Source organism: Rhyacophila brunnea, unplaced genomic scaffold (assembly GCF_057557595.1).
Source record: "Rhyacophila brunnea isolate RB1 unplaced genomic scaffold, BYU_Rbru_1.0 scaffold_16, whole genome shotgun sequence".
Classification (NCBI taxonomy): Eukaryota; Metazoa; Arthropoda; class Insecta; order Trichoptera; family Rhyacophilidae; genus Rhyacophila; species Rhyacophila brunnea.
In genome coordinates, this window is record NW_028232816.1 from 2130952 (window position 1) to 2203040 (window position 72089).

Below are 72089 nucleotides of genomic sequence, written 5' to 3' on the forward strand. Positions count from 1 at the left end.
TGACAAGTCATGGCTGGCCGAGAGTGCACTCATGCATGCACGCACAAGTGACGCGGTCGTATGGAGCACACGCATACATCGAACCGTTATGAGATCCACATTTGACTTGACAGTTCATCGATGCGTACCTACCTATTGGCTTTGCATGCGCGTACCAGTCCCATTTTTTCAGTTTCTTTCTTCATAAATTAATAATATATACACCTACATTTTAAAACAGTTTGATAATCTATACAAAACCTTTATATATTATATAATATAAGCTCTACAAAATCCATTTTGACGTTTCTTATATTGCGTCCGCCAATTTTCGGTGCGGACGCATATCTTCAGTGCGTGCGCATTGTCTCCGATCTATATCACGCCATACGCGCTCAAACATACTGGCCGGTAATAATTTGGATCATGCGCGTGCAAACCAATGATTGTCCGAATGCTACCGGCCGGTTTTGTAATCGTCCATGCGCGGTAGGCTTAAGTGAAATTTTATGTCAGACACATAAAATAAGTATAACGGTATAAGTGTCAGATGTAAACGTAACATAAGCGGGCTTTCAGACAGGATACCGGTGTCGAGCCACCGGCGTGGCTCGATTCCGTATTTACACATAACTAAATGGGATCGTTCACACGGAAGACACCCGTATCGCACTTTTTTTAAGCCACCTGCGTGGCTGAGATTCCGCAGTTACACATAACTAAATGGGAGCGTTCAGACGGAAGACAGTCGTGTTTACGAGAATCGCACACTTTTCCTTTGCCCGCCACAAGGTACATAACTTTGGATATTTTATAGATATGATAATATTTTTTATTATTTGATTAGGCAGAGCATAATGATTATAATGAATAAAAAAGTGCGAGTTTTTATCTATCCATTGTCCTATGTTCAGTACATAATACAAAAATGAACCTTTGTTAAAATACATTGAAATTCTGTCATTGATAGGGAACTGACATATCCTCAGGGTCTTTCGGGCTTAGCTCAGTCGGCGACCCGAGGTGTCAAAGATTTTATTATATTTATTAAACTTTATTTCGGTAGATTTGGGACTGTAGTGTCATAAAGGGACACGGGTGAAAAATAGGTAAATTACGGGCAACACAAATTTTTGGCAGCTTCACTTTTATTATATTTTCCTTTACGAGCACATTAATAAACTTCCCGACAGTCAGTGTTTAGCGGTTGAACCTTAGATGCTAACTAACTTCGACGGGGTTCACAATACCCAGTCAAGAAAAAAATATAATATACCGGAAACGCGATGGGGTTCTCCTTATTTAATCACGCGACAACACAATAATTTTACAATGGTGTTGCCATTTTAATATTATTGCGTATTTATTATTTAGAACTATGATTTTACTATTATAAACGATTCTACTGAATTTAAATTATATTCAATCATCACGCTGTACAATTTACGTTTTATTAACTAAACATTTATTTATTACTTAAATAGAATATATTGACGGGTTATCAAGGAGCTTGGTTGCATGTTTTGGTAAGCCGACGATTTTTGAGATTAGGTAACATGTTTCAGCCTTTTTTTTAAGTTACAGTGTAGGCACTAGCAATAGGCTAATGTGAGAGTGTATCAAAACGCCCTCCTTTTCTTAAGGTTGTAACGTATACTCTGACCTCACGGCCATACGCCTTTTCCATTGATAACTCGTCGAGTACATGTTACTACAGTTTTATGGCAATTATACCTTTATGGTATTATCTTCAAGTTCCAGCATCGGAAGGTGTCATTTCTTAATTAATAATTATATAAACAGTATTTTCAGAGTCGGAGGTTTGGTTGTACAAAGAGTTTGTAGAGCGACGGCATGGTCTTAACTACTGAGTTATTACCCTTAGATTGAGGAGAGATTAGCAGGTGGTCATGCGTGAGCCACCCTACCTGTCCATGAAACTAAGGTGAGATGACCTTTTCATCCTGATCCGGTTGCGCTACGCTATCTACTCGAGACTATGTCAACAGGAGAGAATTATGGTGCTTGCCCAGTCGAAGGGGGTTGGTTTAGCCACAGAACGTGACCACCGTCTATAGATCTGGAGCGGAACTTTCAATCTACCTGGACGTCACCTAAGAATTACTAATATTATTTACCTAAATCTAACATATTAACAACACATTTATTTTTCTATTAGTCAATCTAAATCTAGCAAATTGGTGTCTATTTGTGATATTTGTGTTTCAAAAATGCCTTTGTTTATTTGTATTTACATAATAAACTATCTTGCGTTCAATCTATTTCTCCCTGTTCCCTTTATCTTCATAATACTTTCGATTTTATTCGCATTTCGAAATATGTCGAAAGAATTTTTCTCTTCTTTTATCTATATTTATATACATATAATTATTGTGTTTCTATTCTTCTACCCATAGTATTGCGATGCGATGCCATTGAATGGGTCCGGGTTGGTTTTTCTGTTGAATTTTAGTGTTATGATTAACGTTAAAGTTTATTTTGGCGTCGTACCTTTCTCCGTATTTAATGGTTTTATTGTGTTTTTAACTTCCATTTTACGTTTGAATCGTAGAAGTGACGCGTTCCTCGAGTCGTCGTCTGCCACTACGCTCATAATAATTCGGGGTTTATCGTTAGTGGAACTTGTCCCAGCCAAGATATCCTCTTCAGATGTGTAGTGGGTTAATTCCCCTACCTACTGAATTCCTCTGGCATGGTCGGGTCGTGCCTTTTTGGACGACGTTGCCCTTGTTTGCCAGGGCGTTTGGGCGGCCGTTCAGTAAATTTTGCACCCGTCGGTATAACGGTCGTACCCCGATTGGCGGCGTCTAATCGTATTTTAATTTCACTGAGCGGTACCTCATCATCAGTTGATTCCACATTGTCAGTTATTTCTTGCGTGGAGAGATCTGTGTGGGGCGGCACGGTCATGACTCCGGTCGTCTCTCTGTCTTCTCCACAGGATTCTGACGATGCTTCGGGCGTCCTGATTCTTCTCCATTTTATCTTCTTTCTTTCCATCTTTTGTGTCGTCTGTGAAGTCTCGGGGACAAATCTTCGGCAGGCTCACCACGATACGTCGACGTGGACGGACAGGTGCTTCTGGAAGGGGCGTGCTTGGCGCTTCTGGGTTCTTATTTCTTATGGTTTTGTTTTTCTTTCTTGTTGGTGATGTAGGCGAGGGCACGACCTCAACCCTTCCGAATCAACCCCCTCAGGGTTTGCGAGCGATAGGCAGAAGGTCAGTTTGGCCTTCCTACGGTCTGTTGGTCTAAGCGGTGAGCCGATTCGTACAGGAGGGGTCCGCTCACCACGCCACCATACTCTCTCAAGCCTTTTCATCATATTTTATACTTATTTATTCTGAAAATTACCTAATCAAATGATTCTAACCCGCAATTTAATTTACTACTGACTCAATTTAAATTCCCCCTTATTATCTCTACATTACGGTCCCCTTAATATTTTATTCTAAAACCCCTCTTAATATATTCCACACTATTATCAATATTATCATCATTCATCACTTAAACTCTTTGAAGTATTATTAATTGTATTTGTCGTAATTAAATATTTCACACTTCTTGATGTCGTTTGTTTAAACTTTAATTTTGGCTGGGCAATATTTGCGTCTAGACACACTAACACCTGCGTTTACCGGATGTTTGAAGGGTCGCTGATTTATTTTTAGAATTTTTGTTTGCCAGCCGGTCAATAGTTATATTATTCGATTACTTCTCGCAAAGGGCGCGCTAATTTGCAGGCCCTTTCACATTTTATTATTAACATATTTTTAAGTGACATCTTATTTAATAATCAACAATTTGCAGCTTCGCTTTTTGTTCACATATTTATTATTAAAATCACATACTATATATTAATTTGTTTTCCGTATTCATTAGCAAACAAGTTTCTAAATGATATCCTGAAGGGAATTTATTATTTATATGTTGTGCGAAGCGCTTTCAATTTTCTATATATTTGTTCTATGAGCTTTATGTACCATTTAAGACTTCCTGGTGGTATTTATGACACTTTATATATCTTATTTTCTTTTCATAATAGGGACAGAGCTATTATCTATTTTACTAAACCAAATTAAAATTGTCTTCTGAAATATCTTAACACTCAGATGGAATGTTATAATTTATCATATTAAATGATTGTATTATTTATTTTTGCCTGAAGAGCCTGATTATTTTTATTACTGAAATTACCAGAATCGGTAAATTTTTTTTTTGTTACTTACTGTTTTGATGAATTGTTGTCGCTAGAAAGACTGCTCCGTTGAGAGGCCTTTTACTTTTACCACAATATTCCATTCTCTTGCATTCCAGTTTCCAATTATTCTAAGGTATCTCTAAATGTGCAATTTTTATTTCTAATTATTTCGCCGAACAAGGTTGATTCCCTCTATTGTATTTCACCGATGTGGCGTTATAACCATTTTGCTTTATTTTCATAAACGCGAGTAGCGGTTTTTAGCGTGCATTATTTTTCCGCGCGGTTTTAAATTTATTCCACGCCACTGACTTTATGCGATTTACTGGCTACATATCTTCGAGTGAATCGACTTTGTTTCGCGTTTGATACATTTTTATTATTATACATACTGCCGCTAATAATTGAACTTGCTATATAATATGTATGTGATTCTTGAAGAGAATTTCCACCTACACGATTCCAACACGTTAGAAAAACGTTCTACGTAGGTACTTCACTTTCTTTACACAAAAACCACACTCTTTTCACACGCTTCTTCGAAGGTAGGTGGCATCTGCAGGGTTTGACGTTCTCTTCTTGCTCCGAGATGACTGTAGGCTCGTAGCGCCTCCTTCATACTTATCGTCTTCTTCTACTTCCGGTTGGATACTCTGTGCCAGTTCGGGCAGGTGGCATCGTTGTGCAACTCGCCTGGCCTCATTTGACTGGCCTCCCATTTCTGGGAGTTCTAGGCCGCCCATGGCCATGTCCTTGGTTTTCCTGGTACATGGTCCTAGTTACTTCAGGCGCCTGGAACTTGATAGTCACCAGTTGACCGCCTCCTGGTTTCTTATGTTCCATGGTCTAGATGTAGAGAACTTTAATTAGATTTTTAGAGCTGAGCAGGGTGTGTTTTCGGAAAAACCATGCGTTTTCCAAGCCTAGCGTTGTGGCGCCAACTTGACATATCCTAAGGGTCGTTCGGGGTTTAGCTCAGTCGGCGACCCGAGGTGTCAAAGATTTTATTATATTTATTAAACTTTATTTCGGTAGATTTGGGACTGTAGTGTCATAAAGGGACACGGGTGAAACATAGGTAAATTACGGGCAACACACATTTTTGGCAGCTTCGCTTTTAATATATTTTCTTTTTACGAGCACATTAATAAACTTCCCGACAGTCAGTGTTTAGCGGTTGAACCTTATATGCTAACTAACTTCGACAGGGTTCACAATACCCAGTCAAGAAAAAAATATATACCGGAAACGCGATGGGTTCTCCTTATTTAATCACGCGACAACACAATAATTTTACAATGGTGTTGCCATTTTAATATTATTGCGTATTTATTATTTAGAATTATGATTTTACTATTATAAACGATTCTACTGAATTTAAATTATATTCAATCATCACGCTGTACAATTTACGTTTTATTAACTAAACATTTATTTATTACTTAAATAGAATATATTGACGGGTTATCAAAGAACTTGGTTGCATGTTTTGGTAAGCCGACAATTTTTGAGATTAGGTAACATGTTTCAGCCTTTTTTTTAAGTTACAGTGTAGGCACTAGCAATAGGCTAATGTGAGAGTGTATCAGAACCTTTTTTTAATACCTACGGTGGGTGAATTTTAAACATTGAAAATTTTTCGGTGGTAAAGTTACGCTATTTCATAATGTATATAAAACAGTAATTTAATAAATATGTAAAGATATCAACAAGTAAGTATGAATTCAAGTAAACAATCGAAACCCATGTTCTCTATAATTGTTTTTTTTATTCAATAATATGTACCTTTATTTTTTACTGTTATCCAATTGAAAATTTACGCTAGGATAAAAATGCTTGTTGGTATATCAAAATTATTAAATAAAATGTGGAAAAACTAGAAAAAATATACACCTTTTAAGTGTTTTTTGAATGAAATATGTGGCTAGATACCTGCCGTTGCATGTCATGAATCATGTGTCTTTCCGCTTTACAGTAGCGAAGGGTAGAGGTAGGCTGTTAAGATCCGCTATATATAGTGCATACTAAACTTTATCAGGTATTAGTATTTTATTCATTGAAATAACACCACTATTCACAGATGCTGATGGTTCGTTTTTTTAATTAAATTTTAAACCCTGCGAAACTAAGCCATAATAGCTGATAAAAGTCAAAAAATACTCGTCTATCTATAAAATATCTAAAATTATGCAATTAAACCATACATAGCTTTGAATATTTTATAGATAGAATAATATTTTTTTTATCTATTAGACAGGGCTTAATGAATTTAAAAAAACAACCAACAATATGTATGATGATTTTTATTCTTAATCCAACGAAAACAAATAAGTATGAATGAAAAGGTGTGCACAATTTTGTCGTATCGCCCAAAATATGCCAAAATTATTATGTTTCGTTTTAGGCAGGGTTTAATTGATTTTAAAAAACTCACCGATAATATCTGTAAATTGTTCAATAAAAACAAATACGTATGACTTAAGTTTAATGTGCACTATTTATGGCGGATCTTAACAGCCTACCTTCACCCTTCGCTCTTGTTATACCTAAATACATGATTGAATAGAACGGGCGTGTGTTATTTTAGAAATTAACGTTAGCCTACATTTTATCTACTTAAGGTCATATAACTAATTTAATCACGGTAAGTGGTATAATGTAGCATTTCGGATTAGTAGCTACAAAATATTCTAAATCTAAATAAATTAACGTTTAGTATATTTTAGTTAGTTATATTACGAGGGTGGGTCAATAATTCCTTAGAAAAAAGCATTAAAACAGGTTTTTTTTTTTTTTTTTTTTTTTTATTTCTCAACATAATCTCCTTGGAGCTCAATACACTTGGTTAGACGTTTCTCAATTTTTTTTAAACCGTCAGAAAAATAAGTTTTCGGAAGGTCCTCAAAATAAGCATTTGTCCGATCGATGACTTCTTCATTTGAAAAAAAACGTTGTCCACTTAGCCATTTTTTTAAGTTTGGGAAAAGGAAAAAGTCACTGGGGGCTAAATCTGGCGAATACGGTGGGTGGTCGACCAATTCGAACTTCAGTTCTTCAATTTTAGCCATTGATCGTAAACATGTGTGAACACGGGCATTGTCCTGATGAAAGAGGATTTTTTTCCTGTTTAAATGAGGCCGTTTTTCTTCAATTTCGTTTTTTAGCTGGTCCAATAAAGATGCATAATAATCCCCTGTTATTGTTTTTCCTTTTTCCAAATAGTCAACGAAAATAATTCCACGTGCATCCCAAAATACAGTAGCCATAACCTTACCAGCTGCTTTTACGGTTTTCGCCTTCTTTGGACATGGTTTGCCTTTCGCAATCCACTGCTTTGACTGTTCTTTCGTCTCGGGAGTATAGTGGTGTATCCATGTTTCATCTACAGTCACAAAGCGACGAAAAAATTCATCCGGATTGCGTTGCATGAGCGACAACAGGGCTTTAGAGGCCACCACCCTATTGCGTTTATTGTCGACTGTGAGAAAACGCGGCACCCATCTTGCAGAAATTTTTTTCATGCCCAATTTGTCATGTAAAATAGAAATGACGCTACCTTTTGAGATCCCTGTAACCTCAATTATCTCACTCAACTTTAATCTTTGGTCACTTAACACCATATCGTGGATTTTATTGATCATTTCTGGTGTAGTCACCTCTACAGGACGTCCTGAGCGTGGTTCATCCTTTGTTGATGTACGACCACGTTTAAATTCATTTAACCAGTTATAAATAGTTGCAAGTGAAGGAGCAGATGTGCCGTGAACTAAATCCAACTCATTTTTTATTTCCTTTGCTGTTAACCCTTTTATATTAAAATGTTTAATAACAGCTCTAAACTCAATTTTCTCCATTTTTGTAAACAAGCAATTTTTTTTAAATGTACGAGAAACACACAACAACCCTACCAATCTGATTGAAACTTCGCAGCATACTGAATCGGTAGTGCCGCTGCATGAAAACAAACCGCTTACAGTACTAGTCGCGCCACCTGTCGGCTTTTCTAAGGACTTATTGACCCACCCTCGTATTACTTTAGGTATATATTAGTTGGTATTCGTATGTATCTATATTAGTTATAGGTACCCTCGCAAAAGCTATCGGATATAATATAATTATTAAACAACGTATTCTATACGCATTCTATAAAATAAATGGTTTGTTACTTAGATGTCCGTTATGAAATCCGCACCATTTCAACTAAACCGCCCTAACGCAAAATTTTACCTTTCACATTTTTGTACTGTGTTTTCGAAATATATTTAGAATCTGAACGATCTTTTGACTTATAGATATGAAATTTTCGGTACATGTAGGGGAAGGGTGTACAAAATGGCATAGTGTTTAGTTTAATGAAAAAAAGAATATCAAAACGTATAATTTATTATAAAAATGGAGCATAAATATAAAGTAAAACTACTTAAAAAAAGAAGTAAAAACTTGTAGTTAAAAATCATTTTACCCCTCGGGGTGTACAAAATGGCATACGACATAAATATTTGTCAAAAATAGAAAAAAATATATTATCAAATAAAAATGTCATATTTTGACGTTTAATTTCTACTGGAAAAGTAGTCATAAATCTTCCAAGATGTTTATCTCCGTTTTTATTGTTTTATTTCTATTTAAAAAATGCCTTCTTAAAGTTGTTTGCTTCCATTTTCACAGCTAAAACTACCTGATTCATTTTCATTGTATCCCATGTCTCTTACAGAGTTTTATGTAGGTAATTTTGGAACATAATCTTTCAGAAACAATAAAATCATAAATCACATAATATACCGTTTTAGCCTACCATAATGTATGCCATTTTATCCCAATCAAATGAATTTGGCAAATTCGTTAAAAAAATGCAGTTTACACTTCAGTTATTATTATTATAAATTTACATCGTACATGAACACTAATAACGGCTACTTAAGCTGGTTTATATATATATACATTTAATAATATAAAATACCTGTAATATTACCTTTTGTCGACAAGCTGCAAAAATATTCGTTTGGTTCACAAATCTTTCCACTGTATGATCTTCTTGTACGGCTGTTTTGAGTGAACTCAATATGGCTGAATATTTAAAAGAAGGGTCATGCATTGTTCCTGTGCTAGTTGCATCCAGTGACGTCCCGTGGGGGTAGGCAGATTGAGCGTCGCTTGGGGGCGGCAGATACTCGAAGGGCGGCAAATCGAGGAGAATCATTTGGTATTATATAGAAATAGCTACCTAAACTTAGTTATATTATAACCAGAGCTTTGGAGATGTTTTGTTCCGGATGCTTTTTTTTATTATTATCCAGTCGGTACTCGCAGCGATTTTAGTATGATGTCACCACGCTCAGCTAGAGATTTTTTTATTTTATTTTTGACTGCTCGGTTTCGTATACAAATGCTAATAAACTTGGCGCCTATACACATTATGAATATTTTTATAAATGTAAAACATCACAAACGAATAATAAATCAGTCATAATAATATAATGTCATTTACTCAGATTAAAGAGTTTCTTTCATAACAGTGGTAGGTATACTGCGCAAAAACCAATAATTATGTCGCGCCATAGTTATTAAAAGAAAATAATATTATATATTATATCAACGTTGGTAACGAAACAAGGAGAATTTATGGTAGAGATTTATAGGTAGGTAGGTATATACCGTATTTTTTAATTTATCCTAATATTTTTGCCAGTCATTCGCGAGATTTAAAAGTTGCCGGATGTACCTATTGCAAATAGATACCTATTCATAATGATTATTAATCCTTATTGACATTTGCATAATCAATTAGTATTCGTGCATATAATAGGTATTTACGTTAAGTACCAGCTAATTGTAATAAAAATGTACACTAGTAGGTATCTACCTAGATTATATCATATTTATCGTGCTGTGAATACAATACTGTGCAATACCTTCTTTTAAGTCGTTTTTTATGTAAACATATTTTTTGCTGATAATAGTGTGGATTTGTAGTTTATTTCAATCATCAACGGTTGAATGTTGAGACCATTAATTAATAGTGTATTTATGATTAAATTTAGGTTTATATTAAAAAAATAATGAGGAAAATTATTTTGTTTACATGTTGTAGGGTACAATAATAGCATATAAAAAATGGTGTGAAAATAATACATCTGCGTAGGTATTACTAAATGATGCAAACCAATGTGTCAGACATATTAACCAAATGGCATCTCAGACTCTGGTGATTTGGGTAAGTGTCTAACTAATATTATATTTATTCGCTTATTTATTTATTGATATCTAAATTTAATTTTGTATGTTTCAGCTTAGTGGTAGGTGTATATTTTATTAGTAATGTATCCAAACCATGGCCCCCACAAGGGGGGGCTGACAGGGCTCTAACCTGGGGCTCGGGCTCGATAAGTGAGATAAATACTTATCACAAATTTGCTCTAATAGCAAAAAATTCGCCTGCGGCGCTATTTTCCTTCAATAATGATATTATTTAAAATTATGTGGTTGCACAATACAATTTATAATTGTGTAGCGATACTCAAAAACTCCACAATTCAAGTGTATATATTAAAATATACAAAAAAACACTAAATATACACATCAATTTTAACGCGTACACCATTTGGAAAACATTACTATAGAGCGTCACACTGCTTTTAACCTTAGCGATAGGTAGGGGGGGCAAAGATCCTAACATGGGGCCCGCTTCAGGATGAGGGGGCCATGCTTCATACAACACATTTCTTAGATATTGGAGTAATGAAAGGATGATAAAAAAAATGGGGCGGCATTTTGACGCTGCCTAGGGGCGGCATTTTGTCTAGGGACGTCACTGGTTGCATCATGTTAGACTGCACCATTTCGCCAGTAGAGCAAAAGTTAATTTTCCCCACAATGCCATTTTTAACACATTTCCCCTACTATGAATGATAGACTATTTTATCCTTACAGCGCTGACAGCACAGCTGTTGTATGGTCATTTGGTGGCCATTAGATATAATTAGCATGTTATTTAAACGTGGTAATTAAATAGTAATTAAATATTCCGCGGTGAAGCGGTTAAACGTAATAATTAACTCACAACACATAATTTTGCACTTGCGGCGGTTAAATTGCGATGGTGCGATATGAATTCAGTGTCTGCCATAGCCACTGCAGTGTTTACTATAGCCACTGCAGCGTAGAGTGGCTGGATTCTGCGGTGGCTCGACACCGGAATCCCGTCTGTGAGAGCTCTAAGAAGTCGTCGGAGTAGCAAGTTCAGTGTCGTGACATATTTAAATTCTGGCGATAACCAAAGGAGAAAACCGGTGAGTAACTATTCATATTTTATTATTTACAATTATAACATCTAATTGTCGAGCTTTTTTCAGTACAGTATTCAATTTACGGTATCGATACGAATCCAAAGTTCTCGAACGGAAGCATTTTTTCCCGTGTCAGTGTTTCTTAATATTAAACGAAAATAATTATATCTAATAATAACGACTTATATATTATTATAAAGATAATATTGTATCTGTAGAATCATTTTTACAAATTATTTTAGGTAGGTAGTACGTATCAAGTACATAACACCTAGTAATAGATTTTCCTACATGGCGCATGTAGAAAACGGCAGCTATTTAATGAATGTAATGGATAAATAAGTTTGCTTTTTTTGTATGTCATGCAATGCAATGAATTATTTACTTGTGAAATAAATTAGGTGAAAATATTCAGTTCCAAAGAAAAGCCGTCATAAAAGTTTTAGATACACAGCTTGACCGCGTTGACGCATTTTATTGAGTTTTCCATTTTGCATGATGCAACTTGCATCCGACTGATTTTTATAGATTTTAAAAAAATTCACGCAACCGATATATTATGTAATATTTATTCATTCAATTTATTCGATGCTTTAATTAACTAATATAATCAATTTACGGTACGCCTTCATTGCGGTGTGAAACCCTTTTGTAAGTTTTTAAAATTTTTGGTAAGTAGGTACGTATACAATCATCATAGAATTCTAACATATTAATCTTATTTAAAACAGTGTTTCCAGACAAAATTTGTGTCATGTATTACAAACTAGATAAATTGTTTTGAAGTAGGTACCTACCTACTTATGGATAGATTCATTCATAAATCAATAGATATCGTTTGATATACAAATTTATAAACATTAATGAATATAGTTGTTCAAAAAATGGATTGTGAAAAGCCAAAATATATCATTTTGTATTGTTTTGAAATTTCACTGATATTTTGTCAGGAAAAGAAAAATTCATCAAATATACTGATATTTATACTGGTAAAAGATCACCATTTCGTCGCCCTCAAGGAAGAACTCACCAAATACAGTTTTTGCTCAAAATGAGTTATTTATAGAGAAAATCTTGCAATTTTTAACTCTATCTTAGAAAAAATCACCAAAATCCTAACTATACATTTTATGTTAAAAATTACAAAAACAAAAAATTCACCAACTATAAAAAAAAGATATTTGTGTTATGGAAAAAGTCACCAAAGTACTTTGGTGACTTCTCCCATGCGTATTTTCCCCTATTAGCAACACTTGGCGACACATCTGTCACGTCTTGTCAGTTCAGTGTTGTGTATTTCGGCGGTTATTTTCTCTTCTCGGTCGTACTCTCATGGCTGAGGATGGTGATCACCTTTGAATTCCGTCATAGGGCTACCAAGGCTCTCAGAGCAGAATGAATGATGCACCCAGTCAGCTCTTTTATTTGGTCACTCCAGCTCTTCTCTGGTCTGCGCCGGAAAATATGTCCAAAAAACTGCAGAATGCGTCTCAAAAATATTTTAATCTATAAAAATATTTTAATCAGATTTTATAAGAGCCGTTCCTTTTGCAGTCCCTGGATGATTGACTGGTTCGTCTTGTGTTCTGTCCAAGAAATACGAAACATTCGGTGCGTGAACGTGAGATGAAAATTATCTACAAACAGTACTTTACAATATCTATATTTTTCTATAATCTAAGTTTACAATATTAATAAAGAGTACCTATGTAAAAACAAAATATAAGTTAAAACTTATTTAAGATAGATGACCGTTGATCATGACGTCTGACGTCTGACTGGCAAACTAAAACGGCGTGTGAAAGGATATGCTCCGACCGACAAATATAATAATAATACGTCAACTCTTACTTAGGCTAACTTAGGTACTCACATTTATGCAGGACAGGGTATTTTGAATCGCATCCCCGAGCTAGCACTAATACATGTACGGCTAAACGTGCATATGCCGCGCTTAATGTTCCACACAGTTACGTCATAACCGACAGTCGCATATAGCATCTCATAATAAAATAAGGGCTTGCGCAGACAGAGAGCGGTCAGGCGGTCTGCGTTCCGCGTTCGGAGTTCGGCGTTCTTTGTACTGTATGGACTTCATACTGTATGGGTACACAGCCGTCAGTTAGACCACGCCGGTCAATTGGAACGCTAGCGTTCTAGAGTTCTATTCCCGGAATTACAAAGAACGCCGTACCTCCCGTCCAGAGAGCGAAACTACACGGGGGAGTGAGTACGCAACAGCGGTGTTTTTTCACTTCCACTCGCAGTCGGAATATAGCGGTCTCGCATTATGCAGCGCCTGTGTCACTTACAAAGTTTGTACACAAATCGCGAGTGGAGAACTACAAGGTTCTAAGTGTTTGTCCTTGACGAAACAAAAGTAACAATGTGGCAGCTTAGAATACTACTTCATTGTTGAGTTTATTTTTTCAAGGACGAACACTAACCTTGTAGTATTTCGCGAAATGGAACGCTTATTGTTGACCGCCACCTGTCTGCTGTCCCTAAACGCTAGCGATCAACGGTCGGTTGAACGCAGAACTTCGACCGCTCTCTGTCTGCGCAAGCCCTAAACATTGCTTTCATTCGAACGGGTCCATCTCTCAAGACCCTGCCTCAAAGAACTCATAAATCTCATCTTAGAAGTTCTGTTACCCGCCAGCATCGTCGAACGTACCTGCTATGTAGGTAGACTGAGTGTGATAACATTAACAGGGTTGCGCCAAGAAACAAGAATCAAGGATGGGCAAACAAACGGTACAAATAAAATATTATAATTAATTTATACTTAACAAAATCAATGTATTGTGGCAGGCACGTGTAATATGAATATGTAATTGAATATTGATTATAGAATCATGGGGGGGGGGCGTTCCCTTGGTCCCGTATGGTAGAGCCGCCCCTGTCTGCGAGTCATAAGTTGTTTATTTTCTGGCCACCAATTGTTATTCTGCCTTGTCATTGGATCTAGGGATTTCCGCATTATATGCCTCCATATTATCGAATAAATCCCTGACGGACTCCTTTCTCAGCTTGGAAACTCTCAGGAAAAATATGCGTCTACAATTTGACTGTGTATTATTATATTAATACTATCGACTGTAGGGTAGGTACTTGATGGAATTTGAATTTAAATTCTAATGGATTTAATTTTTCCACTATTCCATTTGAGCCGTTTTTTGCGATCCGGGTTTCGCCTTTCGGCAGTATTATTATTGATAAGGTAGAGGGTTTTTTTTTTACAAACAATTGAACTGTTCAAAATTTGTTTGTTATAATTTTTTTATTGCGATCCTTGACTTAATAGGTAGGTGATAAAAGTTGTTACCTACTTTATTGTATTGATTTGTTATATAAGTAATAGTATTCATTGTCAGTGTATATTTGCCTTTTGGTGAGTGTACGTACACAGTGCCTGAAGGTGCCGAAAGTCGAAACCCAGGTCGCAAAAAACGACTCAAATGGAATAGTACAAAACTTAAATCCATTAGAATTTGACAATCTACGTTTGATCTAAAAGTAAGACTAGTTGCTATTATTTGAATGAAATGCATGGAAAAGGGGGCAACTCAAACAACAAAGGAAACTGAAATTGGTTTTGCTTTGATAAAATGGATGGAAAATCTTCCAGCTGAAGTCAAAAAAGTCTCACTGTTTTCTGATACACGTGGTGGCCAGAACCGCAACAAAAATATTGTGCTATATTTTTGTTCACAGTAATCAAACATCCTAAGATCCATTCATACCATTGAAAACATTTTTTTAAGAATCTAGCCATTACTTTTTGGAATGTAATAGCATGCATTCTGCGATAGAGTGGGAAAGTAAGAACAAGTCCGTATATGGTCTATGGAATGAGTGGTTGACTGGAAATATTTAGAAATGCGAAAGAAAGAACCAGAGTCAAATCGTGTTGAAGAGATGAAGTTCGACGACATGATTGATTTTGAATAGTCGTCAAATCAGATAATAAAAAATCGATTTAAGGATGAAAATTGTAAGACTATAAGAAGATTAGAAAAGTGTGCGATTCAACCAAAAACTACTGAGTATTATCCAGTTTAGATATGGCCACCGGAATGAATATAAGAATTTACAAATATGTGGACATGGCAACTTTGAAGTACCACCAGCCATAAAAAAGGCATATAATAAAATATTGACCATAAGTGTGCCAAAAAAAAAAATGACCACTGGAGAGGAATACCACGGCTGGTATGCACAACTACCAGTGTCCAGAAATGTTCCTCAGAATGATATTCTGATGAATGAAAACGAATCAGAAGAAGAATAATTGTTAATGCGAATGAGGTCTATGTATAAGACGTATAATATGTAAATGGGCATAATTATTTCAGTTAAATACGGTGTATTATTCTTTTGTGATGTGTTTTATTGATGTGATCATTCAAGATAAAAACTCACCATTTGAATAATGTCACATTGAATGGGTATGGAAAAACTAACCAAGTACGTGTAAAAAAAGTTTTTCTAGATTTTTTTCTAAAGAAGGTTACATATTTTAAATGTAATGTACATAAACACAAAAATAATCAATCAAACAAAAAAACCGTTTCCTTCTATGTATTTTCGTTTTCTAATTAGAGCAATTTACAATTTTCAAAAAGTTTAAAAGTCGATTATCTCAGGATTTTACTTTTGTTGGTTGGTGAGTTCTTCCTTGAGGGCGACGATTTATGTGTTTTTTAATATAATATACTAATAACATCATTAGTTTCCTTACTTTTGAAAAAAAAGAAATTTGCTAAAAAGTTTTCATGTTGGTTGTGCACCGGATGTGATAGATATTTTTTTTTATTTATGTTGGCAACTAATTTCTAGTGCATTATTGTGCAAAGCTTCATGTTGGAAGTAAGTAGATTGTATTTTGCTTTTTTATCATAGTCATCGCAATGTTTAAAGTTTTAAATATTTAATGGAAAATCAATCGTAAGTAATACAAATAATTTGTATATGTCATTATTTATTAATTTGTATACAGAAAATTTGTGGAATTTAAAAATTTTCATTGACTTTATTCAAAAGCACATGTAATATGGTGCTTGATAATATTTTGTTAAATATATAAGAATTAAGAACAAAGAAACTTGTTTATCGTTATAACGTGAAGTTTCTCTTATCTACACATTTATTACATTATTTACAACATGAAATCATATTTAGTTCCATGTGAAAATCCGGTAGCAATTTGGGATTTATTTTATCATTAATTTGCCATGTACTAAATGCTAAAATTTTATTTTTGTTCTAAGCTGGGTTTGAAATAACAATACCCCATAGATAAGATAATGTATTTATTTATCCTATAGGACATTCTAATTAGATGCATTGGGAAACAAGTAAGGCTGCAGACACACGGCATTGCAGTGGACGTGCGTCAACGCAGGTCTAATTTGATTCCAATTACATCCGATTAGAATCACCAATTAAATAAAACAAATCTAACTGGTTATTGTAATCGGATGTAACTGGAATCAAATACGACCTACGTCGATGCACGTCAACTGCAATGCCGTGTGTCTGCAGCCTTAGCATCCATGCACTCAAACTGTTCTCATGAATGTTCTCGAGTACACATATTTTGAAATTTTATTTATCGTACCCAAATTCAACGACGATTGCTAAGATTGAAAGCAGCTTAGAAAAAGGTTATTTGTAGTAGGTATTTGCAAAATCCGACAACTTCATCTTTTTATGAAAATGTGGTATGTGACCATAATGTATTTACTATAATTATAATACTATATAGTTATAGATATGTTGTAGATAAACGATTATATTTTGACATTGCCTATTATGGCTTGAATTAGGCAGGGTTATTGAGTATTTCACAAGCATAGTAAGTAAATAAAAAAAAGTGAATAATAAGAGATACTTACTTAAATTTTATGTTTGAAACTAGCTTACTCGAAAATAACCAGAATGGACTTGGTTCACTATGCATGTGAACTACTCAAATTAAAATTTAAAAACTACCAAACACTATGTATACATTGCAGTATTAGTCCAATGAAAACAAATACGTTTGATTGACAAAGTTTAGTGTGCATTAATTACCTACGTCAGATCTTGACAGCATATCTCCACCACTGTTATTTACCCAATATGTCGAAAATTCGCATGTGACTTGGCTATTGACATCTACATGATTGTATTGATCTTCAGTCGATGTTTGTTATAGTAAAATCATGACGACATAACTGCAATGTTTCCGCCTTATAGTCAATCTTTTCATAGTTCGAAATGACGTTAACTTCCCACAACAAAATCGATACAAAATCCTCATATTAAGTCCCGCAGTTCACCCTGGTCGGTCTACCGACTCCTCAGAGTGAGCTATGGATGATAGAAGTCGACCTGAAAAGTTCATGAACAACTATAAGTAAGTAATATAAAAAGGTATCACATTAATGTGATTTTTGTAATTACATAAGTGTCACTCGCATACATCGCGAGTCAATATGTATTTGAATTATTTTTATAATGTTATCAATTTAAATCGCTTATCAAATTTAAGATGTTATTTCCAGTGTATTGAATCATACAGAGGTATACGCTTTCATATAAAATGTTATTTCCCTTGTAAATTCGCACAAATGATATGCATCTTCTTTCTCAAGTATATGCTATATAACCCTTTGTGTTGAATAGAGATAGCACTATTCATGTATTTTACTCAAACGCTTTGTTCAGTATGTGAAGCTCAGTGAGTAAGAAATAGAACACTCTAAGACAGACTCTCTATAGTCAGATCTCGTACGTGTGAGCGAGACAAATTCACAATCTTAAAAATATAGAATCAATCCAAAGAAGAAAATATCTTTTATATCGGTCTTTTGAGATGCGATTATTAATTTGTATAACTTAAGTGTAAAAATGAACATTGTTTATGTTATTAGAATGTAGTAATTAAGTCTCCTTATAAACTTTATTAACATATTGTAATGGTTTGAGCGGTAAGACAAGAATCCATACAACATGTCACGCCTCACGAGATAAGTTGTATGAAGAATATCCTATTTCTGATTGTTCTAGCTTTCTAGTAGTAAGTATCCAATTTACTATTAATCAATTCTGCATTATAAATACATTTTCTGAGCAAATTATCACGTATTTGCCGACAACCACATACTTTCTTTTTTACGAGAAAGAGACAGGGGAGTTTTCCCTCTTTGGCAAAGCCCCCTCTCAATGTCTCTCTGTACCTCTATAAAAGAATATAATCTCTTCAATCAAATCAGTTCTGTCACAGCGATATCCTCCGGAGCACGTGCAAAACCTCTTGCACTCTTCGTTAACAAAATTCGAGTCAACTACGCATTCGCGAGTAATTCTCGGCGGAGTTACCGCAACGCTTAACTGACGTCCTACGTACATGACATCACTCTCACAGTAACGCGAAACGTGTACTGAATTTTATAAACTGACGTTCTATATGAACGCTAAAATAAACACGCGTATAATCTTCGAACTTAATTAAATGTTTACCTCTCAAACTAAATAGTGTTTTAAGTGTTTAACTTTAATAATAAATAAATATAAGACTATTTTATAAATTTTGAAAGATTTTATAGAAATATTTAAATAAATAAATAATAAGTTTCTAATTTTAATCCACGACCTGAATACGTAACCAAGAGACTATATTTATACAAAAACATTTATAAAAAATAAATTAGTTACTAGAAATACATTAAATATTTACTTTAATAACTTTATATTATGAACATTACCTGTGACCTTAACCTCAGACGGAGGATTGAATCATTAACAATAAAATACAAAATATTTTAAAAGCGAGTTATCATTAATAAAGTGCCTTTAGTGGAGCACCATTCACGAGTGCATCCACCTCCTACTCCAAATCCTCACTGGATGGAATCCCTCTTACGATACTGAGCTAGTCGAATATTAGGGACCACCAATCGGTGGATACTTCTGAGGGACTGGTAACATCCTGCCTCTCATCGCGGGGCTTGCTATCAACCCTTGGTGGTAACACCCTGAAGGGGGGGGTGACACTATCATACTGCTCTTAACCACAACAATATGTTGGAGGGCCCACCAAACATCTTGGGCTGGGAACCCGCTTCTGGATGTGGGGGCGATGGGTTGTGAGTGGTCAAGACTAATCGGTATTATCATGCACATAATTGAGAACATTTCAGATTTTTAAGAAACATGTAAGTAGTGTAATAATAGATTATGATTATTATGTCGAAACGATTAAAAATGATTAAAAAAATAGAAATATATATTTGTTTTATTTTATAAAATTATAATTTTAGTCACTATAAAAACAGCAAGTTGTCGCTTTGGGTTAACAAGGTTCCACCTGAAAAAAAGGAGGGCTCAGAAGGACAAATAATTAGGGATTTCATAAAATGTAACTTTTTATAGAAACTATATTTTAGGTTAAAAGTAATTTATTTCGACGTATTATTGTAATCAAAATAATATGTATATCAGAATAATTTTATTTTAATAGGTATTGTAATTATATTAATTTAAAATAGAAAGAATTGCACATAGAATATTGATGCTTTCAAATGCTCTTAAAATGCAAAAAAATTCTTAACAGAGAACCATGTTGCAATAACTATAATAACACTTTGATACGTCTAATCAAATAATACATAAGTTTTACAATAAAATATTAGGAGAAGAAAAATACCATTTGTGCAGCTACAGGGAAAGGACGCTTTATGTAGATAAGGCATCATCAATCATTTCTTTCTAAAAGAAAGGGTCTCTAACGTAAGCAAAGTAACACCGCCGATTTTTTGAAATGCATGAATTCTGAATTGATGGCAATATGCAGTGGGTAGATGTTTAACAAAATTTAGTAAAAGCACCACAAACAAGAGGCTTTCGCAAAGGCATGAGGCAATATAGTGTTCAGAAGAATATACCAGTAGTAATTTAACATATACAACTCGAAGACATAACCTGGCTCTATGTAAGTGATTAGTCACATCACGGGTCTCGTTATCAAAAAGATGCAAAAATTTGCTTAACATTGAATACGGTCTAAAAGAATGACTTCAATCAAGCAGCAAAAAATGGTGTTTCAGTATTTTTTTATAATCAAACAATATTTATGCAAAGAATCTTTCCTTGTATATAATTGAACTGGCGATTACGTGGTAGAATTCTATTATAATATCTAGTTTTGAAACAAAGTTTTTGTTTATTCCACTTTAAAGTAGTCTTCAAAACCATTGTATGTTTTATTGTTTTGTTACTTATGAATAGGTACAAAAAATAAAGTAAAATGTTCGCGTTCATCATTTCTTTCCATGCAACGTTTAAAGGACAATTAATATTAGCGTGGCCATATTAATTATTGGTTTCAGAAGAAATATGTTCCAAAGTTAACCGATATTACCCTAAACGCTGCACGTAGTAGGTGTAATAGTCTGCAGTGTCACTTTGGCTTGGCCTCACTCTATATGTGACAATTTTGTTTCTTGGCAAATCCTTTAGGCCAGAAATGAGCCAAATTGCTTGAAGACAATTTTGCCATCAACTGCTATACATTGCGCGAATCGAAGACTGATTTCAAAATAAATTCGGTTATTTATGTAGCATTGCTAGAGCCTATGTATGACTCTATACATGATTGCCAGATTATACTGATTAGAAAACGAAAAATTGTATAATAATATATAAGGCACACAGGTTGCGTAATCAAAGCAGATATACAGGTAATCAATAAATACATTAGACTAGTGATACCAGATTTTTTTACACCTATAAGAGAACTCAAAATATTACGCAGATACAAAAATTTATAGGACGGTAAGAACAGCCACGGTGGCCGCGCGGCATAAGCGTTGGACTACAAAGCCGTGGGTCACAGGTTCGAATCCTGGGCCTGGCAAGTACACATACTGTTTTTCAATTTGTGTGTGTCAGGGTATGGACCTAATAGGTTGAGCAAGTCGCTGACATCCATTTCTCGTAAAAAACAAAATCTGTCAATACAAACCTCCACTCTGTGGAGGCCCATATGATCCTATCAGGATCGGATATGGTCGAAAAAAAAAAAAGAACAGCCGAAGGCATAATGAAATAATACTAAGTATAATTAAGAAAACTATGTATAACAAACTACTAGCTTTGAGTGTTCAATATTTTTACAACAGAATGAGTCTTTTTGTGAAATTTCATGTTAACATTTTTACTACATGAGTAGTCACATTGATCACAATAAAAAGGTTTTTTAACAGAATGAGTTTTTTTGTGTGATTTCATGTTGCCAGAGGTTATACAAGAGAAGTCACATAGATCACATTTAAATGGTCTTTCCCCTGAATGGGTCATTTTGTGTAATTTCATCGTATTGGATATAATACATGAGTAATTACATTGATCACATTTAAATGGCTTTTCACCAGAATGAATCATAATGTGTTTTTTTAACGAACTCGATGATATGCAAGAGTAATTACATTGTTTGCATTTATATGGCTTTTCACCAGAATGTGTCATTTTGTGTAATTTCATCCTAAAAGATGTTTGAGATGAGTAGTCACATTGGTCACATTTAAATGGCCTATTGCCAGAGTGATTCATTTTGTGTAATTTCAAACTATCAGATTGTAGACAAGAGTAATTACAGTGGTCACATTTGAAAGGCTTTTCACCAGAATGAGTCATTTTGTGCAATTTTATATTACGAGATGTTCTACAAGAGAAATTACATTGGTCACATTGAAATGGCTTTTCACCAGAATGAATCATTTTATGTAATTTAATCGTACCAGATCTTTTAGAAGAATAATTACACTGGTCACATTTAAATGGCCTTTCACCAGAATGCGTCATTTTGTGTGATTTCATCGCATTGGATGTTGTACAAGAGTAATAACATTGGTCACATTTAAATGGCTTAATACCAGAATGAGTCATTTTGTGTAATTTCATTCCACTAGATGTTATAAAAGAGTATTTACATTGGTCACAATTAAATGGCTTTTCACCAGAATGAGTCGCTTTGTGTAATTTCATATTACGAGATGTTTTAGATGAGAAGTCACACTGGGCACATTTAAATGGCCTTTCACCAGAATGACTCATTCTGTGTGTTTTCATATTACGAGATCTTATACAAGAGAAATTACACTGGTCACATTTCAATGGCTTTTCACTAGAATGAGTCATTTTGTGGATTTTCAAATAACCGGATGCAATACACGAATAATCACATTGACCACATTTAAATGTCTTTTCACCAGAATGAGTCATTTTGTGTGTTTTCATATCATTAGATCGGATACATGAGTAATTACACTGGTCACATTTAAATGGCTTTTCACCAGAATGAGTGATTTTGTGTTTTTTCAAAGCACCAGATGTTATACAGGAGTAATTACATTGGTCACACTGAAATGGCTTTTCACCAGAATGAGTCATATTGTGTTTTTTCATGTTGCCAGATAGTATACACGAGTATTCACATTGATCACATTTAAATGGTTTTTCGCCAGTATGAGTCATTTTGTGTAATTTCATTTCCTTCGATTTTTTAGATAAATAATTACACTGGTCACATTTAAATGGCTTTTCATCAGAATGAACCATTTTCTGTAGTTTCATTTTACTATATGTTTTACATGAGTAGTCACATTGGGAACATTTAAATAGTTTTTCATCAGAGTATTTTATTTTGTGTAGTTTCAACGAATCAGATTGACTACTGACGTAGTCACTCTGATTATTAGATTTTTTATCAATTTTGTTTAGATTATTGAAATATGTTTCATATACCCCCAATTCTTTTTTTATGTCCTGATCGTCAATCTGTATTTCATCGTATGGCTCTTGTACTTCTAAGATCCTCTTTGACAATCCGAAAATAGCCGAACATGTCATTGCAGTGGTTGCAGGTATCAACTAAAATAACGTGATTGCATTAACATTAATTCAAAACAACATATAATTATTAAAGAAAACAGTAGGTATTTAATAAATCAAACACTTTAAAAACACATAGGTCTTAACATGCAAGGATGATAATATAATGTAGAGGAAAATGGGTATGTTAATAAGTTATATCATTGTATTTATTTCAACTGAATTCGCAAGAAACATAAATATATTAGGTATATCAGACGATTGTTTTTGTTCCTATCACCACATATAAGTGCTCAATATTGAGATACGTATAAGACCTTAAGTTACCACTAATATGAAATTGGGCGATATATTATATTCATTTGATACCAGAAAACCTGGACTGGATTGAGGCTATAAAGAAAATGGGCCAAAGAATGTGGATAGATTTTCACCATAGGGCATCATTAGAAAAGGGGAAATGGCGTAAGTCTATTCTACCATCACCACGAGACATGCCCTGGTTTGTAAAGTCTCCTTTGAGCTTAAAATAATACTGATGCTAAGAATAGGGCACACAATGGGCAAAAAATTGTATGTCCTCATGGGAAGAAGCGAATCGCAACTCTGCGATGAATGTCATGTTTTAGAGGACATTGTACATATAGCACTGTAATGCCCTTACTATGAACTTCAGTACAGCTGCGAATTGCGGATATCTATGAGAATGTCGACGATTTGAAGGGTGTCCTAAAGGGTGGGTAAGACGGAAGAGCTAGGCAAAATTGTAAAGTTATTTAACAGAATAGGAGTGAGGACCTGATAGACAGATAGATTTTTAGAAGAGAAGAGGCGATATGACAGCGAGTCGAAGTCAAAGCCTCGGTAAAATCACAAAAAAAAAAATATATTCATTTGGAGGATCCCTAAAAAAAACACTGAGAACCTAATTCTAGGTACAAATATTTGTTGATGACTGACATATTTTTTAGCAGCACACTTCTACTCCTTCCTGAGTGCAAGTCACACAAACTATATTATTTAAAATTTAATGAATATTGTCTATCAAATTGATTTACTGGAGTGCAATTCAAATTCAACCGAGTTGAGATTCAAATGTTTGCTTTAGGGTTTTGTGTCAGAATCACACTCTTCGTTAAAATAAACTTCTTGAAAATTAGTATCTGATTTAGTAATGGGAAAATCTGTTGAAGGGCTCTGGGAAAAAATGGCTATGTTTAAAAAAAATGGATATTTGTTGAGGCACATCCTACTATCGGTTTGAGTTAAATATAGTGGGAGAGCGGTAGTTCTCGAATAGTGTCTTTTACCATGCATGTAGTCACCAAATTGCATATTACCAACTGGCTTGAAGGGAAAAAGCTGAATGTTGTATAAAAAGTGAAGACGGGTGAAGGATATTATATCAGAACCCGTTTAACTAGCCACATGATAGAAATGAAGCAGTTTGACTAATGAAGATTTTACACGTGTTCTATTGTTCTATTCTAAATAGTGAAAGATTAACGAGATAAACAACAGTTGGATCTAGGCACGCGTTCCTTTACCCGCACTTATATCACAGTTTTACGTGACCTTGTAATGATGAGTTGTTTGAAGTGCATTTATGACCACTTTAAGTTATACCCTTGTAACACATTGAAAACATAGTCATAAAATTTGTAAGTATATAATACATATCGTCGTTGCACAAAAAAAACCTCCGATGTGCAAAAATCTTGTTTTGAGATAAAGACAAAAAACAGTTTTAAAAAATCAGGAGAATAATTTTTAATTTAATAATACTGCAGTTTATCGGAGTAATATTTATTACACTATTTCAGTTGTTAAAATAATCGATAATGTTTATTAGTTTTACAATAAAAGAAATAACATGTTTACACTGTCACATAGGAGGTAAGTGTTGCACAATTTTGGCACATTGGAGATATTTAGTATGCGTTGTCATTGTTGTTTTGAGATAAAGAAAAAAAAGCAGTTTTAAAAACTTCTTTTTAATTTAATAGTACTGCAGTTTATTTGAGTAATATTAATTACACTATTTTAGTTGTTAAAATGATCGATAATGTTTATCAGTTTTACAATAAAAGAAATAACATGTTTATACTGTCACATAGGAGGTAAGTGTTGCACAGTTTTGGCACATTGGAGATATTTATTATGCGTTCTCATCGTTGTCAATACTTTATACCATAACTTTATAAGAATAATCAATGAGAAATTTGAAAAAAGCCGTACCTACTATTTTTTTTAAATTTACATTTATTGGAACAGAAACAATATATTGACAAAGACAAAATAGTAGTTATAAGTAATAATAGCACAGATATTATTACATTATCTTTATTTATTCGATAATTTGGAAACGCTCATTGTTAGCGGAAATATCGAGGGTCGACATGGGAGAGGGAAGTCGCCAACAAGATGGTCCGACCAAGTGAAGGACACTACGCGGCTTTCAATACCTTTAACTATGCAAAGCGCAGGGATCGCTGATGGACTTTTCCAAAGAGTCACGATCTTCAACAATGAGGGATACGAAAACGAAAAAGATTTCTTACACTTAATTGAGTGTGATCATATGGTGTGAATCAAATTATAATTAAATAAATTTATATTGTTTATCCAAATAAAGACTAATGTGTTACCTACTCAAAAGTATTGTTCTCGTTGCTAAAATTAAATAGATACTAAAAGAAAAATTGAAAATGTGAATTTGAATATTAAAAGAAAAAAAATAATATTAATGGAATACTGGAAGTTATCTATGTTTTCTTATCTGGCTTATATTTTAGACAGTCATAAAGGATGTGATGGTTTCTATCAATTACATCCTTCAAGTCTTGAAGGAGTTTATATTTTGATTCAGATATGGAGGCTCAGTATATAACGCAGGTGGCTCAACAATTGGACATAATTTGCGTCTTTGAGATAAATTTTGCCACTCTTCAGAGTAATTGAGTTTAAATAAAATATCACCACTCGGTAGATATTTTAAGCCGCGAATGTCAACAACTGCTGGATCACCAACTTTCTTTCCTAGGCGAAGTGAAGATATATTTGTTTTTAAATCGTCACATTTAAAAAAAAAATCGTAATGTATAGATTTTACTTTGTATGGCTGTCTAGACCGAGCTAAATGCATTCTCGCAATGTAATCGGAAGGTGAGAAAATCGGCGGTTTAAAATAAAGTTCTAAAGTTGAATGCACAGCGTCTGCCTCCATCATAGTGTGCCCCTTTTCTAGATACAACTTACTGTTCTATCACTTTATTGTGGGATTTTGCGAAATCACTCAATGCACTCCCAAGAACTTTGTTCCTGTTTTGATAGTTACAACCGTCCGATATTATTACAATGTCTTCATATTCGTTGGAAAATTTCCTTAAAATGTCAATAATGCAATATGTGAATTCATTGGCCGTTACATTACCATCTGCTTCGTGCCAAGCATAAAGAATAACATATTCTGCATCATTTAACTAAAAGATGGTAAAGTTGTGAAGTTGAAGTTTTTGTTTGTAATATGCGGATGACTCTAATATCTTCGGACATAGCAAAACACATTGCAAATCCATTCTTTTGCTGTTGGCACTTTCTTTGGCCTCACCCTTGGCAATACGACCTTCTTTCTTTTTCTTTATAAGTAATTCATAATCTTATTCGTTCACATTGCCGAACTTGAATCCGAAACATAAATTACACTGGTCTTTTCTAGGCTTGTGATTTGAAATTTTTTCTTCATGTAGTATTTTACTAAAAACATTTCGATTAACGGCGTCAAGATTATTCACCAAACTCATATGTTATGGAAGAAGGTCTACAATAGTTCCTGGGTACCTACTAAAGGTAGATTGAGCCATTTCCTGACCTCCTTGATTTTATCTTGTCATGTCCCTTGGTATATGATACTTCATGTACACTGCTTGGGGGTACTGTTTTCTATATAGTTATTTGGAAGACGTATTATATCATTATGTTTTGTCCATCGTTTATAAATATCTTCTTTTATGCCAAGTGTGTTAAGGAAAAAAATCTGACAGACTTTGTATTTTTCTCCTTTTTTGTTTGGAAGGTAATTGTCGTGCCCATCCTGTTTTTTGCACAAGGATGATGACGTAACCCTTCGTTTTCTTATATTTCGAGTGCATACAAGACCTTGGACATACGACTTTTTCTCGGGCCATGATTTAATAGCCCAAAAGAATTTAAATATTTTTTACGCCGTTCGTCAGAAATATGTCCGCAAAGTAAAGAATATTTACTTTTAGGTGTGGTCATATTATGACCACAACGGCCCATAAGCCTTCTTCGGAGTATATCTTCTATTTTTTACCTTCTACAACTTTCTATACGTACTATTTGTATACCGGAATACGATTTTCCGAGAACTCTTTTCATTTGGTTTTTCTTTACTTTTAATGTCCAAATTAAGCATTAAAACAAAAAGAAAGATGACGAAATTGATGAATAATATATTTAAATCATAAAAATAACTTACTTCAAAGTATTTCTGCAATAATATCTAGAATAACAGCTTATTTATATCACAAATAACATACATTTAGCAACTGACAGTTTACCGGCGCAATGTTAGTGTATAACTCATTAGCTCCGATGTGCCGAGTGCCTGCACAACAATACCTCCAATGTGACGAGTCAGCACATCGGAGATTTATCCACTTTTAAATATGAGACCCTTCAGTTTTTCCAAAATAACTTTAAACCAAAAAGTGATATCACATTGGAGGTTCTTGTCAACGATGCAGAAAAAATCGTAGAATATTTTTGCATCAAAAACCAATTTTCGTAAAAATGGCACATTGGAGGTTTTTTTTGTGCAACGACGATATTATAATAATATTTATAATAGTCTTAGAGTAATATTATAAAGAGAGTGGCTATTGTTCGGCAAAATGTAGCCGTGTTTCTCGTGTATAACGCATAGACGAATCTCAATTTTATTCTTTTTAACTTATAGGTACTAAAAAATATTAATACTATCGACCGAAGGTACTTAATGGAATTTGATTTTAAATTTTAATGGATATAAGTTTTGTACTATTCTATTTGAGTCCTCTTTTGCGAGCCGGGTTTTGCCTTTTGGCATTTTTAGGCACTGTGTACACTCACCAAAAGAGGTTTGGGTCGAAATCCCGAAGGCCGAAATCCCGAATGCGAATGGCCAAAATCCCGAATGGCCGAAATCCCGAAGGCCTAAATCCCGAAAGCCAAAATCCCGAAAGCCGACATCCCGAATACGGAAAGGCCGAAACCCGAATGGCTGGAATACCAAAGGCCGAAATCCCGAAAAATAAAAAAATACAAATACCAATAATTGCGCAATTTTTACAAGAGAGACGAAACCCCATTTTTTCTGGAAAACGGTTTTGCAGATTGCGCAATTTTTTTTCATGAGATACAATTTTGTAGAACAAATCGATGTTGTCTCTCTTACAAAAATTACGCAATTTTTGGTCTTCAGTGGTTCCACAAAAAATGGGTTTTGTCTCTCTTGTGAAAAATTGCGCAATTCGAGATAGCGCAATTATTGATAATTGTATTTTTTTATTTTTCGGGATTTCGGCCTTCGGGATTCCGGCCATTCGGGATTTCAGCGTTTGGGATTTCGGTATTCGGGATTTCGGCTTTCGGGATTTCGGCCATTCGGGATTTCAGCGTTTGGGATTTCGGTATTCGGGATTTCGGCTTTCGGGATTTCGGCCATTCGGGATTTCGGCCATTCGGGATTTCAGCATTCGGGATTTCGGCCTTCGGGATTTTGGCCTTCGGGATTTCGTCCGGCACCCCACCAAAAGGCAAATCAACATTGACAATGAACACTATTATTAAGACGGTACTTCAATGAAACGCCAAATAATTTAAACTATAAGTACGACGAAATTTCGGACTGGCTGGCAATCGATGAGCGAAAGTCGAGCTGTGAACGCGTCAATTTGTTTTGTGATGGCGACGGGGAAATTAATTCTTAAATTGTGTAAAGATGACTAAAAAACGTTACGCATTTACTTGAAAAAGAAAATATGTCAATGAATATATTATTATTATAAGCAATATAACAATAAACATAACATTAAATGGACGCATGTTGAATTTTTATGACAAATTATGTTCTAATCTGTACGCGTCATTTGCACAATCTTCGCGTCGCGTAGTCACGATCGTTTTAGACCGCGCCCCAGCTGAAGTATAGCCATAATGTATCAAACAAATCATGAATAGTTAAAATGTCTGAAAAAAAACTCTACATCTTACCAATAATAATACACTCGATAAGCGTATAACAAGTCGTAAAACCTAATAATAGATAGTTCATAATTATAGACAATAAAAATACTACACTCGAGAGGTGTAAAATCGTCCATTTCAGGAACAATAGTAACGTAGGTATTGGGGATTAATGGAGATATATTATATCTATGATATCAGTCTTTAAAAGTTATTCGTTAAACATTTAGTATTCAATAATATTTTTTCATGGAACCTACTTTTTTAATAGTAATTATTTTTTAAATATAACAAATCCACAAATAATACATATAATAAATATTAAAAAAATATATAAATATATTATAGGGCCCAGGCATAGTCTTATGTGTAAAACGTCAGATATAGGTGCACTCACCACCATCTTTAGATAATACAGCCTGAGAATATCTTTTTGCACAACAACGATTGGTCCACTTTTCAGCTGTCAAAATCAGATCCCAGATTGCTCGACATATTGATTCGCCTTTTCTCATTTCAAATTGAATGATGAAAAATTTTCAATTCAAATATATTAACTATCAGTGGTATTTATAAATAATATACATTCCTGTTATTCATCAGCTGTCAAAGTCAGACTAGTCCTTCACACAAAAACCGGTGATAATACATTTTGCAGAAAGTGTATAAATTCTAGTGTATTATTTATCATTTAACTCATATATCCAAATCAAACCACTCCCTGTGTCAAGGCAGCTGGAAATATCGATATGTAATAGCATTATAATACTCATATTTTTATTAGCAGTGTATCCATATATTATTATTAAAAGTGTAGGAATAGTGAAAGAATACTCCAACAAGTGAGCACGACAGAAGCGTCAGTATGAGCACTCTATAGGCAATGACAGGTCATCCAGACAACGGGAGGTGCAAAAAGTAGGACCAGTCGTGTAATGTATCGGCTTTCTTATTCAGTGGGCAATAGTACACTACATTCCAATTTAGAAACTGACCATAAGGATCAGAAGTTTTATATAACGACGTCATGTTTGGTGCATCAACATTATATTAATCGAATATAGATTTGAAATAAATAAATTATTATCTACGTTTTTTTTTCGTTTCCTCATATCAAGCCTATCTGGCACCATTAGCAAGGGGTGCAAGATTAGTCAATGCGCTCCACAGAGACGTAGACATTTTCGGTGACATGCTATGTATTTTGTTTTTGAAATTGTATTTTTCTGTATAAAATTGTACTTATGTTTATTATTATTATTATTATATAGTATATTTTCTTTTTTTTTTTGAGAGAGTAATATTTGTTAAAATGTAAATGTCATGTTGTGAACGTCTTTAATTTAGATTTGTTATCTCCACAATGTTTTCTATTATTAAATACATAAATAAATAAATACCTGATTTACAGGGTTGCATTCGGAATAATAGCAGCCGGGTTGAGGGTTATCATAATTGCTTCGCCCTACACCCTCTTGAACCATCTCATTCTCTAACTCATCCCGCTCGAAATCAGTCTCCAATTTTACACTGGTAGGGTAGATTGAAGGGATCTAAAAAAATACGTTGATAACAGACATAAAAAAGCATATCAATGTCCTATTATGACTATATTATTATAGTGTGCCTGAAACGAATTCGGTGGGGGAATTCCGACCACGACGTAGATTATTAGGTTCTGCAGCATGTATGCCATATGATGTTGTATTGTAGGCTCCACTACGTACTTGTTAAGGCTATACTTCAGCTGAGGCATGGTCTAAAATGATCGTGGATAGGCGATGCGCGGATTGTGCAAAAGACGCGTGCCGAACGAAATATAATTTGTCATAAAAATCCAACATGCGTCCATTTAATGTTATGTTTATTGTTACACTACTAATAATAATAGTATATTCATTGACATGTTTTCTTTTTTAAGTACATATGTAAGTTTTTAAGTACATACATAAGTTTTTTAGTCATCTTTACATGATTTAAGAATATTTGTATCCGACGCCATAACAAAACAAATCGACGTGCAGTCTCCGATTGGCGACTAGTGAGAAATTTTGTTGCACCTACTGTTGAAAATTATTTGCCGTTTCAATGAAGTACGCTCTTAAGTAACTATAGGGAACCAATTTAATCCTAAAGTCCCAGGTAAGATTTTACTAGCGCACACTTGCTTTTTTTCAGCAACACAAGTCTCCATACCCGTTCTGCAGACGTATACCATGGTGTAAAGACCTTCAATGTTGTAGTGAATGTCCAAGGAGCAACTTACAAAGACCTCGGTACACAACGTACACTGTGCATGATTCTTATTACAGTCAATCCGCAATGACAAAAGATATTCTCCCTCGTAGATAGCAAATCACAAAGGCCGACCGGTGTAAGCGACGGTAGGACCGACTTGTGAATCTCCAACCTTTCAACAGACATATGGCACACTCCTAGATCATAATATGCTTGACATGCTACAATTACCTACATATAAATTTATCGTGAGACATTGTTGAAAATAGTTAGAAAAATCGAAAACTAACAAAAAATCCATTTTACTATTTATATATTTTTCTAGTCAGACTTATAGAAATCTTTTAGAACAAAATAATGATAACATTAGCTACCTACTAACTAAGTTTACGAAATTCCCAATGCGTATGAGTAGATTTTGGATAATATGGCTTGGCACAAAACCATTACAATAAGTCTGTATCATTCAACCTGAATCAAACAAACGAAATGGAACCGTTTGGTTTGGGACCGTTTGGTAAATGTCCACGGAAACGCTTTTCTGACGACTAATTAGTGTTGCCAGTACTTAAAATTAATTCATAACATATTAGTCTCTAAAACAGAAACATATTTATTGAAACGTCAACTTGTTATGAAATTCTAACCTCCTATCGTTGTCTACAATTATACAAATTCGTATTCGTTCATTTCAAATGTACAAAATACAAAGAATGCTTCGTGAATAGGTAGCCATTTAGTTAATTTAGAAGATTTTTAGGTATGACAAGTTTTTAAAAACTACTTTTGTTAAGAGCTTTTTATAATTGACCACTTGTTCATGTCGACAGTATGATTTTGTGACTTAGACGACAATCGAACATATTACTTATTAGATTTTGAGATAATAAGACCAAAAGCGGCTTCTTGTTCGCGTATGGTTACTTATGAATAATATTAGGTATTGATTATTAATCTATAATATACATAATTCAAGTAAACTTCTATGGTGTAAATGTCTAACATATTAATATGAACACCTCACGATATATAAATGCCGAATAATGCTTATCAACACTTTGACGGATTGCCATTAGTCTATGGATCGTCTGAATCGGTTTGACGTTTCATGTCAAACCATTTCTGATGGTCCGAGAACGGTTTGATTTTCAATTATACACTGAACCAAACGTCAAATCTCAAACCATTTCCGGTCAACTTTCTACTCATACAATTTGTATGTATATTGTCTATGGTTCAATTTGATTTGTTTCGTTCAGGTTGAAAGAAACGAACCTTATATAACTATATATTATCATATTGTTCAAAATCAAGAAAACAATAATTATGGTGAAACAAGCAATTTATGTAGGCCAATTAAATTTCAAAAGGAAGCTGATTTAGCAAAAGTAATATTAATATTTATTTAGAATTTACGAAACAAAATATATCAATAGTCACGTAACACACCTGACTAAGCAACTAAAGTTGTGGTCAAATTGAGATGCATGTCACGTCACAGTCATGCTGTTACTTAGAATGATCACCACCTTTCAAAATCATAGCTTATAATTAGTATCTTTAGAATTATCTTCAAATGTGTTAATCTTGCCCATTTTTTGAAAAATAAAAGGCCTAATTCTTGTCAAATTTGGGATCACAGAGATTATCAATAGAATTTTTTATCGTAAATATTTCACTATAATAATGTCGACATAAATTATACTCATGGTTTTATAAATGGGTTTAAAAATTAATAAATGTAAAAAATCTTAACACCACTGCACACGGATGTACTGAAATATGACTATATTCTAGAACATTAGAGCGAGAGGTTCAAAAGAATACTATTTTATGTAATAAAAATACTTTATGCAGTCATCAAATGTTTAAAATAAATATAAAGGATAATAAGGCTTCAAAATTATATAAATAGTTTATCTACAACGTTTAAGGAATGTTCAGAATCATGCTTTGAAAATACAATAAAAGCTGCATTTTGACCTACGCTGAGCATGTCCGCTCTTAACAAACTAATTCATTTTCGTCGCAGAATTTAAACCTTAAAGATTATAAAAATTACAGCTGTTACATCGCCTATTATTTTGTTTAATTAAATTCGGAAAATTCCTTAACTAATTTAATTAAATACCGCCGCTTCATACAAATTATTTTTCAAGTCTCACGTGCGCAGTACATTGTTTGAGGTGGCTTCGCGTCGGTATCCAGGGGTATAAATGAAATTCTTGGCAGGGTTATCATAACTTACTTTAAGAACTGTGACTCGCAACTGTGTTTTTTTTTAATAAGAGAAAATACCCTTTCTACTGGTGCTTTTCTATCGATTTTTTTTAGATTTTCACGCTTTTTTGATTTTTTTACCGTGGGTTTGCTCTCTTTCTAAAAGTGGGACATTTCGGCGTCCCAAAAATGTGTTTGGGACAACGGGATAAGCTACCTAAAAAACGCGACGGTCCCATTTAAAACGGGACGTATGGTCACGTTATCTATACTACACGGTGGACTACTGAATTTGATACACGGATACCGGGGAATTATAGAGCTTGATTTTGTGCTCTCGACTTGTAAACTTGTATTTTGAATTATTATTAATTATTCATGCTAATTTCAATTAATTTTAACAGTTTCTGCGTGTGCATACGTCAAAATTACTTGCAATATTATAACCATATATAATATCTTGAACATAACCCAACCTGCAGACCATAGATAATCGACAATATTCTTATATAAAATACATAGTGCCAATCATTACAAACAAAAAACGTGATTTTGAGATAATTCGAAAAAGTGTAGACATTTAGAAAATTATAGAAACGTTCAAAATGTCATGCAGGTATCGATACAGTGCGTTTCAGCGAGAGGTGACCTCATTGTTGTTTTGGTGATTTCGGCAGATTTTGCCAACTGACAATGTTCGTTTAACGGTTCAAAATGTGCTACGGGACGAGGCCATCAGTCTGATAACATTTTAAGCACCTAGAAATACAACATTGCACACTTTTTTCCCGTAGCGACAGCTAAGTATGACGTCACGCGATAGTCCGCGACATGCACCATAATATATTTCGCGCTAAGAATCAAACATGCATTTCATTGTTATTGCAAAATAATAACAAGCAAAAACACACAATGCAGTTTTTAAGTCAATAAATACAAATACCGCGTACTCTGACGGGACACACTCAAATCCCACTTCTTACAAACATTCCTTTACAGTAACGTTGACGTCACACGTTGCGTAATTCGTAGAATTCATATCAGCATTATTCATTCTTCCTATCATCATCATCATCAGCCTGAATCTATCCACTGCTGGATGAAGGCCTCTTCAAGCTGTTTTAACTTTTCTTGGTTCTGTGCATTACGCTGCCACGTATTTCCGCAGAACTTTATCATTTCATCGATCCAGCGGCCTCTAGGTCTACCTTGCGGACGTTTTGTACTTCTTGGATACCATCTCCATTTAAGGCTTTTAGTAAACTCTATTACATCAAAAACCCTTGTCTTCTTCCTTATCCACTCATTCCTCTATTTGTCCTTTCGCGTTATGCCCAGCATGCACCTCTTCATACCACGTTGTGCTACTGACGTTCACCCCGGTCCTGGAATAGTTTCAAAGGTACTTTATCTACAACCGGTCCTGCCCTCGGACCGATTAAGAAGCTTTGTTTGGCTAGCTCGATACTATTCGGGGAGAGGGTGATCAATTAAAGTTCTTGATTGACACTTTTGGAATACACTTGATCATTATTATTTAACTTTATATTATTTAGGACCACTACCTAGCGATAGGTTAGCACCTAGATCATTAATTGTCTGATTGTCTTTCAGATCGAACTTATTTTCGTAAATATTTACGTAAACGTCAAAGACAGCTGACTATCTGTCACTTCCCTTAGTATTAGATGTTTTTCATAAAATGTTTCGTTGGTTGTTTTTCAAAATAAAAATGAAAACTCCTTTTGGTAATTCAACAAATTTAATTTCTTTTTAATTAATTATAATCGACAATTATACACTTTAGTTTAATTTCGAATAATTGCATAATTATTTTATAAATCTTATTTAAATTAATTAATAAATAAAGTTAATCAATTATAATTATTTTATGTTTAATTAATGTACGATTACACGCTTATAACTATGAGTCGTCGACCGTAAACTTTAAGAAGCTATGCTCCTTATATATATATATATATAATAGATCGCGAATGGATGACGCGTACTATGACGATATGTTTACTATATCATCTGACAGCCCGAACCGCGTGTCGTCTACGATGACGTTTCAACTCGTGACGCGTCGGGGTAATCTTCGTGAACGAATTACTTCGCGAAAATAATTAAAACTATGTGAATTTGGTGCGCCCTCAGGCACGACCTCACGGTGATATGAGAAAATCGACGACTGACGGTACATGAAATGCAGGACGTTATATAGACCCACAGCGGGAAAAACCCGAGATTTTGACGTCATTCGAAATATGAACCAATAGGAGATCGTTCTATCTCCTCCACAGAGCTAATGGCCAAAGTTTCGGACCAATCATAGAAAAGCCGTTTATTTCCCGGCTTTTCCGGAAAATTATGATCATTCAATAGAATAAAAATATATAATTAATTAATACCTATAGGCGGTACAAGTTTGATAACAATCGTGAAAGTCCTTATAGTGCTTTTGACACAAATTGTCCAAATATCTGTTAGTTCGTTTATCGAGCTAACGGAAAGGAAAAATGAAAATATTTTCGCTAAAAATAATACGCAACAGAGGCGGGAGTCATTAAAATCACCGTCCAAGAGCGTGGATATAATAAGACTGGCAGAAATCGCAGTTGTTCCGTTTCTTTTATGCAGAACTTTTGCGGGCTAATTACGGATAGCCGGAAAGGGTTGCGATTAAAATTTATTCAATTATATTTATAGAACACTTCAACTTAAAGGTATAACATTAGTTTCAATCAAAATTTCTATGACAAGTCTTCATTTATTGAGTTTGAAAATTACCTATTTCGGGTAATTTAATATTGATCTGTCGAGGTTAATTGACAGATCTAAAGAATAATTTTTATTCGTAAATTAAGAGAGCAACCGAGTCCTTAGACTTACATTATCAGAATTTTCATTTTCGAAATTCCTTCATTTAACTTTTACAAAAGTAGGTACTTAAATTGGTACCCTTTTTATTACAATTCGAAATATTAATTTATTATTTAAATTAAGTGTGTGTAATCAGTACTTACAAAACGTAATCATTAGATTTTAATTACGACAATATTTGATATCATAATTTATTTATTTAAGGTATTCGACTTTGGTGTCGGCAAATAGATCGAGGCCAAATTTGAAAAAAATTAAATTTATTTTTATATAATTCAAAATCAGATTAAATACAAATGGACATTTATTTACAATGTTTAGCAAATGATATCCCATAAGTCGTTTACAATTTATTATCTATTTTTAACCTTAATCCTATACATTTCAATTACTTACATTTATAAGACCGTTTGGTCCCCTTGAAAGAAAATTCATCCGTAGTTCATTCTGAGGGGCTATAAGTCACTCAGACTGTACTACGGGACTCAATACACAATAACTATAGCTTTGTTTAGAGATTGGGCACGTATTTCCAAGTAAAATCGACATTCACGGTCGGATCGAAAAGTTGTGACGTCACTAATTTATTAAGGAAAAATGCCGGCTGAGGGCCTACATTTTGGGGCCGTGTCACTACTCTAAGTTTCTGGATCTCTCTCTTACTTAGGGTCCATGTTTCACACGCATATGTGATCACGGGAAGCACACGCTCGTTGAACACTTAGCGCTTTAGGCACAGTGGAAGATCACCTTTGAGACATTATTCAGGCGGCCAAAGGCACTCCAGCCTAGCTTTTCCCTGCGAACAATTTCATCAAATATACATCCATCTATAGACGTTTGTTGTCCCAGATAGATGTAGCTTTTCACCTGTTCGAGCTGAGTGCCATTGACGAGGATCTATTTTTGGCCCGCAAAGCAGTTGAACATGACTTTCGTCTTTGTTAATTTTATTTTCAAACATACTTTCCTACTAGCCGACTTATTTTCAAACCTTCTACGGCTTTGCCACTTTTCATGTAATTTAAAGCATGGGTTACTTCCCAGGATGTAATTTCGGAAGTATAGTCTTCCGAATTTCCATTTCTCTGAAGATCTAAGTCTATAGTCGTATTGTCAGTGTCATCACTGTAGAGATCGCTGTAGAACTCTTCAACTCGGCTTAATTCTTCCTATAATCATTCATAATTTTCTTATCTGCGAAATTTGAATCAGATAGTATTCAATTGTAACCTTGTAATATCATATTGATATTTTTTTATGTGGGAGAAAAAACTGGTTAAATTACATTGTCAGACGCATTGTATCATTATAACCTCACCTACCCATATCCGTATCCTCAACCCCATAGATGTATCAATGATCCGTAAAAATCCGTAGTTAATCGTGAATACGTTTTAGCAGAAATACGGTAAGATATTTTAAATAATTTTGTCTGGATATCGACTGATGAAACTATAAATTCATATGAGTGATACAAAGCAAATTTAATAATTGGAAAGTTAACAACTGAATCCTCTACTCCATATTTTGCCTGTAAAGGGCAGCGAAAAACAAATCATTCCACTATTGCCCGATTCATAATAATTAATGATTCCATCAAATTTTTGTTTCCCAATTTTTGTATGAATGACAAACCGTGTCCGGAAACTTATATGTTTGTATGCAGTTCGCCGTATACCTATATTATGTTGTATCGGAAATAAATGGTCGTATATTAAAGACTGTCCAACCTCTTTGGGTCGGATATTACTGACATAAAATTCATGTCTAAATAAAACACGCAAAGAATCCAATTATCACATAAACTTGCACATATGTTTTTGTTCATATCACGTGTGAAACGAAAACTATACTTACCTACCATTCGCTTACCCTGAATCCATGGTAATAATTAAAGTCTAAACCAGGGTTAGTCAACCTGATCCCTACCGCCCACTAATGGGCGTTCCAGCTTTAATGGTGGGCGCTAGGGGTTTTAAAACATTTTCATTATGTTTTCCTCATATTTCCTGTGACAATTTAAATTTCAGAAAATATGCTATTTGTATCACCCTCGCATAAGTTTAGTTCACGTTACGTAGGTGAAACTAAATGGCGCTATATGTATGCAAACTATAAATAAAAAGATAAATTTAACTGCAGTAAGTTGTTTTATAAAGATTTATTTAGCCAAACTTAGCGAAAGTCTGATATAAAGTATTTGGTAAGTAATTATTATTATATGCTTTAACTTGCTGTAACTCTGCTTTCTGAATTTTATAAAGTAAAGGTACTCTGCGACACTTCGTACCCTTGCGGCACAGCCTCAAGGGTTTCGTCGCCGTGGCCGGCCCTCCCTCAACCTACATCGGTGCTTAAGAGCGACCTACGTGCTGCAGATCTGACATGGCGGGAGGCGCAAGAGTTGGCGAAGGACCGAGGGAAGTGGTGCCAACTTATGCTTACCCCATGCCCCAATGTTGGGACGTGACAGGGTGGAAGAAGAAGAAGAAGAAGAAGAAGAAAGGTACTCCTTCCTACTTTATAAATCACCATTACTGTGGAACCGGTGGGCGGTTAGAAAATTTTACCACTAAAAGAGAAACAAAAGTGGGCGGTAGGTATAAAAAGGTTGACAACCCCTGGTCTAAACCAACCGAAATAAACCCCTTCATCTCAGTACGTACATGCATTCATTGTTCAAGTATCATAGAATATTGTGTATCTACCTGATTTACTGGTTTCCATTCCGAATATGAGCAACCGGGTTGAGGGTCCTCATGAATGCTTTGGCGTATTGTGTCTTCAACATACATACACCTCTTTAAAATCAACTCCCTGAAAATTAATATCAGATGTTTTAGTGGGCAGGAGTGTTGAAAGGTTCTGAATAATATTGATTTATTTGGTTTAGAGTATTTGACACCCCGTGTTAATAATCGGTTCTTGTCTGTTTAGTGGAAGCTGAAATATACTGTCGGGTGTCGGTTAGGTTAGGTTAACATTCTTGAATTCGTGGATTCTTGCCAAAATTTGTTATGAAAATTGCTGCTGTTCACGCCTGGCTTTCAGTAAACAAACGTGTACTCACCTAACATTCTACTATAATAAAAAACATCATAAAACATGAAATATTGAAACATTATAACCTTGAAGTTCAAACTTTGAAGCCAATATCGATCCAGCGGCCTCTTGCGGACGTTTTGTTCTTCTTAGATACCACTGGATGCGTATAACAGCAAACTGCGTTCAAGCTATTTACTGCAAATTTGCATGCATAAACCTAAATGTATCTGACGGATAGTGACGTCACGTCGCCGACGTAATACGCGTCATGCCATGGATAATGTTACCTAATTTTAAATTTAAATTTCCCGAAAATTAATTTAAAATTTTGAAATTGTGAATCGGTGTAAAAATGTGCAAACGGTACCATATAAATTTAATAATTATAAATAAATAATTATCATGACCTTTAAATAATTTATTTTTTATAAAATCATATTTATTTCATACATTATAATGCACGAAATGATCAAAGTATACCCAGTAAATATTTCCATAATATGGCAATACAGCTTCACGGATCATTTTCAATATTTACAAACATCAGAAACACCTCCGTTGAACCAACGATCTCGATCAATTTTACAATCATTTTCATTTATCATATCATATCATCATCATGAATCCTATTGTGGCACAACGACGACGGGCAGTTAACTTCACGCAAGAGGAAAAGGAATTATTAGTTAGCTGTGCCGATAGGGAAACATTGGTAATAAATTCGCGTATAACAAATGCGTTTAGCAACGCGCGAAAACGCGCCGCGTGGGCTAGGATAGCAGTCGAATTCAATAGGCGAAGCCAAGGAACAACAGTAAGTAATGATATTATGTACTATATTATATAGATTGAACTACAGTTTAGAGATATTATATCAATAGAAGGTTATTTTATTGGAACATTTAAGTCCATTTACGCACTAGGTACCAACCAGCGGCACGCTGACAGTGTGCGTTAGCGGGCATAGGTAAGTCTTTTCATTTTCATGAATAATACGCATATGTCACATCAATATAATTAATAATTTATGGTAAAACTGCTTTATTCTAGCGAACTGCCGCTATGTTAAACACATTGTGGAATACCATGAGGTCAAATATCAGGAAAGCTGACACGGCAGAGAGGGCCAGCATCATGAGAACTGGCGGTGGTCCACCCTTGGCTTCCAGACCAACCAACAACCCGGCTGCGTTCGCAGCTGTAGCAGACAATCTGCGAATAGAGTGGCAGCATAATGGAGATTCTGATGGGATGCATTTACAGGCATTAAATTCTACATCACTCGAAAACACATGTTCACCACACGGACACACCCTCCAAACAAACCAACATACAGAGTCACCAACACAAACATATACACCAACATCATCACTGCACACATTGAGTGACCTTCCACACGGCTCTCAATCAATTTTACAGCCATCCCACCTTAACACCTCCGAACCAGCACAACCACAGACATATTTACAATCACAGCACACACCGAGCGAGCTACCACATGGCTCTTCGACACGAATACAAACACCTCTAACCTCCGCCCCATTAGTGTCTCCACCACCTGTTCGCCGATTGTTTCCGAGACCGCGATCGCAGAGGGAAAGTGTCCAAATTCGGCAATCTGTTATTCACACCCAGACAAGGCGGGGTGGCGATTTGATGGTATGATTAATTTATATATTTATTTGAGTTCTCACTTTTATTTTAGAAAGTTTTTATTGAGCAGTGAAATAATTAATGTAAACGAGTATGACAGGCAGTTGAATGCACAAAATGTAATTAGAAATGTTATTGTTTCAGGTGGGCGCTTCGGCCGTAGGAGAGGGGTGCATAAGAGCGCAGCATGCACGGGTACTGCAGCATATGGACGAAGAGCATGCGCTAGAGGTAACGAAACTTAATTAAAATTTCAATCCGTATCAATTTATATAGGTTTGTTTACTCAACCAATCAAATTTATATCTAGAGATCCTTTCAAACTTTCTTTAAACCCTTCAGACATGTTTCATAAAAGGGGTGTCTTCAAAATTTTCTTGTATTAAGTTATGAAATAATAAATCGAGCAATAAATATAATTGTATGATAGTCATTATGAGAGTACACTATGTTGGCATTCAAAGGTTATTTAATTCAAATAAGTTCAAATTATTGTTCACAGATAATGACGTCTATTATTTTATTTCAGAAGGAGGTAGCGAAGATAGAAGTTGAACGGGCGAGGATAGAAATTGAACGGGCGAGGATAGCACTTGAACGGGAGGTATGAATTAATTTTTTAAATTCAAATCGTTAAACCTTTCTTTAAACCAGCAGAGGCACCTAGCGGAAAATACGAAGCTTGCAATTTGAGACTTTTTTTTGATAATTTACAATTTCAACTGTTACTGTAAAAAAAATGTTAGGAAATGTGAATTTGTCACAAACAATGAAATGATGGAAGCAAGCAATAAATAGAATTGAATGAGTCATTATGAGGTTTTCACAAATAATGATGTATATTATTTTATTTCAGAATGAGATAACGAGGATGATGGTCGAATCACAGCGTAGACGCGACTGAACGAGGATAGCACTTGAACGGGAGGTATTAATTAATTTTTTAAATTCAAATCTTTCAAACTTTCTTTAAACCTGACATGCAGGCATATTTCATGGGGATGACCAGCAGAGGCACCTAGCGGAAAAATACGAAGCTTGCAATTTGAGACATTTTTTTGATAATTTACAATTTCAACTGTATTAATTAATAAATATGTATCTGAAAACATTAAAAAAAATATATTTTTTTAAGTCAAAGATAAACTTACAATTATTGTAAAAAAATTGTTAGAAAATGTGAATGTGTCACAAACAATGAAATGATGGAAGCAAGCAATAACTAGAATGAATGATAGTCATTATGAGAGTATTTGAGTTTTTCACAAATAATGATGTATATTATTTTATTTCAGAATGAGATAACGAGGATAATGGTCGAAGCACAGCGCACACGCAAGGTATGCATGACTGAGATTCTTGGAGGCGCCGCGTGCTGTCCATATGCTCCAACTAAGGGGCGGATATGGCCGAAGAAGAATATGTGCTTATTTCTTAATTAAAGAGTTTCATTATTTGTATGAAACCAGAGACAAAAACTAATGAGAAAATAAGATCCTTTTTTCTCGTTTAGTATTATAAAAGAAATCTTGCTGGTTTCTTGAATTAGTTTTTAGCAATTTGTCCAACCCATTGGTTTATGCTCTGGATCTAACTTTCCTCAATGATTTAGGTGGACATTGTTTTATATGTTTTTAAGATAGGGTCTATCAAATTAATTCACTGTGTGGTACAGTGTGCTTTTATTTTATTGTATTATTTACTCACATTACCATGCATTTATATTTAAAACTTTATGTCATGTCGTGGAACGCTTTGAATTTGAAAATATCAAATGTTCAATCATTTAAAAAAAAAATTATTCATTATTTGTTATGTACTCAGTATGTTTATCTTTTAAATAAATAAATAATGTTTTACGAGATGGATGGGTTTGAATAATATAACATTACGCAGTTTCTTTTGGCACAATTTTATAAGAAAAACATTTAAAACAAAAACTAATATAAGATAAGAGTGATACACTGGTCATAACTATTCAGTTGCATTGGCATACTTTTTATAAAAAAGCACTAATAACAAAAAAAATCATGATACACAATGACAAATATTTAATTACACTAGTACATTTTATAAAAAAACATTTAAAACAAAAACTTATAAGACACACAGTTGGACGGTAAGTTTGAAATTACATTGGCCTAGGTATTATTATAAAACACATTAAAGCAAAAGTTATAAGATACACAGTTGGGCGGTAACTTTTAAATTACATTGGCCTAGGTACAATTATAATAAACATTTAAAACAAAAACTTATAAGATACACAGTTGACTGTTAAATTACATTTGCATACTTTTCATAAAAATCACTAATAAAAACTTGCAAGATACATTGTTGACGGTAAATATTCAATTACACTGGCACAATTTTATAACAAAAACTTATCTGAAGTGGCGGGCTATAAAAGCTCTACGAGCAGCAATTCCCTCGATTGAGTCAATTCCTGCATATGGAGGGCTTGGTTCCTCTGGCACAATTTCTTGATCTGCCAAGAATTCAGGGTCAATATTGTGCAGAACAGCACAGGCAATTATAATCGTAATTGTTGTCGACTGTTTAGTACTGATGCCTTTAGCCAAGCAGGCAAACCGCATCTTCCAGACCCCAAAAAGTCGTTCTACGGAATTTCTTGTGGTGATCTGTGCCTTGTTGTACCGTCTGTCAGCACGCGAAACAGGGTTTGCTAGCGGTGTGAACAAGTATGGTAAACAAGGGTAACCGGAGTCGCCTAGAAGGATACCAGATAAAAGTCCTTCTTGAAATCGCTGTTTCACTTTACTATTACCGAAAATGTAACTGTCGTGATAGCTACCCGGCCAACGAACAACGATGTCCAATATTTCAAGCCTGGGACCGCCGACAACCTAAAAAACATGGTCAGTTTAATAATTTTGAATGGGTAATCGACATGATGCTTTGGATGGCAGATCATATATTGGATATTTAGCGTACCATTAATAATTTAATATAATGGTCAGAAAATCATTATTTTGAAATGCATTGTGTATTAAGGTCTTATATATGTTAGAGCGAAGCCATACGGGTGCTCCTTCGTGAGACCGCTGTATTCCGACTGCGAGCGGAAGTGAGAATGCACCGCTGTTGCGTATTCACTCCCACTCGCAGTCGAAATACAGTGGTCTCGCGACACAGCGCCCGTGGTTTCGCTCTTAGGTATATAATAATCTGTTCAGTGATTTATTGATTTTACACGATATACCACATTACAATACAGTATCACGTCTTAAGTATTCTGCGGTTAGTTTCAATTAAGTAGATATAATTTTTACAGTATTTAGTAAATATTAAGATTACCTGGACATTAAGAGAGAAAACTCTTTTGCGGTTTCGAAACACTTCTCCGTGTTCACCGCCAGGGTTCTTAATTTTTATGTGACTACAATCAATACAGCCAGAGACTCCGGGAAAATTCCCCATCGACTCAAACCGCCTGCAATTTTCATCAGATATGTCAAATTTGATGTATCTGTTGAAATGCTGAGCCAGAGATGCCGACACTCGCTGGATTGTTCTGGAAATGGTGGACTGGTGAACCCTTCCGATATCCCCATATATAGACTGAAAAGTAGAATTTTATTTTGAATTAGTGATGATGATAAATTAAAACAGGCACCGTTTACTGAACACGTAGGCAGGTACTAAAATTGTTGTGTCAATATGTGTTTTTATCAAAAAAAAGATCTAATGTTCCCAATCAACCTTTTACATAAAATCGTATTAGGTAGGTACTATATCATTTAACTCTATTATCATGTTTATGAGAATGAACTCTTTCATAAAATAAAAGTAGGTAGGTATGTAGTATTTTCCAATGTGGCTTACCTGAATGCTTCCAGTAGCGTAATATCTGAGGGTAAGAAGAAGTTGCACTTCTGGTGCAATGGGTAAGCCTTTCTGTGTAACTTTTTGCAGGTCACTTCTCACCATCGGGAATATCGCGTTTCGAACGACATCTTTCGAAAATCGAAACTTGTTTCGAAATTCCACCGCACTATACCTTGAGTATGGGTTGTCCATATCTCTGATGTATCTTTTTTGCAGTCGCAAGCGTCTCCTCCTTTCTGTTTCACACACATTTTCGCAATAATTTATAAAACCTACGAAGGTTTCAAGCCTCCTACTAAACGTTTGTTGTGATGAAGTCATTGTGTATTAAAGTGACACTGACAGCTCGCGCAGATCGCCGCCATTTTAAGTTTGGTGCGCATTTCTGTGCGCATCTCGTGACGTATGCATTTTTTATAGTTTCCTTAATCGGCCGATAAACGGCTTACTACGTTGAACGCAGTTCAGATGTATATGAATACGGCAGTAAATTTGTCCAACGATTGTTCCTTCGAGCTATGTATCCAACCATTACCCACTGAAGATGGAAGCCGATACATTACACGACTGGTCCTACTTTTCACCCCTCCCGTTGTCTATGGATGACCTATAGAGTGCTCATAGTGACGCGCCTGTCGTGTTCACTTGTCGGAGTATTCTTAGTTTCAGATTTCTTTCAGATTATTTTAACGTACCTTGGAGACCTTGGAGTTCAACTGATTTAGTGGTTATGTGTGATTAATAATTGGAAGTGACGATCAAAGTGAGTAAACTTATTATGTGTATAATAATATCATAATACACTAGGAAGTTTGTCAATGCGACAGTCGATTCTAAACGACAATAACTAACAACTTATTTATACTCTTGTAGTCATTATAGTAAGTATACCAAACTCTACTTGCATGTACGTTATCAATAAATAGTATGGCAGTGGACCACTCGTTGCTTGTGCAAAAAGTTATGCTCAGGCTTTAATAATATAAAGATGGCGATTTATGAACATCAAATTTTTTCAGTTTCTTATACGATTTACAATATTTCCCACCAATGCATTGATAATGTTTATCATGAGAGAGATCGCAATTTAATCAATCACACAAATATTAGCGATTGAAATAAAACAAACACTAATTTAACAGGTATGTTTTTATAATAAATAAGCTCTGAAAAACTAACCTCGGCAGCGTGGCTGGGATCATCGGCATACTCTTGTTTGATGCAAGTATTTGGCTCTGGGTTATTTCCCTGTAAGGACACATCGAACCACTGTTGCTCATCTGCATCAGGTTTAAAGTCACCTGCTTCACGTTTTACGTCCATCTTACGAATTGAAATCGCTGTTTTTTAGAGATTATCGTGTCTCACGAGCGGAATGTAACGAATCCTGACAGACCAGAATTTGGCAGACGTGATAGTAGACAAACAATACCATAGACAAGAGATAGAACATAATTTTGATTGTCACGTCATTACATTCGATTTATTATGGAAAGATTGCTTTCTTCTTATTCATTTTGATAACGAATTAAATACCTACCTAGAATTGTATTAAAGATAACAATTCTCCAACACACTAGAATTTACTGACATTTTGTCAGTATTACAATAAGTTTGAATGTGAAGATCAATATTTAAAAAATGTTTAAATCAACGAAATGCAACATCAATTATTATAGATACCTACTACCTATATAAAATCGGTGTGTGTAGTTATGTAGGTACGCGCGTTAGAAATTATATCTTTATGGCGTAGGTAACAAAACAAAAACAAAACTTGTGATAAACTAGATTCTTTGAGTAGCTCTTAATTATTATCTTATTAAATTACACACACTATTGGAACGCCGTTCGTTTATTTCTTTACACTTTAAGATATATTTTAGATATTAAATTATATACCTAAAGGTTTCTCGTTGTTTTTATTTTTAAAGTACCGACCAACTGTCACTCGTTTAATAGTTTGTTTACCTACGAAGGGATTTCAAATGGCCGACAATAAAAAATTCGCTGCCTAGGCAACGGAACAATTCTAAACTATAATATTATACTGTATAAACGTCACGATTGCAGTATCATACTGTGGCGTAAAGGTAGTGCGTTCGGCTGATACCGAACAATCGGTGGTTCGAATCCAATCGAGTGCGTTTTTTTTCGTGATTCGAAAAATCGTTCGTTTGATCCGCGTACTATGAAACAGGTATAGTACGCCCTAAATACTATAATTTTGAATATCGGAAAAAATACGTAAAAAGTACTGAAAATTTGATATATTATTATTTCGTTCGATAAATTGGTGCAAAGTACTATAGTTTCGCAATATAGGAAGATTTGGAGAACTTGGCAAAAAATTGCTCGAAAAATGTAAAAAAATCCCTTGATTTTGGTTTAAAATGAAATTTCTTAAATTATTCGGTACGCATTTTTGGTCGGAAAAGGTACTACACAAATAAAAATGGGTCTCTGTATCTATTGTCTAAGGGTCTCAGAGTTTTTCAAATTCTCCGTTATTTTTTTCTGAGAAACAAAAAACCTAAACATATTATTCAACAGATGACAACGCGTACTATATATTTTCCCCAAATACTAATTTTGGAGGCTCTGTACCATAATTCTACATTGAGAAGATGGCAACACTGTAATATGACCAAACTTCTATTGTCACGGCTGCCGGCGTAGTAATAATAATAGCAACGCGTGTTTGGTTTAAATATAATTATACAATGGATATAAAACGTGAACCACATGAATTCGAAGATGATGCAGAAGGGCATCATTACCTTGATGTGCCAATATTGTATCCAAACAGCATGTGCACCAAGCAGGAGAATAGCTATGATGCCACCAGCAGTTTTGAGGTTAGTTTTTCAAAACAGCTATTGGGGGTTAGCTGATTCATGAATAATTCAAGAATGATTTATTTATTAATTTAAGAATACAGAACATTGTGGACATGAAATTCAAGACGTACACAACATGACAAACAATGACATGATAACAAATATTACCATAACAAGAGAGAAGAAGATAATATAGAATATAATAATAATAATAACCGAAAAAAATTAAATCAAAACATACTTAAGTACAATAATTTAATACAGAAAATGTAATGCAAAGTGCATCATGGAAAATGTCTGTATTTAGGCGCACTTTAAGAGCGCATTTACTAATCTTGCACCACTCGTTAATGGTGCCTGATAGGCTTTACACGAGGAAACGGTTCCGATCCAGAATAAATCATGGCTGCGACCACGTAGGTAATTGACTGTTGGTTAATTGGTTAATTCAAATTTATTAGGACACCAGGATTGGAAACCATCCCTCGATCCCATGATAACCTAACCTAACCTGATCTAAAAAAGAGCAGTGACGGTTTTCTATAAAACGGACAGCCATTAGAAAGTATCGATATGATAGTTTGAAAAATAGAAACAAAAAATCCTGACCATTTAACTATTTTTGTAGGTATTGTTTTACCCATTGTAATACATATTGTAATAGGTGAAATTGTCACGACGGTGCTTCGAAACTTATCAGCGCTACATTTTGTCCAAGTAGAATGTAAGATTCTTGTGGTAGTGCCTCAGGTGACACAGGTGTTGGTTTCGTTACTGTCAAATTTAATGACACCAATCTGTTCCAAAGTGATTTCGTCGTGGCCACAATGCCGGAGGAATCTGTCCTCTCTCTATTTAAAACCGCAACTGTTTTGAGAGCAGGTTTTCGTGGAAATGTTCTTTTTCTCAGTAGATAGTGTGTAGGTATGTCAATTTAAATATTTTTAGAGTATTGTCTGTTTAACATAGACGAAAATATATAAGTATTGAGATAGGTTAGTAGTTGTAGTAGTAGTACTTAGTAATTTGAAGCTAAAAATGAAAGAAGGCGGTAGGTATCGTAAGTTTGCTTAGGGGATACATTTTGCCTAGGGAAGTCATTGTTCGTGATAATCATGGCCCCCACAAGGGGGGGCTACAGGGCTCTAGCCTGGGGGCCCTGCTTCTGGGGGGCCCCGCGTGGCGCGTCTACATTATAAGTGAGATAAACACACATCACAAATTTGCTCTAATGGTAAAAAAGTCGCCTGCGGCGCTATTTTACTTTAAGAATATTACCATCTTAAACTATGTGATTATGTGATGCAGATTTAAAATTCTTTGTGTCCAAATTCAAAAACTTCATAATAAAAAAAATCGTTAAAGATACCTACACTGAATAACCTTAATTTTATCTGGAATACCATTTGAGAAACATTTCTGTAGAGCCGAGCGATAGGTAGGGGGCCCCAACAATGATCCTGGCCTAGGGGCCCTTTTCAGAATGTGGGGGCCATGATGATAATCCTATTATTATTACTGAACATACCAAATTTTAGTTATAACGTAGGTACATGCATTTTCTAATAATGTTTAACAAAATAAATAAATTATTAAGTTATTTTTGTAAATTCTACTTTATTGTATTGTGGCCCACCCAGATATTATTTTTCGGTCGTATCTATGAATTTAAAATGTTGATACGCTGATATTAGGTAATCAATTGACTGTTTTGTTCTCATGCCTCTTTTAAATTAAGATGCTTCAAAATTTACATGACTTTTCTCTTCTACTAGGTACTTTTGTTTTTTTCTTTTAAATATTTTTAATAGCCGCGGCCATTGTATGTTTCATAACTGTATATAATAGTTAATTTAATTTGTTTTAATGATACCTTCTGTATCATCCGTAGAGGCCCATATGATCTTATTATCATCAGATATGGTCAAAAGAAGAAGAAATAATTACAAGATAAAAGAACTTTTTGTATACTTACAACGTTTTAAAATTTTCTGTTGAATTAACTTGACTTGACTAGCTTAAATGATCAAAAAAAATTGTACTTGATAGAAATAATACTGAAATGTCATTTGACATTTCATATTGATTTCTATAGTAACGCACGTATATATTAATAATTTATTTGCTAGGATCCCAGACCCCTAGCAACCAATAATAGTGGATTGGATTACGGATTTCTTCCGAAATAACTTTTCATACAAAACAGAATTTGCTAAAAATGAATTTAATTCTACTTAAAGATGGCTAAAAGTATTAAAAGAATGCATTGGCATCGTGTTTTGATATATTCTAAAACTTTCAAATATCTAGCTAGTCGGGAAGCTAGTTAAAAATCGATTGCAAGATTTGTACCGGACAAATAAGAATACGAGCTAAGAAAAACGTTGAAAAATATGCTTTGTTGTAAAATAACACAACGTTTGGTTTTTCACAACCATGAAATGAACCTTGCTTATATAAAATCTGAGATTGATCCTAAGCTGGTTGATTTCAAGGAAGAAATTGTCGATGAACGAATATATCAAATAAATTATCAAGATCAACAACCTGGGTGCTCATATTCGGAAAGCCGGCCTGTAAATAAGGTAGGTACATACTTAGCTACTTGCACAATAATAATTTCATTTATTTTATTTAAGTACTTATTGTATGATATGTACTTACATTTGTATAATTTTTTGGAGAACAATAAAGAATGCCTTTATGACATTTCTGCCATAAAATAACATTTTTTCCGTGTTTCACTAAACAATTATAGGTACTGTCTTATATGTAATATACGAATATATATATAATATACAGCGGTGCAACAAACAGTGTAAAGCTTGATAAGCCATCTTGTAGGTTTCGTATTAGCAAGGGTGTTCGGCAAGGCGACAGGATCTCATCAAAATTATTCACCGCTACTCTGGAAGATCTATTCAGGCGACTTGACTGGCAGAACCGTAGAATAGCCATTAACGGCAAATACCTCAGACACCTGCGTTATGCAATGTCGACATTGTTGTCTACAAACGAGTCAGGAGACCTTCAAAAGAGGATGCAGGAGCTTGCAAATAAAAACTGGAAAGCAGGTTTAAACATAAATGTCTCAGAGACAAAAGTATGTCATCCAAGGATATATCCATATTTCTTGCATGGCGTGTACGGTTCCATGCAAGACATGCATATCCACTTTCAAATTGCGAGAGCTATGTTTGTTAAATGCCAGTTACCGTGATGTATATTACCCCAACGTATTTGCAGCATTCGTGTTGTTTCTGGTGGGAAACGGAAGTAAACTAGATATCAAGAACCCGACAAAAAAAAGACAGCCATATTAAACGTTTTACATTAATTAATGCATTTTGTTTCCAACAAGTGAGCTGATTTTTTTAAATGAAAGATATTTTCGTTATTAAGTACTCAGTTTAGGTAGCTATTTCTATATATCGCTCATGAGAAAAGAATACCTCGTATGTCATAAAACACGAGATGAAGAAAACTCTTTCTAGTCACTATCAAGGCATAAAGATTCCTAATATTTTGTATATCACTATTAAGATTAATAGTAGAATACGAAAAATATGTGATAAATTTGATGGAATCATCGATAATAATATATAGATATTTTTTCATCTCATCTACAAAAAGTGTCATGTGGCATACGAGGTATTGCTTTCTCATGAGCGATATTCTAAAAGATTCTCCTCGATTTGCCGCCCTTCGAGTAACTTCGCCCCAAATTTTGTTTTTTTTGTCGATTTTCAAAACAACGTGAGGCGAATTGTCATGTCAATTGAATGTCGATTGTTCCTTGAATTCTCTCGATCGAGTTATCAAATTAGACAACGTCACAATAGCATAACATATTTTATCTCATAAATTCGTCCTCCCAGAAAGATCGATTTTATTCCTTATTATTCGGTCATATAATTTTGTATCCAAAACTTAATCATTGATTGTTTTATTTAGATTGTCGCTGCAACGCCTTTAATGGAAAGCATTACGTGTCTTAGATCATCACTGAGATTGGAAAATGTACAAGAGACTTGCGGTGACATATTGATAGATGAAAATGACATTAAAAAAGAAGTCAACAAACAAAATGGACGAATAACAAAAATGCACGGCAGACGCACTCATAAGCGTAGTAAAATGCAAGCTAACGTAGCAAATCCTGAATTAGAAGTTGTTTTACAGTTGGAAAAAAACTTATTTTATGTAGAAAATTTTGTGTGCTCTATTTGTTTTAATTTTTTTGCCTCCCTGGACAAACTCAAACTTCACAAAGCGTTGCATGAAAAAAGTAGTACAGAAAGGATTAATTCGATTACAGGTTCATTTATATGTGACGTTTGTAATTACTCTTGCATCAATTATGAAAATATGACAAACCACACAATGACTCATTCTGGAAAAACTCAAATAAAATGTAAAGAAAGTGATTACTCACGTATACAAACAAGTAACATAGAATCACTCAAAACGACTCAATCTGGTGAAAAGAGGTTACAATGTGATCAATGTAGTTTCTCGTGTATATATTATAGTAAGTTAAAATTGCACAAAATGACTCATTCTTGTGAAAAGCCATTTAAATGTAATAAATGTGAGTACTCATGTATAGACGCCAGCAGATTAAGAATACATAAAATGACTCATTCTGGTGTAAAGCCGTTTATATGTGACCAATGTGATTACTCATGTATACAATTTAGTAACATGAAATTGCACAAAATGACTCATTCTGGAGAAAAGCCATTTTTATGTGATCAGTGTGATCACTCGTCTAGAACATCTACCAAAATGTAATTACACAAATTGACACATTCTGGCGAAAAGCCATTTAAATGTAATAGTTGTGAATACTCATGTATAGACGCCAGCAGATTGAGAATACATAAAATGACTCATTCTGGTGTAAAGCCATCTAAATGTGACCAATGTGATTACTCATGTATACAATTTAGTAACATGAAATTGCACAAAATGACTCATTCTGGAGAAAAGCCATTTTTATGTGATCAGTGTGATCACTCGTCTAGAACATCTACCAAAATGAAATTACACAAATTGACACATTCTGGCGAAAAGCCATTTAAATGTAATAGTTGTGAATACTCATGTATAGACGCCAGCAGATTGAGAATACATAAAATGACTCATTCTGGTGTAAAGCCATCTAAATGTGACCAATGTGATTACTCATGTATACAATTTAGTAACATGAAATTGCACAAAATGATTCATTCTGGGGAAAAGCCATTTTTATGTGATCAGTGTGATCACTCGTCTAGAACATCTATCAAAATGAAATTACACAAAATGACACATTCTGGCGCAAAGCCATTTAAATGTAATAGTTGTGAATACTCATGTATAGACGCCAGCAGATTTAGAATACATAAAATGACTCATTCTGGTGAAAAGCCGTTTAATTGTGACCAATGTGATTACTCATGTATACAATTTAGTAACATGAAATTGCACAAAATGACTCATTCTGGAGAAAAGCCATTTTTATGTGATCAGTGTAATCACTCGTCTAGAACATCTACCAAAATGAAATTACACAAAATGACACATTCTGGCGAAAAGCCATTTAAATGTAACCAATGTTAATACTCATGTATAAAATCTGTTGATATGAAATCTCACAAAATGAGTCATTCTAGTGAAAAACCATTTAAATGTAACCAATGTAATTTCTCTTGTAAAACATCTAGTGCGATGAAATCACACAAAATGACTCATTCTGGTAAAAAGCCATTTGAATGTGACCATTGTAAATACTCTTGTATACAATCCGGTAATATGAAATTACACAAAGTGCTAATATGATCAATGTGACTACTTATGTAAAAGAAATTTTAGCATTAAAATTCATAAAAAGACTCATTCCTCTTAAACACTCAAGAGATAATCACTGTAGTTTGTTCTATATCGCTTTTGAACCTTCAATTAAAATGATGTTATTATGCTTTCGGCCCTTTTACCGCCTTATAAATTTTCATATCTGCTCACATTTTTAATTTCTCTACTAGGTGGAAACTAAAAACATCTGGTAACTCTAGTCTTATGTATTAATTAATCATCTGTGTGTATCATCTATGTCGCATCCACGGTGGCCGCGCGGCTTAAGCGTTGGACTATAGCGCCGTGGGTTCCAGGTTCGAATCCAGGGTCTGGCAAGTATACATATATTTTTTTAATTCGTGTTTGAGTCAGGGTATGGACCTATAGGTTGAGCAAGTGGCTGACATCCATTTCTCGTAAAACAAAATCTGTTAATACAAACCTCTATTATGTGGAGGCCCATACGATCCTATTAGGATCGGACATGGTCGGAATGAATGAATGTGTATATATAATACAAAATAAGTTTTTTGGTTTGCAACCTGTGTACTTTGTGAATTATCTTATAATTTCATATAGGTAACCAATAGTCTGACAATCATCATGTATAGAGTCACATAGAGTTCGAACAATGCTACGTAATTATCCAAATTTAAATTGAAAATTTACCCTTCGATTCGCGCAACGTTTATGACAAAACTTCGTTTATGACTCATTACCGGCCTAACGGGTTTGTCAATAAACAGAATTGTCGCATATGGAGTGAGACCAACCCAAAAGAGACCCTACAAACTGTTGCACCCATTAAATGCACCGTTTCGTACGGTTTGCACGCTGGTGACATCATCGGTGTGTTATTTTATTAGAAAATAATTATTCTTAACTTAAAAGTTGAATATTGAATCAGATAGGTATTTATATTTTACGGTATTTTTATTGTATCAATAATATGTAAAAATAAAGTTTATGTAATTTGTATATTGTTTTTGAACTTTTATTAGTGTTTTGCCTAAAAATACATTTATTCTCCTGAAAAAATTCGGTCACCAAACTTCGCGTAGGTAGGTAGATATCAAGTTGGAGTTGAAGACAATCTTTCAAGGTGACAACTTCCATGAAGAGTTTCAAGTCATCAGCAAACAACAAAAACATAGCATTTGTAATTACCAATGCTATGTTTCAAATGTCTGTGACTGATAAAGACCGTCCGATACGTATTGTTGACGATTCTTAAAATAACTCCCGAATAACCTGAGAAATCGTTCAGACAATCCAATTAGTTGGAGTTTTTCCATTAGAATATCGTGATCGACTCTGTCAAATGTTTTCGTGAAATCATTGTAAGAACAGTCAACCTGGCTCCCCTATCAAGTACCTACTGAAGACAATATAATCAGTAAATACCATCAGGTTTCTTTCCGTTGAACGGCCTGCTCTAAATCCATGCTGTTCATTCATTATAAATAACTCAATCCTTGGAGAAATCATGCTGTGAATGATCATCTTCAGAACTTTTGCTGGAGCAGAGTGAACAGCTACGGGCCTATAGTTTTCCACTGATGACTCCGTACCACTCATGAATTGGAGTAACCTTCGACATCTTCCATGCTTCCGGAAAGATACCCGTATCCAGTGTCAGGTTAAATATATATGACAGTCAATACAGCCCTTTAAAAAAAACGTTGGGACATTATCCGGTCCCAGAGAGCGCGTATTCTTAAGTTTTTTTTTTAAATCTAAACACGAGACCCTCGTCAATTGGAAAGATGTCACCGGATTGGGCACCGTATGATCGTTTTCTTGACGTTGAGGCGACATCCAGATTCGGAATACTAGGTACTTGCGTAGACGGACCTGAAATGACCAGCAAATGCTTCTGCCATTCTGTGTCCAGTCACCTCTTCGCCCTTCCAAGTCATCGAATTGGCAAATCCACCATCCTTTCTTAATGATTTTATATAATCCTAAAACGATTAAGGATTTTCGCGAATGCAATCCTTTACCGATTCCATATAATATTATGTTCGATAGGCTCAACAGCTCGTCTCACTCTCATACGATAAAGGCCAAACATTTCATAGTCATGCTGACCATGCTTAGCCTTCCAGGCTGTATGATAGTACCTAGTGTTTGACTCTAATGTCTCTAATAATCTTCCGAGGAAACCACTTCGGATATCGTCTTCCACCTCGAGATAGTGACTTCCTCGAAAAACATTTATTAAACACATTATATACTTACTTACAGCATAATTATAACATTTCATAATATAACTATATATAATTATATTCTCTATGAATTAGTAGATAGGTATATAATAAATGTATTTGCAATAGTGCCGCAGATGACTGCATTATCATTTTTCTTCGTTTTTCTTTTTGCGAAAACAGTTTATCCCATGCTGACAATTAAAATTAAATAAGTACCTTTTTCGTTCGGCGGAGACGCATTTCTGTCCAATAATTATTGTAATTTTATTTTATTTAATATTATTGATATTTTCATACGATTTTACGATTTCATTTCGATGCATCATTATCACACACTAAGCCCTTGGTTAGCCTACAAGCGGCCAGGTCGAGCGGAGCCGAAAAATGTATGGGGACCACCCTGAAAGCGCGGAGAGTGAGCGGTAGACAGTCTGGCCGCTCATCGAATTTGCAGCGTTTCCAGCGGCTTATAAGCGGTGTGTCAAACAAAATTGACTGTTCCCCTCGCCCTTCGTTTGCCCGACTTCCAAAAACGTCTGCAATCGGTAGCGTTGGGAAGCCGCTGCTATATTTAATTCGGATCACAAAACATTTTGTGTTTTACGCGCGTCTTAGTTTGCTATTTATTTTTATTTGAAGGAAAATACCTACTAAACCCATAGTATTATAAATTACACTAGCATGTACCTATACTTTAAGTTTTTTTTTTAAATATGTACAGGTATAAATAATCTAATCCATTTAAGTTTTGTACTATGTATTCCGTTTGAGTCGTTTTGTGCGACCCGGTTTTTGACTTACGGCATCTTCAGGTACTATGCACACTCACGAAAGGTAAATAAACATTATCAACAAATGCAGTTAATTATATCTTATATACTTAATAAAATTAATACAACAAAGTAGGTAAAAAGCTTATTACCTACCTATTGAGTCAAGATTACCTACATATTGCCTGAAGATGTTGAATGCAGAGATGCAGAATTCCTCCAACTCACATGTACTTGTACATACAAAAAATAAACCACTAATATTATGTGTCATCACTGTTATCTTCAATAATAATTGGATAGGGAAATAGATATATTGTTATTTTTATTAGGTACGTTGGTAGTATTCTTTATTGTGGGGGGACCTCAACATCAGTCAGTGAATCGGCCTTTCAAGTCTCTAAACCCGCCACTGATATAGGTAGACTGATGAAATTTATTTAAGTTAGTTTTAGATTTAAAATACACATTAACCTTGATTTGATTTATATTGAAATAATAATCGTAATATCGTTTTTTGAAATTCATATCTGGAAACTGACTAGTACAAAAAATCTATTTATGTTATGAAGACGATTTCAAAGCATGAAAAACATAAAGTTGTTTTTTGGAAGAAGGTTGGTTGGGGACCACATGTTCGGAGCACAAAAAGAAGACGAAACTTTAGTAAATTGGTACCAATAAGCTGCTGTTCTATAAGTTGTGTTCTATAAGATTTTCATCAATCATTACATCATCCAGGAGTTTTTGAGTTATGGCCACGGAGCACAGAATTCCCAATAAATATATTTTTTTATGTTTTTGAACTGTGATAAATATTTCTTACTTTAACACTATCAGGCTCAATCATCGTAGTGCAAGGAAAGCACAAGGTCGCGCCATTTCCCTCGCCCCATCGCCATCATCCCCGGTCCAACCGCTTTGTGTAGGTGTATTATTAATTGAATAAAACATATTTTATTGTATGTGGTGCATATTGTTTCCAATATGTATAATGAATTATTATTAAAAATACAAAGGAATGTTATAACAGTAGGTATGCACATATACTATGGTTTCATTCGTATAGTTATATCAAAAAATACGGAAGAACGAAGTGCAAAAAATACGCTCGATATTCAAATAATCTTCAAATACTAGGTAACTATGGAAGTACATAAGTAGGTACGTATTTATGTTACACTTTTTCTTTCACAGTTCAAATCGTGAATGTTTGTTCTGCTCATTAAGATATCATACGTGAAAAACGAACTCCTTTCGAGATGACATAACATCCGAGAATGATTTGATAAAGACATACTATTTAATATTATTAACTGGGTAGGTACTGAAAATACGTAGTTCTAGTTTGAAGTCATTATGTATACTAACTGAAAACACGGCTGTCTCGACGTCACTTTTTCACATAGGTAGGTACATACATACATACATAATAGGAACGTCAACAAACATAAGAAAAAATATTATAACTAATGTTTGGTATCACAGACCACAACTTTCAACTTGCAAGTGTAGACAATAGTGTTAAAACTTTTTAATATTATAAAAATGCAATATATTCTTGAAAAACAACAAAATACAAAGTTATTGTGAGACATGTTTTCAAATATCGGATGAAATTGGTGGTAAATTAAAAATATATGTCGTTCGTTCGCATCTCTGAATAAATTTGACCTATTCTGAGCGAAATAGAACGAAAAATAAGTAACTGCTAATAACTTAAATGTTTATGATTGGATGCGAGCTGATAACAAGGTAAAACATTTAACAGAGCAAGGTTCCAATAAATTCGGCGAATGGCTGATAACCGTTCCTCGTAGGTAACCAAGTTTCTTTGCCAGCCGAACTATTTGGCGTATTTGGTCCGCGCACTATGTACGATATAAAAAATGTCTATAGGTATAGTAGGTACGTCCAAAATACTGTGATTTTGAATGGTCTCGGAAAAAGTTTATTTTTAAGTAAATACAAATACTTACCTACTATAATTAAGTTATTGAAGACATTATTATTATCATATTACCTCATCCAGTGTATTTTTTTAATTATGCGGAACAAACAATGAAATATTATTATTTTTTTATATTGTTCGCGACAAAATTATTGTGTTACGGATAAAATAATAATAATACAGACTAATAATAATACGCGGCACGTCGATAAATTTCTTATTTTATTGCACGGCGCGTCATATTTCTTTTCAAAACCATATGTGGTCAGTTCTATGAAACCTTTTATTATTTTATTATATTATTTAATTCTGAATAAAATAATATTTAATTAACTTATACCAGATTTCATACAATATTATAATTCACGTTTCCAAAAATGCGCTTGTGCGTTACTAAACATTTCAAAATTTTCAATTCTTATTGTTTTTTAGTAGTTCGGCATTTTTATGGTTTGGTTTGGTTTGGTATGCTGAAAATTCACTGTTTTTGTGAAATACGGGATTTTTACATACACAATAAAAAAAATCCGGCTTCTGTGTGGAAAATTATATACTTTAACCTTATTTTGTATATCACTTTTGATCTAGTGACTGTCGGGCTATGTAAATTATTTATGTTTATTTACATCATATTTTTAATATTTAACTTTGCGTGTATAATAAAATGAACACTTTATAAAATTACACTTGTTTACGTAGGCGTGTGTAGTCGAGATCTTTCAATATGCCGACATGATCTCAATAATTCTTCTTCTTGATCGTGCACTCATGGCTGAGGATCGTGACCAAATTTGAATTTCGTCATCCTTTGAGCGACCAAGACTTTTCATCCTTCTCGATCTTCAGCTTCTCTCAGGGCAGAATGGATGGTGCAATAATTCTTACTTGATAACAAATTCACAAATACTAAAAACGTTGTGGAACCGCCATCAAGTGCCGAGTTATGCCAAGTCTCAAATCAAGATAAATAAAAAAAAACATTATATAAACAGTTTTAAAGTTGCATATCAATTCTTTGCAAACATTTGTATAAAAACAATAATTCATAGATAATATTTTAAACAAATGTGCACTTTTTTGTATTTCGCCACGAATAGAAAACGTATGCAAACCCACAAAGAACCATGCGAGTGTGGACGTGTCTATAGATGTTGTTTCACTAAAAGTAACGCCGTGTGGTCTCGACGAATGTTGTTTTGGTTAAATCTCATACATTTGTATGATACGGGCTGCCCAGACTACATTTAATTGATAAGAATGTGTGCAGGTGAATACGTGCGTAGACTTCCAAATGTTTGTAACGAGCATTTGTTAAGCGATATAAGTTTACAAACAAAGTGGGTATTCTACAAAAAGATCATACAATACCTTCTGGTTATAATCCAAATAAGTCTGTTCAGGTTCTCAATTTCATTAAATATATTAAATAAATATTTATATTGAAAAGGTGAAGTGCCACTGGCTCAAGCCGCTGGTAAAAGACGCTCCTACGTTGGACAGGCAAAACATTTGGAGCGGATAATTAGTCTAGACTTCAACGCGAGTCGCATGAGCGTCTGTACGCTAACCGCAGCCTAAGGTTGGATTAGGTTATTAGATTAGGTAAAGGTTTGGTTATGTTTAGTCTAAAAAGAAAGTTATAAAAGATACCATTACCAGTATTGTTTGAAACAAAGTTTAATATCATCGTAATGTTCCTACACATTTTGTAAAAAACCCAACACAATAATAAGATGCTATTTTTATCGTTGTATTTCAAAAAAATGAAAGTAATTGCAAAAGATGACGTAAGAAACAGTTTCAAAAAATTAACCTCGAAAGACGAAAACTTCGCAGAATATCCACATAACAATGAACACTAATTATAATCACCAGAATTAGTAGGTAACTTAATTAATTAAATTATAAGTAATTAAAAGGTTTCTTTGCGTTTTTAGAGCATTTTTTTCAGGTTCTCAAAATTTACTTTAATTGCGAAAATATAGTACTTTGCACCAAGTAAGTAATTAAGCACCTACAGAAATATCGAAATTTTAGTACCTTTTGCGTATTTTTTCCGATATTCAAAATTATAGTGAGTATTTTATACCTATTATCGTACATAGTAGGTACACAGACGAAAATAATTATAGTACGAAAATTAAGATTACATTACGGTCGGCAGCACTGATATGGGACAAAAATAACGTTAAAAGTACGCACGGAACAGTGTTGCCATATTTTTCTATGCTGCTTATAGTAAAAAGGCGTAAAAATAATAGTATTTCTGAAAAATATATAGTACAGGAACATTTTTCGTCTTGAATCCTTTAAAATTATAGTATTTTGGTATATTTGGCGTAAAATTATAGTATTTTACATTTTTCGCGAAATCAAAATTATAGTATTGTACTATAATTATAGTACGGTTGGCATCACTGGCATGGAATGAAAGTCGTAACTCGCCAAGATTGTCGAAGAAAAAAACTTTAATCACCACTCTAAATAAAAATAAGATATAAGTACCTACTACAGACAGCGTTTGAAAAATTAAAGTCGATTATGTAGATACCTCTTCTGACAATGCCAACCGGCGAATTTAAAAAAATCCATTTTAAATCAAATTAAAGGGCTTTTTTTTACTTCTTTGAAGAACTTATTTTCTCGGCTCACTCAAGAGAGCATCAATTTTATTTTTTGTACGGAATAATTATGGAAATTCTTATATCTTTCAGATAAAAGTAAATTTTTACCGATATTTTAAACTATTGTATTTTTGATGTGCTATACTTTTTACGTCTCTTGCCAGTGTTGCTAACCGTAATATAATTAATTATAGTAATTGTACTATAATTTTAGGCTGCGTACTATGTACGATATAAAACAGATAAAGTACGCCCAAAATACCTAACTACCATTATTTTGAATATCGGAAAAATATGTAAAAAGTAGGTACTAAAATTAGTGCAAAGTACTATTATAATTTTGCTATATAATAAGAAGATTTGGAGAACTTGGGAAAAAATGATTGAAAAACGTAAAAAATCCTATGACTGCTTTAAAATGATTTTTTTTGAATTCTCTAGGCATTTTAGATCGGAAGAGGTACCTAAATAAAAAGAAGCCTCGTAGTTTCTCAAATTCTTCGTTATTTTTTTCTGAGAAACAAAAAAACTCATACATTTTCAACAGCTGATGACAACGCGTACTATATTTTTCCTCAAATACTATAATTTTGGAGGCTCTGTACTATAATTCCACTTTGCAAAGATTACAACACTGTCTCTTGCAAATCTATTATCTATGGCCACGAGGTCTTGTCATTCCATTCTATGTTACCAACAAAACCCTTGGTAACGTTAAATAGTTAATTACACAGAATGGATGTCAAACGCGAACCAGGCGAAGACGAATCTGGTTCAGAAAGACAACATTGGATTGATATACACATAGAACATGCGAATAGACAGGAGGCCGACATCAACTATATAAAGCATGACAATGCGGACGATTACAGTTCCAAAGTTGAGGTATGTTGATATGAAAGTACACTGTTCTTTGATCACATGTCGTCGCTATAGATTGGTTTGTCGAATATCCGTTTTTGTCGAAATCATCCTTTTAATTCAGAATGATTTTTTGTAGGTATCTAAATAGACAATAACCATCATTTTCTTTAAATTGCTTTGTAATGAAAACAGCATTCATATGCTGTAAAGGCAACAATTTAAATACTTACATGTATTTAAATATAAGATAATGTAATTTGTTTTTCATCTCCTGAACATGTTACATTTGGTCTATTCGACAAACCAATCTACAGCGACGATGTCATATGAATTACATTACATTGTATTGACAACAACTGTTATGTAGCTACCTACCTATAATAATATAATAAGAGGAAATCAACTTTGTTTATGAAAATGTGTTGTGTATCTGTGTCTAAAGTCTACCTAACCTAACATTGTATACCTATCTGTATAAATATGTAGGTACCTATTAAACATGCAAATGGCAATTAGTGGTTTAAACATCGTTGTGTTATGCCAAAAGCTGGTAGTCTTGAATTTATGTTACGGAGTAATTATTACCGTTTGAAGTTTATCATGATTCATGCAATCATTTTATTAATGGACAACGCACTCAGTACAGTAGCTAGCAAGTAAATTCGCGCATAGCGAGATTCGCACATGTATAGGTAGACGTCACGTGACAAAATATCGCAATTTCCATTATGCGATATCACGCATCGGGAATTTATACCTAGCAATATCACCTTTATTGTGATGGCGTTAGAACAGTGTTTCTAATGTCAATGTTCATTTGAGCGAGCGATATTGATATTAAAATATGAATAATCCCATTCGGCAGACACGATAAAAAAGTGAGTGTCATTTGTTTTCCAGATGCTTCGTCCATATTAATGTCATTAAAGTCATGCGTCTAAAATCAAACACAATTTCTTTGTGCTTTATGTGCATGTTCTATATATCGAATGACATTGGTTTATTTTTTAGCATACATAATAAATTAAGTATTTATAATATACCTAGGCACATTAAAAGCTAAATTATCGACTTATTAACATTTGGCAGCAACCACACGAGTCATATTCTGTAAAAATCATCCGTCGGTTGTTATATTGTCAATAAATATCGGCTGACGGATGTTACCGACAATTATTAACCCACGATTTTAATTCAATTATACGAGTAAAGCGACCTTTCGTGTGATCGTTTCTTGATGAATTAATACGTGACGACGTTATAACATTTAATACTAGAATAATTATGATCGCAAGGGGTGCCTTTCTCAAAATGAGACGCCGAGAGTTGAAACTTTTGAGATGTGGCTGTACAGATGCATCCTCAAAATTTCTTGGACTAACTTGGTGACAAATGTTGAAGTTTCCAATCGAATGGGAAAGGACCAAGAAGTTCTGAACAGTATGAAAACCAGAAAACTACAGTTGCTCGGCCACAATATGAGAGGATACAAGTAGAGCATCACCTAACTTGTCATCCAAGAAAAGATCAGCGGTAAGGGTAGCAGAGGGTGACGCAGCATTTCGTGGCTCAAGAATCTCCGTGACTGGTATGAGTGCAGCTAGGCGATGGCATGATAAAAAGAATAATAAAATTTGTTACATATCTATACGAAAAAATACCTATAATAGTAAACAATTGCAAGTCATCAACATCAGCCAGGATCGATCCACACCTGGATGAAATCTCCCCTAGCTCCTTCCACTTTTCTCGGTCCTTAGTTCTTCACTGCCACGTACATCCACCAAACTTTATGAGATTGTCAATCCAGCAGGTTTTAGGGCGTTCCTGTAGGCGTTTAATATCCCTTAGTTACCACTGCAATTGCAAGTATTACCGTTATTTATTTATTGCCTACCTATTTTCTGCCCATAAGATAGACGTTCGGTATATATTTCATAAGCTTTTAGGATTGATTTGATTATGCGTGTTTCGTTTCAGCATAACATGATAGACATCGCCAAGATGAAGACTGAACCTGTTGGCCATTCGGATAATTCTAATGAAGATTTCGATAAAGATATAAAACGTCCATTTGAATACAATGATCCAGTAGCTGGATGTTCTTACTCGGATTGCAAGACGGTAAATCAGGTAAAAATATTTTTGTATTATTCATTACAATTATTCAATCAACCCGACCAATTTTACCATTTCAAACCGGTGTAAATTGTACACGACGCGATGTGATAGATTGTAGATGAGGTCAATACAGATGGCGATGGGACCTGCAACATTCACTCCAGCTGCCTTTAATAAATCAATAATAAATGTTTATAGATTTTTTTTAAATTGATCATTTTTCTGTGTTCGCGCCTGTTTATTACCGCAGGTAAAGAATTCATAATAAAATATATTGAAAAAATAATTAAGACGTATAAAGCAGTGGCGTAGGGGGAGGTAGGCTGTTAAGATCCCACATAAATAGTGCATTTTAATCATTGTCAGTCAAACGTATTTTACAAGGTTTTTATTTAGGTTGTATTCTTATTTGTCTGGTGGTTGTTTATCCGGTACAAATCTTTCAATCGATTTTTAAATAACTTCCCGACTAGCTAGACATTTGAAACTTTTAGAATATATCAGAACACGATGCCAATGCATTTTTTACTACTTTTAGCCATCTTTCAGTAGAATTGAATTCATTTTCAGTTAATTCTGTTTTGTATGAAAAGTCATTTCTGAAGAAATCCGTAATCTAATCCACTATTATTGGTTGCTAGGGGTCTGGGGTCGTAGCAACTAAATTATTATTATATACTTACGTGCGTTACTATGGAAATCAATATGAAATGTCAAAATGACATTTCAGTATTTTTTCTATCAAGTACAAATAACTTTTTGATCGTTTAAGCTAGTCAAGTCAAGTTTATATGATTCAACAAAAAATTTAAAAACGTATAAAAAAGTTCTTTTTATCTTGTAATTATGTTTTTATTGAATTAAGACTACAATGCGTAGATAGTGTTCGTTAGTTTTTAAAATTCAATTAAAACCTCCCTAATCCAAACCGTAGTAGATAATAGTAAAAAAATAATCTTTTATTCATATTAAAAATCAGTTTATTAAACAATATATTAAAAATCAAACCTCACAAAAGTTTAGTTACTTTATAGATAGAAGAACATTTTATCTATTATGGTTTGGTTGGCCAGGGCTAAATAAACATATAAAAACAAACCAATTACATCGGAACATGGCCCCTACATCCTAAAGTGGGCCCCCAGGCTAGGATTTTTGGCGCACCCCCTACCTATCGCTAAAGATAATGGCAGTGTGACGCTCTAAAGTAGCGTTTTCCGAATGGTGTGCGCGGTAAAATTAATGTGTATATTTAGTGTTTTTTTGTATCTTTTAATACATCCATTTGAATTATGGAGATGTCGAGTATCGATACACAATTAAAAATTGTATCGTACAACCACATAATTTTAATTAATAATAATATCATCGAAGAAAAATAGCGATACAGGCAACTTATCTGTTCGACTCGCCACGCCGGGCCCTTCCTGAGCCCGGGCTTCCAGGCTAGAGCCCTGTCAGCCCCCCCCCTTTGTGGGGGCCATGCATCTGAAATATATATTCTAAATTCAAAGAAAACAAAATACGTATGTCTGAAAAAGTGTGACTATTTTTGTCGGATCGCCCATAATATATCTCGGACTGTTATGGTATTGGTTTGTTTTAGGCAGGGTTTAATTGAATTTTAAAAAGTAACAATCACCGTCTTCAAATTTGTTTTTAGTTCAATGAAAACAATTAAATATTACTAACAAAGTTTAGTATACTTGCACTATTTATGTCGAATCTTAACAGCCTACCTCCACCCCTCGCCACTGGTATAAACATAATTTATACTAGCTGCACGGAATTATTCCCTATGTGAGCAAACATGGTGTGATGTCAGATTTGTTAATTGGCATATTTCATAGTGGACATTTTAATATTAGGTAACTAAAAGTGAAATTATATAATTTATGTACCTTATTACTCTGAGCTATTTTTTACTAGGTGGAGACTTGTAGGCCAGCTATTTTTGAAATAAAATAAATCCCTAAATAAATATGAAATAAGAACAATATGATAAATATTTGTGAAAACTTACCAAATTCACATGTATCTCGAGTATAATATACTCGAGAAAATATTATTTTCACACTAAAATGATAATATTGTTTAGAAAATAAATACACACTGTTTATTCAACAGTTATGACGTTTACAAGTACGCACGGGTTAACTTGGCCATGGCCCGACGCGACATACATGCTTTGACGAGTTAACTCGGCTCTGGCAGTGATTAAGTTACAGATTATCTGGTGGAGTCCTGACCACCGGGGAAAATATAGATACCAGTTTTGTAAAAAGGCGCTAAAGATGTTGGGCTTTGTCTTGCGTACTTCCCGGGCATTTTCGGGTGTTACGGTACTAAAAATTCTCTATAACTCCTTAGTTAGAAGCAGACTTGAGAGTGGGTCTATCGTTTGGGCCCCGCATAAGTTGAAGTACGGCTTTATGGTGGAGAGTCCAAAAGAAATTTTTAAGACACCTTTACTTTCGGCTGTATTGATATTATCCGTGGCTCTATCCGACTGATTTTCTCTCAGGGATGCTTAAATACTGTAGCTTAAAATTTAGAAGGGATCTTTATTTAGCTACATATTTTTTCGACTTATACGCGGCGTAAATGTGAACTCTGCCATTCTTGGTAGTGTTTGCTTGTGTGTCTCTGATAATTACCTTAGGAATCGAGGGCATCCGTTGTTTGTTCTCCCACGGTGCAGAACTAACCTGCCATTAGTAATGCCAATTGGGATTGGTATTTATAAGTTTTTAAGATAGGTTCTATCAAATTTCACTCTGTGTGCTTCCATCTACTTTATTTTGTTATTTTTTTTTATTTCTTATTTTATTACGTATTCTCTGTATTTTTATTTTTAAAAATTATTAACACTTATTTTATGTCATGTCGTGAACGCTTTGAATTTATAATTTGTTATGTTTATTATTATGTAAAATAAATTTGATTTGATTTGATTTGAAAATAGTCACAAATCCAGCGCAATTTTGTTAGTTAATTGTTTTTGAATTTGTTGCAAACGCCTGCTGTGCTGAATATTCTTTAGTTGAAAATGTCCCTCTGAGGCGGAAGAAACCGGTCCAGATATTAAATACCTAAATGAGAAATAAGTAGGATTAAAATTTGCTTTTTATTAAATTAAATTAATAAGAAAAGCTAAGTTTAGCTGATAATAATTTGGCATAGTAATATGACATAGGATTTATTTAGTCGTGTACAATGTTATTGTTAAATAAAACCTATTTAGGTGACAACCGATAGTAAATCCTTTAGATGTTCTAAAGTCGATTACAATTAGATAATTAAATAACACCCTGAATCTATCCACTGCTGGAGGAAGGCTTTTCCATGCTGATTCCACTTCTCTTCGTCCTGTGCATTACGTTGCCACCTACTTCCGCAGAACTTTATCATTAAATCAATCCAGCGGCCGCTAGGCTTACTTTGCGGACGATTTGTACCTCTGGATGACTAGATTTTCCAACGATTGTCCCTTCTTCGAGCTATGTGTCCAACCCATTTCCATTTGATGTCTTTAGAGAATTCTATTACTTCGCAAACCCTTGTCTGTTTACTTATCCATTCATTACTCTTTTTATCCTTTCGCATTAAGCCCAGCATGTACCTCTTCATACCACGTTGTGCTACTGTAAGTAATAAGTAAGAAATATAATGTAAGGCAAACATAGGTAATTAATCGTAAAATACTGTTTTGCAGATTTCTCAGCAGAGATGCTTCACAGAAAGTCACAATAACTATGAGAGCCCACCATCTAGCACCAGTAAGGACACATTTAGTAAAGTGGAAAATCTCATCAAACAAAGTAAAATCCAAGATATTGAGCATTCAAATATAACTATTGATGAGCAAAGCATCAAACGAGAAGTAAAGTTTCTTTGCTTTCAGAAAGTGGTACAAATAGAATTGAAAAGAATTCTACCTTTTCCACGTAATTTTATCTGCAGTAGTTGTTACGAAGTGTTTGGATCCTCAAATACTCTAAAAAGTCACCAAATATCATGCATGATGATTGAAAACTTCAAAACAAATGAAAACAGTCCTACTGGGGAAAATAAAGACAATAGCGATAAATCTGGTCCATTTGAAGAATTGCAGCTTCCATCTCTTAGTATACATAAAACGATACATACTATTGAAAAACCATATCATTGTGACGTGTGTTCATTTACATGTTCTCAGGTCAATAATTTAAAAAGGCATAAACTTACACATACTGGCGAAAAACTATATGAATGCGATGTGTGTTCACATAAATTCTGGCAGTTCAGTAATCTAAAAACACATAAAATGACGCATACTGGTGAAAAACCATTTCAATGCGAAGTTTGTTTATATAAATGTACGACGCAAGGTTATCTTAAAAGACATAATAAGATACATACTGGCGAAAAGCCTTACCAATGCAATATATGTTCATTTAGTTGCACCCAACGAGGTAATCTTAAATTACATAAAATGGCACATACTGGCGAACGACCATATCAGTGCGATTTATGTTCAATTAAATTCAGACAGCTCAGTGATTTAAAATTGCATAAAAGAACACACACCGGTGAAAAGCCCTACGAGTGTGATGTATGCTTATTTAAATGCTCGCAGTTAGGTCATCTCAAAATGCATAAAATGACACGTCATAGTTCTGAGAAGCCATTTGAATGTGATAGTTGTTCATTTAAATTTTCCACAAAAGGTAGTCTTAAAAGACATAAAATGACACATACTGTCAAATAGCGTATACATGTGCTGTGTGTTCAAATAAGTGCACGACAAAAGGTTATCTCAAAACACATACTGTTGAAAAACTATATAAATGCAATAATTGTTTATAAACAGTCTTGTCACTTTAAAAGACGTGAATTTGTTTAATATTATACTGTTGAAAAAATACCGGAATTATTTGTTTATATATAGATTATGATTGGTAGCATAAGTATTAAATTAACATAATAATCACTAAGATTAAATCTATTCTTCTTCTTATTTTGCCATCCCCTAGCGGAGGTCAGCCACCATCAAGGCGATCTTATCTTTGTCGTCTACTACCCGGAACAGTTCAGTGGAGCTGCACTTGTACCAATCACGGAGGTTTTTAAGCCACGAAATGCGGCGCCGGCCTCTGCTACGCTTACCGTTGATCTTTCCTTGAATGACAAGTTCTTGACAAGACTAAATCTATACTGTAATTAATTACCTAATGCCTGAATTCCCAAACACAGCATTTTTTTCGAACCTACAAGTGGTCGCAAAATCATCGAGAAAAACCGGTAACTCTGAGACAGTGAGATGAATCGAGTAAAATCATACCTACAACCCAAGTCTTGTCAGCAAATGCCAGTTGAACTGCACGCATTGCAATATAGGAGCTGATTCCAATTTATTCAACATTTATTTTATCTACATTCAGCGCAGTATCCAATTGTGCAAATTTTGAGAGGCTATGGTGGATTCGCTGCCAAGCTCTATGAGATTGTCCATGTGACGGAGAACTACAAGATGCAAACCATGTCATATGGGAATGTGGAGAATGTGCTCCGAGTGGGAAGAGATTCTTTAGTCGGTCCAACCAGCTGGGCCCGCCGGGTCGTCCTACCTGGTTGCCACAAAAGCTAAATTAATTGCATTAAAAATTGCGACATCTTTTGTGGACGTGATGATCTCTTCACATAATTTTGTTTGTCCATATTGTTTTAGTTATTTTTTTGTATCTTATAATTATCATTGAAGTCATTCATTTTTCCTAACGTCTTGAAAACGTGGCGATGTCAGGCTTGGGTATCTGCTCCTGATAAATTTCCAGGCGTCAACAACTACTGATACTTCACGGCCAAACGTAGGGCCTCGTAATACGCTCAAATAAGACCGAGTGTATTCGGGGTGGGTTGGTTTGGAGGTGCATGTTTGTGTTGTGCCACCGCCATCTTTAGATTAATAAAGCCTGATCATAACTTTTTGCACAAGCAACGAATGGTCCACTTTCATACTATTTATTAATAAAAAAAAACTTGCAAGCAGAGTTTGGTATTCTATAATGATTGAAGAGTACCTATAAATAAGTTATTAGTTAATGTCGTTTAGAATCGACTGTCACATTGACAAACGTCCTAGTGTATTATGATATTATTATACACAGAATAAGTTTACTTACTTTGATCGTCACTTCCAATTATTATTAATACCACTAAACCAGGTGAACTCCAAGGTCTCCAAGATACGTTAAAATAATCTGAAACTGAGAATACTCCGTCAAGTGAACACGACAGACGCATCAGTATGAGCACTCTATAGACAATTAAAGGTCATCTATAGACAACGGGAGGGGCGAAAAGTAGGACTAGTCGTGTGATGTATCGGCTTCCTTCTTCAGTGGGCAATGGTGTATTGCGTCTGCAACGAACTCGCGTTTAACGTCAACCAGCTGGAGGTCAATCTCGGGTTTAATTTCAGTATAACGCGTAGCCGGATACTGAGTGAAACAGCATACATTTTTGAAATCAAATAAAAAAACAATATTGAGCTCGCTTATTTAATAACAATACTTATATAATTATGATAGATAGCTGTCTAATTGTATGTTATAAGGACATTTTTAGAAAGAAAGTTTGACATCCTCGGATGTTCTTAAACAATTTGTAAAAAATATAAACTTATCGTTGGTATTCTGCTAAAATAATTATAAAAAGTCGCAGAAAGAACTTAATAAAAAAAATTAACCTCAAAATCGCAACTGAAATCGTCTTTGGTCCCCTGTTTTATATAGGTGCGCATCTCAGTTCTGTTTTGATGGCTAGTTGTTAGTGTTGTTACATCAAACTTGTCTTCGGTATCAGGTTGACCTTCACATTCTTGCTTGACTTCCATGTTTGCGTATCAACAATCGTAGGTATGCAATGTGCTAGAGATAACTTGACAACTTTCACTTCTGTTGTAAGTATCTAGTATTTTAAGTGTGTTGCTGAAATACAGTTAATAATAATTATTCCGTGTAGCTTCTGATTAACAATAATGTAGGTATTGAACTTTGTAGGTATTATGGTACTAATGGTGCTGTCACGTGCAAACTGTGCTCTACGTATATATCTAGGTAATGTGTAACCTAAAAGATTGAATAAGTGCCGACTAGCTCCATAATATAGGTACTCACTCTTTCTCGGGTCGTGGTGATGCTAAAGTTCCAGTCTCTCCGAGGATCCTACCCTTCATGTGAAAGTGATTTTGTATAATATTAATCTGATAGGTAATAAAAATAATTAAATTGGGTTTTTTTCTCTTATAATGTCAACACTGATGATATCTTTCACTCTCTAACAGTGCTGCCAATCGTACTATAATTATAGTATTTGTACTAT

General features: G+C 34.3%; 1 protein-coding gene and 1 long non-coding RNA gene across 2 annotated transcripts; one reads left to right on the forward strand and one right to left on the reverse strand.

Annotated features, from left to right (window-relative positions):
* Window positions 1-17602: 17602 nt before the first annotated feature.
* LOC147074168 (uncharacterized) lies at window positions 17603-46926 on the reverse strand. The gene is made up of 4 exons (XM_085943693.1): window positions 46686-46926; window positions 39668-39776; window positions 31016-31168; window positions 17603-17864 (listed from the first exon to the last, which is right to left on the reverse strand). Exons 1-4 carry the CDS (start codon window positions 46790-46792, stop codon window positions 17844-17846), a joined length of 390 nt encoding a protein of 129 aa, XP_085799819.1. The 5' UTR covers window positions 46793-46926; the 3' UTR covers window positions 17603-17843.
* Window positions 46927-62506: 15580 nt separating this feature from the next.
* LOC147074169 (uncharacterized) lies at window positions 62507-69513 on the forward strand. Its single transcript, XR_015070291.1, has 3 exons — window positions 62507-62624; window positions 64584-64736; window positions 68440-69513. It is a non-coding gene; the product is annotated as an uncharacterized LOC147074169 (long non-coding RNA).
* Window positions 69514-72089: the final 2576 nt, after the last annotated feature.

What these genes read in the sequence shown, in the direction of transcription:
- LOC147074168 (XM_085943693.1), bottom strand. Translation starts at nt 46,792, where the DNA reads ATGCAGATGAGCAACAGTGGTTCGATGTGTCCTTACAGGGAAATAACC. An exon ending in AATGGAAACCAGTAAATCAG is followed by an intron (nt 31,169 to 39,667) that starts GTAGATACACAA and finishes GTATTTTTTTAG; the next exon opens with ATCCCTTCAATCTACCCTAC. An exon ending in AATGCAACCCTGTAAATCAG is followed by an intron (nt 17,865 to 31,015) that starts GTATTTATTTAT and finishes TGAACTTTTCAG; the next exon opens with GTCGACTTCTATCATCCATA.